The sequence below is a fragment of the Melozone crissalis genome, unplaced genomic scaffold (genome assembly GCF_028551555.1).
Source record: "Melozone crissalis strain CALT ecotype California unplaced genomic scaffold, PUWL_Pcris_2 ptg000016l_1, whole genome shotgun sequence".
Classification (NCBI taxonomy): domain Eukaryota; kingdom Metazoa; phylum Chordata; class Aves; order Passeriformes; family Passerellidae; genus Melozone; species Melozone crissalis.
The window spans coordinates 16,803,708-16,875,528 of NW_026535794.1; the positions used below are offsets into that span (position 1 = coordinate 16,803,708).

Below are 71,821 nucleotides of genomic sequence, written 5' to 3' on the forward strand. Positions count from 1 at the left end.
AGCCCACAGTTTGTATCACATTCACGATGTTAAACAAGCTCTGGAAATAGAAACACTGTTTTCATTTAAGCTTTCCAACTGTGATCTATGTAATAAAATATGGAGGGGGCGGGCGTGTGTGAGATTTACATGTGATGATTTGGGAGATCTCACTGCTTCAGAGGCTTGTGAGGCGCCGCAGTGCCAACTGCTCCTGCCACTGCCTCACCACGTTTGGTAATGCCTGCCCCACACATGCTTTTGTTTTGTTCCAGAACTGCTTTCCAAATGGTGATTTCTGCCCTCAGATTTCTGCTGTGATTTATTCTGGGTGTGGATGCAGGATCTGCCAGGCCCCCAGTGACCTGCTGCCCTGCCCTGCCCAGCTCTGGACGGGCAGGCAGGTGAGCAGTGCACATTTCCACCACTCCTGGGGACCACACATGTCCTTGGGGACAGCCACATACCCTGCGAGCGCAGCGACCCTCCAAGCCCATCCCCAGACAGCACCAGCATCAGTGGACACAGGGAAGGAATATTCCTGTCTTCCCAGATCCTCCTGTGTCACCTCACAGGGAGTGATCATGCATTCCACCACGGCGGACAGGCAGGGGGAAGGCTCTTCCAAGGGCACCTGCTCAGTACCTGCCAGTGCACGGATTGTCCCTTCTCCAGAGCCTGCCTCAGCCTGCAGGGCCCCCAGGAACGGCCATGCCCCATCTGCACCTCCCCTCGGGCTCTGGGGACCAGAACCTGCACCCGACCTGGCAGAGAGGATCACCCCTGCTGGGCTAGAGGGGTTTGGAGAGGGGAGTGGGACGACAACAGAGCAAACAATGGTCTGACTGTGAACGGCTGAGATCACCTTCCCATGGGAGCTTGATTTGGGTCAAACCTGTCGCTTTCTAAGACTCCTTTTGCTGTGGCATAATTATAGCAATGTTTCCCATGTCATAAGCAGTTCATCTGAGCATTGCAATGATCAGAGCTGCATGTTTTGCATGAAGCTCCTAATCAGCATGTTAGCTCTGTCTAACAGGAGGCATTTGTCCCACACTGCTCCCCTGTGCCTCCCCTGTACTTCTCCCCCAGTGGCTCCTGGATGCTCTGGCCAAGTCATGTCTTGAGGCACAGCCTTCCCAGGGCTTTGCCCAAAAGTCTGTGGAAGTTCAGGATGTACAGCCTGCACAGGAGCACTCGTGTGGTTATTTACATTATTAGACCTTCTGTTTTCTCAGCAGGGGACTGGCAACAATTTGTTCCTGTCTTTTCCTCACATTTTGGGGACAGTAATTTTTCTCCCTGGACATTGGGGCATCTTCAATGCATTGCCCTTCCCCAACCTCTCCCCTGCTTCCCATCAGCAAATGGAGAAATTACAATCGTGTCGGTGAATCCCGATGCTAAGCTGCCCCTCTTCCAGGAATCCTTTCCCTAATGCGTATGGCTGTGTGACGTCACCGAGAGTGGCCGTGACGTCATGCAGCCGTAGAGGCGGGGCGCGGGGATGGGGTGAGCCCCACAAGGACCCTATGGGGGGGGGGGGGGTGAGCCCCACAAGGACCCCACGGCGGCTGAGCCCCGGGGCCGGTGGTCCTCGGGGAGCCGCATGTTCGCCCTCCGTCCCCACCGCCGCAGCGCCGAGCCAGCGGAGATCCGCGCTCCCTCCGCGGCGGCCTCTGCAGCCCGGGAAAACGGGAGGGAAAGGCCAGGCTGATGGAAGGGGGATACGAATGGTAGCGGTATGCAGGCTGAGGTACTTTGGGGCCACGCTTGCGGGGACAAGGACAGGGACAGAGAGGTGCCAAGGAGAGCTGGTGCAAGCACGGGGGATCCGCGCCGCGCACGTCCCGCCGGGCTCGCAGGCGCAGACGGCTGCTCCCGTTCACCCGCGGCGGTCAAATACCGTCTGAATTACATCCTTGTAAATATTGACTGTGGCCATCTTCTTCGTTCCTGCGCGCAGAAAACCAAAACGTTGCGCTCGGCGGGGCCGGGCTGCTGCTCCGCAGGGCTGCGGGGGTGCAGGGGGTGCGGAGCGGCGGGGCCGGGGGAACAGGGGCGCACCCGTGGGAGCGGGCCGGGGGCGACCGTGGGCATCGCCGGTCACGGAGCATCGTGTCTCTGCGGGAGCGCGCCCGGGATGCTAAAGACAGCGGGCCGCCTCCCGGCTTGGGCTGCCAGCTAATTTACAGCCCAAGGGGGGACACGCGACTCACAAGAGAAGACGGGAAAGCGTGGTGGGAGATTGCCAAGCGTTCCTGGCAAGGCATCATTACACACCGGTGTTAATGAGTAGCACGGGGCTGTGGCTACGCCCCGCGCCCCCGACGGGGGTCTCTCCTGCGGTCAGTGTGACACCAGCCGGTGTCCTCAGCCGCCTTCCCCGGGAGGCTCCCCCATCCCGACGGTGAGCTGCCCAGCCGTGCACTACCGCACCCTCAGATGCCCCTGGCCGGATTCCTCCCGCCCCTCCACGCAGCGCCCCTCGATGCCGCTGTCCCGGACGGAGCCGTGCCCCGGCTGGGGCTGCCGGGGTCCCCAGGCCAGCCGTGACTCCCCCGGCCATGGGGAGCGGCAGTCCCGACAGTGCGAGTGGCTGCGCGGCGGCTGTGCCTCCGGGCGCCGGCTCTGCGCATTTGGTGGTCGTTAAAAACAATTTGTTTCCCTCCCCGTTCGGGGAGGGGGAAGGGGAAAATCATTCCGGGGGAGGGGAAGGGAGGAAAAGGGAAGGGAAAAGGGGGGAAAAAAGGAGTGAGAGAGAGAGAGAGAGCAAGCGAGACAGAAACACCAAAGCCGACAGAAAACCCGCGCTCCGAACTGTTGCGACACAGAGCGAAGAGCGCGGCGGAGGCTGGCGGCGAGGTGCGAGCGGGAGCGGGCCGGGCCGTGGGAGCGGGCCGGGCCGAGGAAGCGGACCGGGGCTGGTGGGGGGGCCGTGGGAGCGGGCCGGGCCGTGGGAGGGGCGGGCTGCCTCCCCCCGTGGGTGGGCAGGCGGCGCCCGGTGCCTCCGCGCTGCCCCCCCGCCGGTCGCGCCGGGCGGGTCTCGGCGGTTCGGCGCGGCTGCCCGGTGACCGCTGCCGCCTCCCCGCAGCGCACAGCGAGCCCCCGCACCTCGGAGCCGGCGGCCAGCACGACGGCGGCCCCCAGCCCCCCACCATGAACACCATCGTCTTCAGCAAGCTCAGCGGCCAGGTGCTTTTCGAGGAGGACGCCAAGGAGCGGGAGCGGAGCGGCCGGTCCTACGTGGGAGTGGTGGAGGGCCCGCACCACGCCGAGGTGCTGCTCCCCGACAGCCCGTCCATCAAGGAGAGCCTCAGCCTGCGCAACCGGCGGACGGGGTATGCCGTGCGCTCGTCTCCGCGCCGCGCACCGGCTCCGGGGGCGGCCCTGCGCTCCCGGCCGCCGCGTCGCCGATTTGGGGTTGCGAGATGGGTTTCTAGCTGGGTCTTTGCCCGCGGACCCGGGTTCGTATTTTCTGGGATTCTCATTCCACAGCTATGTTGGGAAATTCCGCGATAGGTGATGCAGGGGCGTCCGACCGGGCTGGAATATACCAGACAGAGCGCTCCTGTCCGGCTGTGTTTGACCTCCCCTTCTGCCTCCGAACAGAAACAAACCGGGAACGCCGGGGCTCCACCGGCTCGTTCGGGCGCTTTATGTGATTGAAGTCTTCAAAACGGAGGCGCCAGGCGGGACGTGTGAGACCCGGCGGCCGGGGCGGCGGCGCGGCCGATCCCCGCGGGCAGTGCCGTGGCAGCGGGGCCGGGGCGGCGGGCACGGCGCGGCCCCGGCACTTGTTCCGCCGTTCCGCGGGCTCGCAGCGCGCCGAGCGAACGGGCGGGAAGGAGCTGCGCTGTCCGTGCGTTCACAGGGATGGCATTTAGATCGGACTAGCGCGGTGCCAGTCGGGGGCTCGATAACGTGATATTAGGATCGGGTTTGCTAAAACGGCAGCTGAAGCTAAGCCGCCCGAAGCCGGTTTTGGGGTTGTTTTTTTTTTTTGGTTTGTTGTTTTTTGCGGGGGTCAGAGTTTTGGGTTTTTTTGGTGCCGGAACAGGTGAAATTGAAGGTGATGAGAGGACGTGCGAGCTCTGGCGTGTTGACAGCCGTAGCTCGGAGGGTTTAACTGGCGGGCGCTGACCAGACATTTCGGGTTAGCGTTACAAAGTAAAGATCGAGGAGCGCAGTCAGGCGGCTGCGAAACTGCGCAGTCCGGGGGAGTTGCTTGTGCTGACCAATTTCCCCGTAGCGATTGCATCAGCTCGCAGCTTTACCGGCGCTGCTGGCCCACAGCACGCAGGTGTGTGTTGTGTCACCGGGATGTTGCTGCGGCCGATCCCGGGGCAGCCGCGGGACCCGGGAGGCGGCGGCGCGGCCCAGCCCGGCCCCGGGGCGCCCCCTGCCGCCGGCAGCGGCACCAGCGCCGCCCGAGCCCCCTCCGCCCGCAGCGCTGCCGCCGGCCCCAGCCCGCCGCCGGGCTTGCCTTAGCACTCCTCCGAGTTGTTCACTCACTTTTTATTGTAGGCCTTTATTTACAAAGGGACTATTTTTTTTTTTTTTTTAAATCGGAACCCGACTTTCGTTCCCCCGGCATTCGCTGTTACTCGGCAGGCGCGGGGCTTTGCGGGCTGCCGCGCGTTGCTGCCGGCGGCATTAGGAGCGACATGCCGGCTCCTCCAGGAGCACCGCTCGCCGCCGGCTCCGAGGGGGGAAATGATCCAGGAGCTGCTCGGTGCCGCGGGTAACTCTTAAACATCAGCGGGAAATAAACCCAGGCGGGGGAATCAGGCTGGGCTGGCCCCGGAGTAACGCGCACCGCAGCTGCGGGATGCGCGGCTGCTGACCGTGCGAGGTGCGGCCTGGCCGCGCTGTAAAGCCCCTCTGTAGACAGACCGGCCACACTCCGGTCGGGTGCCGAGCACTGAAAACATCGGGACACAGCCCTGGCCCCTCTGAAATCCCCGCGAGGCCGCCTCCGGGGCCCGCAGCATCACCGCGGCCATTCACCAGCTCCGAGTGCGCTCGCCCAGACCCTGCACGGGAGTTCGGGGAGCTGCTGGCATCACCTTCTCTTGAGCTGTCGTCCGAGCCGAGGGTTGCGGGTGTGGAGATCCCCGAGCACCCCGCGAGGACCGGGCTCGGCTTCTCTGGGAGGGCGCAGCCGGGGCTGGGTCCCCCTCGGACGGGGCGCATCCACCGCGCCCGCGCTGGGGAGCCCGGGGCAGGCGGGCAGGGCCCGGGGCAGGTGGGCAGCGGGCAGAGAGCAGCGGGCAGGTGTCCCCCCGCTCCGCTCCGCTCCTTCCCTCAGCGCCCCTTCTCCGCGGCAGGGCGCGGCAGAGCGGCGGGAAGGTGCGGCACAAGCGGCAGGCGCTGCAGGACATGGCGCGGCCGCTCAAGCAGTGGCTCTACAAGCACCGCGACAACCCGTACCCCACCAAGACGGAGAAGATTCTGCTGGCCCTCGGCTCCCAGATGACCCTGGTGCAGGTAAGGAAGGGAACCGCTTATCCCCACCTCTAAAAACCGCTCCGAGGCGTTTCATGGACGGGAGGGATGGGGACAGCAGCATCTGCCAGAGCTCCTCTGAGAGCTGAGCAAAGGACAGTGCTGGGTATTGGGAAGCATCGGTGCAGCCAGCAAAACCGGGGTCCTGTGCACATCCTTCTTCCACTCTCCCCTGGGCTCCCCACCCCAGCAGGACTGGCTCTCTCAAACCAGAATTGTTGTATCTTAGCTATCATGGCTGGAGAAATGCTAAAGACAATCAGCAAAAAGTGTGTGCTTGCACTCCTAGGAATAGGTGCCCTCATCCTTTCATCTCATTCATAAATACAATGAAAATATTTTTGCTTAGTCTTTAAAAATTCTCAAGTAAAAAATATCAGTCATGGGAGAATTAAGCACAGAATAGAAATTGCTGAGGAAATTTCAGGGGAGCTACTCTTCCCTTTTGAAAAGGGGGTAGGATGGAAACTGTTCTATTGTTCTGATGATAATTGTCATCACCTGTTGCACAGACATCAGTGTTACCATATACACTGTGTGCACTGGCTCAGCACATACACTCTTGCAGGAATGATCATTGTAATATAGTTAGACATGGGGAGTAATTGTTTTGCTGTCAGGTAATTCTCCCCTGAAGTGCCTGGCAGTTTTCTTGCTGTAAGAGGCATAAATTTTGCTGCAAATGTTTATAAATCTCACTTCTTTGTTCTCTTTGCCATCTGGTACTCTACTGAAATATGTGGTTAAATGCTATCAGTTGCCAAGTGATGCTATCTCAGGTCTGGATGCTGCAAAGATTTATGCATTGTGAATAATCTAATTTCCTTACTGCAAGCTACTGCTAGGTGTGTAAAATGAAACCCATGTGTTTGCAGGATTGGGTCCTCATCACTCTGCCTAACACATTATGTGTCACTTTGCAAAGAGCACAAAGAGATCAAAGCAACCTAAAGTATTAGAAAAAAACAGGTGGTAATTCAGCTTTATTATTTTGAGTGCCCCTTCAAAAAAAACCCTGTACTATGGACTTCAGTTCTAATAATGGCAAAATGGGAAATTTTTACACTTCAGTACCTCACTATGAAACTATTGCACTAAGAAAAACACTATAGCTTTGACAAAAATAATATTAATGTCTCAGAAAATGCCAGTTATAACTGGAAGATATAGTTAAAACAACTTCTCTTGCTTTTAAAAAATATACATGAAAGGTTTAAACTATGATTACATAAACACTAACCCTTCAATGGCCCAATTAAATAGGAGTATTTTATTGGACTATGGCTCTTAGAATACCCCTGCATTTTTACATGAGATTTAAAACATATATCCAGAATATGTGTTAGGAAACTTTCACATTAGTGACATCTTGAAGAGTTCTGCTGTTCTTTTAAAAATGCCTCAGAGTGAACAGCGAAGGGAGAACTTGTGGGGTTTTTCAGGATTTCTCTCTGGCAGCTTTGATAAATCCTGATGGGGATAAGGAGTGTTAGCCTTTATAAAAGCATCAAGTGAGCCATGGCCACTTCTCCACAGAGTTTTATGATCTACATAAAGTGTAGAATAAAATTAAAAAGATTCAGGGAGAGCTGCTTTTAGCTCTGTTAGACCCGTGACTCTAGTGGATTTACGCTGAAGCTGAATTTGACCAGTTTTGTTCTATGAGCTGTAATATTTGAAAGAACTTTGCAAACAGGCATATCTATCTTCATTTACAGAAGCACAACATCAAAGAGAAATCCCAGGTGTTTTTTTCATCTTTTTGTGCAATGCTCTTTTAATCCAGGAATTTGATAGCATCTGTATGAGATGTAAATACATATGTCTGGCACCAGCAGTAATTCCTGAGCCACAAAGAGCTAAACAACACACCCTACACCCTACTTTTTGGATGCTCAAAAAGAAGAAGATTGTAATTCAGTTCAAAATTTTTGTACTCTAAGAGTGAGAGAGAGCATGGCAGGGTGTGGTCCCAGTCACGCTGGGTACATCTGAAACAGCTTTCCTGAAGGCTGTGCTCTTTTAGACAAGTGGCATAACCAAGAGCAGGTTTGGGACTGGGCTGTGGGTCTGTTGGAAAGCTTTGCTTCTGTCCCAGGAGGGGCACTTTGCAAAAGCATCAACCAGCATAAACAACAATTTATAGGGTTGCCTATAAATTGTTTTTCTAATCTTGTAATATTGTAGGTCATCATTGGAGAACGAGGAATCAGTTTATGATGTTTCCTCTGGGTTAAACACCTTCACGTTTGCTGACCTGTCTCATATTTCCTACACTTTTTACATTTCTCAGTGTTGTCCCGTGGTGTTTGCTCCCACAGTTTTCCCCTCCTGTGGAGGCTGCTGTCTGCTGACAGCTGCTGCCTCTCCCCAGCATCCCTCACGTGCTGACACCTTGTCGTCACAAGCCGTAGGAAAGGCAAAAGATACTGCTGAATATCCCTTTGGTTTTCTGAGTTTCTGACAAAATCCCATTTAGGGAATGAATGGTTGGGGTGTTTTTTTGTTTTTCACCTGGCTGACGATCTTGGAAAAGGTCTTCAGCAGCTGCCTGGACGATGATGATGGTCGCAGTAATTTTGATCATACAGATGTAATACTCTCCTCCCTGTGCTTTGATCGTACTCTCCTCCCTGTGCTTTTCTTTCATCTAATGAACCTTATTCCAGTATGTACCATCTATCCAAAGGACCTTTTTTCAGGACCATGGCATAGATAAAACCAATTCTGTGAGACAAAGAGGTGAACATCCAGTCCTGGCTTTTTTTACTTTTGTTATAAGAACAAACTAATGACATGCTAATGGCTAATAACTTTTGTATCTGCATGTCAAATCCTCCACAGCTTTATTTTCATTAGTTTTTCTATCACTCAGTTGGCTGATTTTAAATTAATTTGTCCTACTTTACTTATACTTTGGCCTACCCCACTGTTCCTGGGTGCAGTGGGACAGCGAGGGGACTGATACAGATGCATGTCCGACTGCAGTGTTGGAGAAAAGTCAGACTCTTTCAAGGAGGTAGGATTTTGCAGGAATCATAAATCATCTTGTTTCTTAAGTAGTAGCAGCAAAACCTGGGGCAAATTCTGGGCTGACTTTCTCCTGTGCAGGCCAACAAGGTCTTTGGGAGTCCTCACGGCAAATGTTATTGCCGATTTCAATCCAGCAGTCCAAAGTTTTCTACTTCCACAACTGCCAAAGCAGGAAACCAAAAAAGCAATATAGTTTGAAAAGGCATTTTATATTTTACTCCAATTAGATTCCAATTCAGAATCCAATAACTTGTCCTATTAATATGCTACATTTTCATTTGTATTGTTACCATAGTGTTTGATTTATTTTATTTTAAATTTTGGTTTAGATGTTCTTGTGAAATAAAAAAGAAAAATGGCAGTATACTCCTTCCAGAAAGAAATACAAATGTGTGTATTGTTGGAAAGAAGGTTTTTCAATACAAAGATTTGTATATCAGTCATGTGCTGCTATGGATTTAATAATGTTCAGATTTATAAAGGCGTATCTGGATTACTGGAGGAGGTGAATCACTTGATGTCTGTTCTCTTTCTGAAAGTTTGGCTGCTGTTAAGCACTGAAGCAGAACAAATTACAATAAAATTGAAGATGTGTCTTCAGAAGTAAAGCCAGAGGGTCAATATTTCATGATGCTGATATAAGTACCTGATGCTCTTAGAGAACAACTGAACTGCTGTAAAAAAATGAATGCTGGAAAGCACATCTATTATTGTTCCCCTTGGGTTTTGTCTTTTTACTTCTCAAAGAACTACAGGATTGTTACTTCACAAGAATAGTGAGTTTCATCATGTATTTTTTCAAGATACTTCTTGGGAGGTTTATGTGACAAAGACTTCCCCACTGGCTTTTATCTAAATAATTTTTTTGTTGTGTTTTTTTAAATTCTTTTTGGAGATCACAGTAGCACAGTTTGGGACCATGGGAAAGGTTGGATGTTTTTGGCAGCTTTGGTTGTTTCTTTTTGTAACGGTTTAGGTAAGTGTGTTGCAAACTGGCACTCTTTGTGAGTGGGACCTACAGCAGTGGACAGGCAGGTTTTTAAAAACCACATGGATAGACAGTGTAAGATCTGGGGCTGGTTGAAACGAGTGGTAAACCTGTTGTTGTCTTGGAAGGAGGCAGGGGGTGGTCAGGGTGAGCGTGCTGCCTGGTCCAGCCTGTGGCCATGCAGCCTGGTCCAGCCACACACCTGGAGGCTGTCCAAGACTGAACAGTGACAGAGGTACTGACTCTCATGATGTCTTAGAAATCAGGATTTTCCAGCAACATGCACCAGTGCCCAAAAGCTGGAAAGCAGCTAGAGATTACCCCATCATAGATTAAGCCCAAAAATCTCTTAAATGGATTTGACTAACTTTCCTTTCTTCCAAGGCTTTAATGGGCCTTGTTGTAATTGCATTTGGGATAAGAGTTCCTAGATTGAGTTTGCTGCTTCTTGCTTTAGTTAAAGGTTTCTCTTCTAAAAGTGGACTTGAGGTTCTTTCACAATGATAGAGTCATTTAGTTTGGAAAATACCTTTATAATCATCGAGTCCAACCATTAACCCCGCACTGGCAAGTCCACTGCTAAACCACGTCCCTAAGCACCCTGTCTACATTTCTTTTAAATACCTCCAGGGACAGCAACTCAACCATGGTAACTTTCACTGGGCAGCCTGTTCCAGTGCCTGGCAATCCTTTCTGTAAAGAATTTTTTCCTGATATCCAATCTAAACCTCCCCTGATACAATTGATTTCCTCTTGGCCTATCACTTGTCACTTGGGAGAACAGACTGACCCCCCACCTACAACCTCCTTTCAGGTTGTTGTAAAGAGCAATAAGATCTTCCCTGAGCCTCCTTTCCTCCAGGTGAAACCCCTGCAGATCCCTCAGCTGTTCCTCATCAGACTTGTGCTCCAGACCTTTCCCCAGCTCTGTTGTCCTTCCCTGGACTCTATCCAGGACCTCAGTGTCCTTCCTGAATTGAGGGGCCCAGAACTAGACCCAGCATTCAAGTTGCAGCCTCACCAGTGCTAAGCACAAGGGTACAATCACTGCCCTGGTCCTGCTGGCCACATGTTATGGTCCAGTTCTTAGAATTGTTAGAAATGCCTCTGCCTGAATTAAGATGCAAACCAGACCACATGCCAAAGGGTTGCAGTCTCTGACACCACACTATTGCTGATCCAGGCCAGGATGCCGTTGGCTTTCTTGGCCACCTGGACACTCAGTGACTCATGTTCAGCTGATGTCAACCAGCACCCTCGGATCCTTTTCCAGCAGGAATCTTTTCATCCCATTCCCCCAGCCTGTGGCACTGCAGGGGTTGTTGTGACCCCGGGCAGGCACTTGGCCTTGTAGAACCCCATGCAGCTGGCCTTGGCCCATGGATTCAGCCTGTCCAGATCCATTGTGGAGCCTTCCTGCCCTCCAGCAGAGCAACACTCCCACACAGTTTGGTATCTCTGCACACTGACTGAGGGTGCCCTCCATCCCCTCATCTAGATTAATGATAAAGCTGATAAAGTGACCAGGTGGATGTAGCTCCATTCACCACTATTCTCTGAGCCCAGACATCCAAACTGTTTTTTGCCCAGCAAAGAGCACACCCATCCAAGCCATGGACAGCCAGCTTCTCCAGGAGATGCTGTGGGAAATGGTGTCAAAGGTTTTACTGATGTCCAGGTAGGCACATCCACAGCCTCATCAACTAAGTGGGTCACCCTGTCATAGATGAAGATCAGGTTGTTCAAGCAGAACCTGCCTTTCATAAATCCTTGCTGGCTGGGTCTGATCTCCTGATTGTCTTGTATGTGGTGTGTGATGGCAGTTAAAATCATCTGCTCCATAAAAAGCAGGAGGACAAGATGCAATGTATTTATGTCATTATGAAATAATGATCAAATACTACTATTCCCTTCTCTCACAGCAGAAGACTTAAAATATGACTCATCTTTTCATATTGATATGCAGAAAGCAAAGCAATGGCATGGGAAGAATGAGCCCAAAATAAACCAAGAGTACCATGCAGAAATCACTCCTGCTAAATTTAATTGCTTTTATGTATGAATCACACTAATACTACCCTATCTTTTCTGTAAATGGCACTTCACTGATGAAAAATTTCAATATGTAATAGAATGAAGCATAATGAAATCTTTATTGTGAGAGGTTGGAGAGCTGTCAGTTTGATAAAATGCTACAGTAACTGCAATCCTGTTGATTGGGACACTGGATTGATCCATCTCTACTGTTAAATACTTGATTTCAGAATTACACTGTCATGCAGCAGGTGACTGGTGCTTCAGCTGAGCAGTCTGGTGTGACTTTGCTAACAGCATTAGAAAGTGCATGGATTCCAGCCCATCCCTATCTCATTTACTGTAAAAACTACTGTGTAAATACGAAGATTACAAGCAAGTTGCCTCAGAAGAGAATTAGAATTACTTTGCCAGCTAGAGTTTTGGTTTTCTAACCTGTCATAATAAACTACATGGCTTGTAAAGTTACGTGTTTGCCATCTGAGCACTGAGCCAGTGCTCACCGTATTTTCAGTGGAACCCTGTTCAATGTAAATGTGATTTTAAGTCAAATCAAAGTGACAGGCATAAGGCACCACTGCTAAGTTGTAGCTGGGATTCTGAACTGAAGCTTTGCTTTTTCTTTAGGCACATAGTGTTTATTTTTCTCATAATCACTTTAGAAGAGATTATTGATCCAGAATAATTAGACAGATACTTCTGTGTGATTTATACAGTAACCTTAGCTGCAACAGACAGATGATAGAACTAGGGACAAAATCCAACACTAAGGTCTACATTTGGCTCTCTGTTAGGTGGGGTAGCCTTTATTGATAAAACATGTATGAATTGCTTTGCAGGTTGAAGTAAATTAAATGGTGATCGTTCCCAGGTCAGAATATGACAACAGGAGTCTGGCTTTCTCTTTGTGTTTGTTCACAACACAAAGATGTGAACAGGGCTGTGGGCTGCTAACATTATTTACATTCTCCTTTGCAAGAGATGCTACTCTGCCTCCTCTTGCAGAGGTCATGTCAAAATGCGCTTCCTCCTGCCAGGGTTAATTAATACTTTGCACATCGTATTTATCATTTAGCAAGTATCATTAGAAAGTAGGTCACTTGCCTCTGCTCTTGCTCATAGTAAAGATAGAGTTCTCAGTATTTTCTATTTTCTGTCTTTTTAAGTTGCAGTAGAATCAAGGCCAGCATTTTCTCAGGTGTGCTTTCATGCAAAGTCACTGCAAGTACATGCATCCCATTTGGTGGTTTAATTAGCACTGCTGGCACTGAAGGGTAGACTGTGCCTTTTTGTTCATTCAGTGCCTAAAACACTGTGAAATACTTGTGTTTGAGCCTGACTTTGTAATGAGCCTGTGTGCTAGAGGGATACCAACATGAATCCATTTTGCTAAGTCTGACTCTAGAAAATGCTTTGAAGTTGGCAAGGAAGACAAAACAGGCTATTGTTTAGTAGTCACCTTGTGAGGAATTGCATCTTTACTATACTTTAAACTGTTCACAACAAAAAGAGCTTGTAAAATCAGCTTCTCTTTAGAGCAAATGGTGGATTTCTGCAGTGAGTCAAAATATCTTGTCCTCTATGTAAGACTTTCCTGATGCCCACGGCTTGTCAGTCTAAGAGTTCTGTTAAAGTGAAGGGAGAATTTCAGGCTTTTATATATACAAATTTAGAATGTCTTTTCTGTTCAATAGCTTTATTGTAGCCTATATAAATATAAAGGAAATTCCTGAATATTAGATATTAGTTTAATTTAGGAAGTTGATAATATGTTAAAGGTTCATATTAAAAGTTCAGGGTTTTATCTTTAAAATTAAAAAAAAAAAAGGTTAATATAAAACTGGTATTTGGGACACCTTAATTGAAACCTTGTGATAATGTGGTTTTGCTAGCACTTGGGAAGGGTGGGAAGCCTGAAATTGCCTTCCTGTATGAGATTCCTGCTCTGCTCAGTGGTAATTTCATGGACTTCTGTTCATATTTCTCTTATTTGTGGTCCCCTTGAAGCATACATAAAACTCTTGAGGGCTCTATGGATTGGTTGATTTGCCTCATTTTCAAGGGAAGCTAATGGACACGTTTGTGTGCAGGTCTCAAACTGGTTTGCCAACGCAAGACGTCGCCTGAAGAACACTGTCAGGCAGCCAGACCTGAGCTGGGCTTTGCGAATAAAACTGTACAACAAATATGTTCAGGGAAATGCTGAGAGACTCAGCGTCAGCAGCGATGACTCCTGCTCTGAAGGTTTGTTGATGCTCTTTTATCGATTTTAAACAGAGTAAAATGTATTTAGAAAGTATTAGATACTCTAAGTTAGCTCTAGTTTTTAGTCAGTCACAAATACCCCCAGTGGATCTGCCTTTATTGTTTTTGTGAATTAGGTGCCTCTTTTGGCTCCAAACTATTGTGCAGCCTACAAAGCAGGATTGTGTAAGTTGTTCAAGGTGGCAATCTGGCTGTGTGTTATTATATTTCATTGTTGCTAGAAAGAGAATTGTTTGTTCATTACATTCTACAAGCCTATTCCTTTAGTCTGCATTAAAGGAAAAAATTGATTACATTTGTTGGTATAAAGAAATGAGAAATCACTTGGCTGTTACTTTCCTTCGTGGAAGGGATATAGCAATATACATCATTAAAGGGTTGATTGTGGGGCATCTTAAATGGTAAACTGAATATTATTGTTATTTATTTGATGTATTTTGCTAGCAGCTGTTTTACATAAAGGATGTACTGGAATTGTCTTTCATACTCAAATTAACAAAAGCAGGATTTTTTTTTTAAGTACCCTGTATTTTTAATAGAATTCTTCTAGTAATTCTGTCTGTGAGTGCTTTTTTTAGACAGTTCTGACATGGAGATACAATGACAGGAACAAATCCTACAGAACATTGTCAGAAATCTGTATGTGAATTTTTAGAAGAGTATGTCTCGATCTGTACTCAATTTTAAATATCTTTGTTCCAATTTCAGTCTGTACTGAATGTGGGAATGTACTCACATTTCTACTCACTTCCCTTGAAAAGATTGCTTGCAGAACAATTAAAAGAGTACAGTTTAAGCAAATGTACCTAAATATTCTGCAGTGTTGAGGCAAACCAAATTTCAAGTTTTGATAGTAGTAATTCAGCCTATTCACATGGCTCTTTAAATGCTTATTGAGTTAGGGCACTTTCCATTTTTTTTCTACCTGTCTTGTGTTACTCATGAACAAATTAGACTCAAAGATTTTTCTATAGCTAATTAATTTAGAATACCTGGAACATCTGAGAATCATGCTATTCTCAGATGAGAACTACTATGAGCAATGTGTGAACAGAAGCAAATGAAGCAAATGAAAATCAGTGTCTAATGCTGAAGTTACTGTCTAGTATCAGTTGTATTTATCACAATTCAAAACATGGAGAGAAAGCCTCATGTTAAATATTAAGCACTCAATGTATTACTGTATCTTTGTTCTTTTGTTTTCAGATGGAGAAAATCCTCCAAGAAACCATATGAATGAAGGGGGATATAACAAACCAGTTCACCACACTGTGATTAAAACTGAAAGCTCAGTAATAAAAACAGGAGTGAGACCAGAAGCAAGTGCCAATGAGGATTACGTGTCACCCCCCAAATACAAAAGCAGCTTATTGAATCGGTACCTAAATGACTCATTGAGACACGTCATGGCTACTAATGCAGCTATGATGGAAAAAACAAGGCAAAGGAATCATTCTGGTTCATTTAGTTCCAATGAATTTGAGGAAGAACTGGTGTCTCCATCATCATCAGAGACAGAAGGCAATTTTGTCTATCGGACAGGTAAGGGATATTTTTCTGCATGATTTCTGTTACAGACATCTTCTGCAGACATTGGCTACTGGATTAAGTGTCTTCTGATTGTGCCCTTTATGAGACTTCTGTACATCCTGTCATATCACAGTGGATAATTCCTGTCCATCTTCTTGCTTGAGAGTGAATTACTCCTGCCCATCCTCTCGTATCAGAGTGGATAAATCCTGTCCACCCTTTCATTTTCTGGAGAAGTTCTACCTGCAGTATTGGAGTTAAGTGCTGTTATTGACTGCTAATGAAGCTGGTTTGCTTTTCAAGTGGAGCAATGGGAATAATTTTTGAAATTACACTTACAGGCCACTTTTTGTCAGCACTAAGATGAGCCTAAGGAAGGAGAAAACTCTTGCGTATTCTATTACAATAAGGGAGGACTGGAGGACTGAAGTTCTCCAGGGCCACAGATGGGAGGAGGAAGAGGGCTTTGAAATTTCAAGGTGGCTGTTTGTGACACTTACATGAGTCATATTTCCTTCAGGGGAGTGCATGTGAGCACCTTCCCCTGTTGCACAGCACCTTTCTGTCCTCAGAGTGCCTTGCCCAGTATGTGACCCTTTGGTGCTCATGCTTCTCTTAGGGATACAGGCATTAGTGAAGGCTCATTTCTGCATCACTCTCCAGAGCTAAGGGGCCACAGACTTGGCCATTAAATACCTTGTCTTCCTTTTTTTTGAAGGGTTACACATAGTTTATTATTTTAATTTTACCAATAAAAACATACAAGCATGATGTAATGTCATCCACTGTATTACCAGTCAGAGCAAGGCACATGGGACTGCCTGGTTCATGCCAATAAATTGCTGTAAATCATGGCAAGATCAGGACTTGCTTGAATTCCCATGAGTCAGGGGGTGCTGGAAGGCTCTTCTTGTGAAACTTTTGTATTTCTTTGGGACATAAGGCAAAAAAAAAATTAATTTTGAAAAATTCGAAGTTTTGCACCCCAGTCTCAGAAGGTCTCCACCAGTGTCTCAGGATTTTGACTCATTGCAGCAGCCCCTTGTGTTGTCCTGGGCCTTTCTTGGCAGGTTATTCTGCCAGGGACCACCCTGAGGAAAGCATCACTTTAGGGATGGATATTGCTGAAAAGTACTGGAGGATTTTGCAGTAAAGTTAATACAGATTTAGATTTTGCACTTGGTTCCCCTTGGCTTCCTTGGCAAGCAGGTTCAGGTGCCTTTGCAACTTCTCCAGTTTGCAGCCTTTGCTCTCTCTTTTCTGGCACATTTCCCGGGGGGGGGTTTGTTCATATGGAGGGGCCACAAGGCAGAGTTCTGTTGGTGGGGATTAGGAGGATGTTTGTGTGTGCAGGTTGTTGGGAATGATCAGAGAATGAGAGGGGACCCTGTAGAGAAATGGGGTCTCATGGAGAGAAAGAATAGTGCATGCTCAGTTAATAAGTTTCAAAATAAACTCTCTCTGCTTAATTTTTTTTTCTGAACATACCAAATGCATTTGGTCTGCATTATAAGTATATTGTCTGCCAAGCTTTATTTTTAAGTGAAAAATTACTCAAGAGCAGATGCAGAAGCTCAGATATGTAAACTTCTGTTTTTCTGTACTTTATACCTTAACCTAAAAATGGATGCAATGACTTTCTAAAATTTATAATAAATTTGCTACTGGATCAAGTTCTTCTTGACAAATTTCAAGTTGCGCTGAAAAATATGGTCATTAATGTGAAGGCTGAGAGCGGCACACTGTAACTGTGTAAATTCACCAGCTGTGCTAGAATGACTAAAAACTAGTATACTTGTCCTTAAAGTTCCTGAGTGACAGTCCTGGAACTCCTCTTGAGATTGTATTTAATTCAGTTCCTAAATATCTTCCTTCATATTTTCATATTTTTTGAGAACAGACCAGCAGCTCTTAGGATATAGTTTTATTGGTTTTGCACTTTGAAAGCAGACAGGCAGTATATAGAAAGAAAAAAGATCAGATATATATACACATGATATACATATGATATATATATATATATATATACATGAATTTTTAATATATCGTTGCTATATATGTGTGAACATTCAGGAAGTATAGTTACAAATGGGCTTTTTTCACTTACAAGATTACAGTCCCATTAATGATTTTCTGATGTTACACATGCAGGAATTAAACTTTTCATGAAGAAAGCATATATTTTCAAGGTATTTTTCATTTATGAAAACTACCTTCAAATCAATGAAATTATCCACATGATTGTTAGTAGGGAGAGATAAATAAGGACTATATACTTTTAAAATGTTTTTTCTTTGTAATTTGTATACCTGGGTTGGCAATTCCCAGTGCAGTACAGTACTAGATCTATATCTGTGTTTTCCCTAAAATAGCTGTAATACATTTGGGTCAAGCAAATAATGGGTATGGCTGACTTTACCACTCTTACCCTCCTGCAAGTGGCAAGTGTGTTTTGAAGTGAGATATCACCACTTACAAGAAGTTCCACACTGCAATTTTTTGTAGCACAAAACAGCTAATTTTTAACACAAAGGAGCTGTTGCAGGATTGTCAAGTCCCTACTAGGCGTTTTAATTTATGAAGACTTTTTCATCAGCATTTCAAAAAGCACAGAGTGAAAACTGATTGATGTTTTATTTTTGAGAAATGTTTGGCAAGGTCATTGTGCCTGTAAGGACGGGAAGTCACTGGAGTTTAAACTAATTCTCTATTGTGCTTTCCTGGAAAGGCAACTTTTTGTAGCAGATCAGGAGTAAGAAATCATCCTCGCCCTGTCTGGTTCTGATTAGGGGCTGGACTGTGATTTTAGGTACATCAGTGTGTCTGGAGCTGGTTTTTTTTTGTGTGCCCAGCGCTGGGGTCAGTGTGGCCACGCGTGTCCCAACAGCCTGCACCAAATTACCGGTGTATGCGTGCAGCGTCCAATAGCAAAAACAAGCAATTGCAGTTTAAAGTTTATAAGGAAAACGGGTTGTAGAGGTTCCCATTTCAGTCATTAACATGCTTATAAACACGGGACCATATGCTACTCCGGCTTCACGCAACTGGGAAATCCCACATAAAGATCAAGGACAGGCTGTATAACTGACTGTCGGCAGAGCAGCCTCGTTTATACCTCCGTGCAATTACCGTGAGCTCATGGGCAGCAGTCTGGGAGCTGGGGCAGGAGCAGTAAGCCCTGAGCAGAGCCCTGGCGGGTGCAGTTCCCTCAATTCCCTGCCCCATGCCCGTGCTGCCCTGCCCCATGCCCAGAGCGCTGGCAGGTGCTGTGCCCGCACTGCCCTGCCCCATGCCCAGGGCTGGAGCTGGAGCTGCTGCAGGAGGCAGCACGGGCGGACAGTGCCAGCAGCCCGGGGAAGAGCGGCTGTCACGGGTACGGCACAGCCTTCCCAAGCCTGTCTGTCGTAAGCTGATATTCCTATCTATATAACAGGACATACACAAGTGTGTTCACTTAAAGCAGAAAATTTCAGTTCAGATCAATACTGGTGCAAGTATAATATATAAGTATAGATAATTGGTCAAATATGCATCTTAAGCTGATGACTGAAAGGCTCGGTTCAGTGTTTTTGTTTAGTTAAAAAGCCGTGTTGGAGAACTGGTTTTCACTTAACTGCTTGGCATGCAGTCACTCACAGTGGGTTCTCTGTGTGACAGGAATAAGTGAAAGCAGACTTGTCTACCCGTATTTGTTGTACAAATGCATGCAGAAATAACAGTCTTGACTGCAACAAGCACTCCAGAAATCTACAAGGAAAAGACCTAATGTTTGTAGTGAAGCTGAATATTAATCTAAAGAGGCAATGTCAGTCTTTGGTTTACGGATCACTAAAATGCTGACTTTTCTGTAATCAAGCTGCAGTGCTCCCCGAGTGCCCTATTGTCAGTCACCTGCAGAAACAAAATGTTCTGCATCGTTATAGCACAAGGACATGAAAACTCCCAGTTTTCTGGGATATTGTTGTCTAGTGAAGGAAAGAAAAAATTAAAACAAGAGAAAAAGAGACGAAATGGCAGGACAGGGAGTCCTTTTTCTGTAGGCAGATTTTTCATTGATTTCACTTTATATGTTACTTAGCACAGTAGAAAAGCCAGAACAAATAAAAACAGTGAGGAAGCTCAAGACTTGCAGGGCTGGAAAAGAGGGTGGTTTTAAACAAGCGCTTGAATGACTGGCCGATTTTTGAAGATGTTTGATCTCTATTTTTAGACATTTATACTCAGGAGTGCACTCTGTTTCTGATGTTTTCATTACTACTGACTTTTTGTTTCCTCTCGCCTTCCTTTCTTTCTTTCCTTTGGATCCTGCAAAGTTGGTGATTTTTAAAGCACTATCCTGGGTCATTTATTGCAGCACACCGAGCACCTCTGATGAGACCCTCATCACTCTGCAGGATCAGGGCCACATTCCTACAGAGCACTTGAGTGTAAGGGTGTAGCCATGCACAGAACTACTGTAGAGAGACACAAACTGCAGAACAGTGCTGTGATTTTGTGTGGTCCTTGCCAACTTCTCCTCGCAATTTAACATTTTTAGAAATTAACATGTAATTTAAAAATAAGCCATAAAATTTGAAAGCATAATATGAACACAATGGAACCTGTTTTCAGAAACAACTCAAGGGACCTACAAAAACTGCTCACAGCAGTGACTTTTGCAAGTTGGATCTAAACGGTGCTGGAAACTTTGGGGTACTTTGAAATAAAGTGCAACCTGGGAAAGCTGAAGGAGGTCTTTTTTGCAGATCCTAATGTCATCCAGAAGTGAAATGTAAAAGGTGAATGTCAAGTATAGTATTAAATGCACACAGCAGCATAACTGCAATTTGAAGGTTACAATTTAAGATCAAATTTCTGCAGGAATTTTATTATTACATGACCTGATTCATCTACTAAAATAGCATGGAATTGAGAATTGAGGAGAAGATTGTGTTTAATTTACTGTTCTGTTGTTTTTTCTAAAGAAAGAATAAAAGGAAATGGCTTTACTGCACAGGAAGCGTCAGGTTTAATACACCAGATGTGATAGCCCAAACCTGAGAGCTTTAAAGATCCCATCCATTCCCTGCTAGTTTGGTTCATTTACTGCATTTCTTTCAGTTCAAACACCAAAAATCAAATAAGCTGTTTTTTAAGTTCTCGTTAGTTTCTTCATTTCTCAGTGCTTGAGCTGCAAGGGGAACGGGTCAGGATTTTCTCCACATGACCCCAAAAAACAGTGCTTCATCAAAACTGAATCTTTTTTGTGGGAAGGTAGCAGTTCCAGCCTCTCTCAAGTAGAATGGAGGAAGAGAGCACTGGGTGGGCTGGGAACAGCAACAGCTGGGGCAGAGCACCATCCCAAAGGCCTGGGCACCCAGGGACTCCAGCCAGCAAGGGAGAGCTTTGCCTGGAGCCAGCCCTGCTGAGAGGGGAAGCAATCGGGCAGTGCAGTTTTCCTGTGCCACTTCTCTCCACTCCATTCTTTCATTGGAAATGAGAGTATTTGTTTTCTCACAGGTGCTGGATGCAAAAACTGTGCATTCTTGGTTTATCTGTTTGTTTTCAGATGCAAAAGGTTATGAATGTTTAAGGCTTTTTTTCCCATTTAAAACTCAAAATATTAAAGATTCCCACCTCTATGCAGATAAGGTGTGCTTCAAAGAGCAGCATATTTGTGCCTGTTCTATAACTCAGGTATAATTGCTGAGGAGACCCCACAGATCAGAGGCAGACTGTGGACATGTCTTCTGGTTTTGCTTCTGTTGATGTCATGGCAAATTTTCCACATGCTTCAGTAAAAACTGTCTTGAGCCACTTATTGGCTGCAGAGGATTTTCTTCAAATCAGCTTGCCTCAGAGCAGCACGTGTCAGGACTCCTGACAGCTTTATCATTATAGGGAATGGGATGTTCCTGCATGAATGATTTGAAATGGAAAAGATTACAACATTTGACCAAAAAATCAGAGAAGGCACCAAAAAAATCAGAGCAGCAGCCATGTTTCCATAGCCAGAGGCAGTTGCTGCCTGTGCTGGTGCAGCAAGCCCGCCTTTGTTTCTCCAAGACCATTAAAATTTTCCCAATGCAAATATTCACAGCAGTGGCCAAAAAGCATCAGATCCCTGTGCTTGCCCAAGACCTCTCTCAGACATGGCAGGAAAAATGTGTGGTACTGTCACCAATTTCTAACAACTATATTTTATTCTATTTTAATGCTCCTCTTTAGACTTAGTCAATGCTCCAGGCCTCAGGAAGGGCTGTTCTCTGGCAAGCCTTAGGCTGCACTCATTTAGTGAAGGTGTTTTCAAAGAGAAAAAAATATTTATCCCCATTTTCTCATTGTTCCGAATGTCTTCAGAATTATGCTTGGTTTTAAAGCCTGGGGCCAGCCAAAATGTGAATGTTTCAGGAAATTATGTGCATGGAAAAGCACATAGTCATAAATCAGACTGTTTTCCAGTTTTAGCTCTAGACTGCATGGTTAGTAATGAATATAATAGGGAAATTAGTTAGAAAATTAGCAGTTAATTTAGGGATATTTAAAGAGTGTGTGAAACTACAGCTTGGGAAAACTCATTTAGTGAAATGGATGTGATTCCTTCTCTCCTTCCACTGCCTGAGCAGGATTTTCCCCAGTAGCCAAATTTGCGTGCAGATCTCTTGCAGCAGACACGCCAGGCTCTCGTGCTGCCTTGCCATGTTCTGCCCTGATTCAGGGGTCCCTCAGCCTTGCAAACATCAGCCAGCTTCAGCCACTGCTGCAGAAAGAAACACTGCTCAGAGAGGAGGGCAGAGTGGGGCTCGGGGGAGACAATGAGACGAGGTAAATGAGCCATGCACCAGCTGCAGCAGAGCAGCAGAAAGCCCTGGGTGCTGCAGCCCTGGTGCAAGTGGCAGGGGCAGAGCAGGGCAGCACCAGGCAGGAGCAGTGCTTTGCATGCCAGGGATGTCTCCATAGCCTCACTCTGCCTTGCTGTGCATGCAGAGGGGCCCTGGCACTGCTGCTGTCCCCCAGAATGCTTGTGAAGGCACTAAGGAGAGTGTGTCTGCTCTGCCCCTTACCCAGGAAATCCAGCAGAAAAATGTGAGTATCAGCTGTTTTTGCCAAAGGGGAGATGTATGCCAATGATCTTTAAAAATATGGCATTATTTTATACTTGAAATAGCGAAACAGAGGAATGAAACACAGAGACAGAGATGTGTGCTGTCACCTCATCAGAAGTGGCTCAGAAATCACACACAACTTTATAACAGTGATGGGGTAGCACCTCTGAGCAGACAAAGCCATGTCTGGAGGCACATCACTGGGTTGTGAGCAGGACTTGTGCTGGCTCCAACCCTGAAATGTGCCTGTTGTGCTCCTCAGGGCTCTTGTGGCACTGCAGCTGACTCTGCTCCTGCACCAAGACATCTGCTCATGACACCTGCATGAAGAAAGAGAAATGGCAGGGACAAACCTCTTTATTGCCCAGTGGATCGCTTTTACATATGAAATCTATAATTTCTATCATGAGTAACCACTGCCTTACAAACATACTAATCTGTGTGCAGTGCAAGAAAGTGTGACCAGGAGGGGACAGGCTGCAGACAAGGCAGGCACGGGCGAGACAGGGGAGGAGCAGAAGGGGAAAAAAGGGCTGGGCTTTTCACATTCTGGCTGGGGCAGTAAACTTAAAGGAATGGCAAGCCCATAAAAGTTTCACTTCTTTCTGGAAAAACATCTGAATTGAAACTTCACACCTGGCATGAGTTTTCTGCATGTCCCAGCCTCCTTCCGCCACTGCTGGGGAGAAATAATGTGACTTTGGGTAAATCCTGATGGATTCTGCTCGTAGTGCAGACTGTCCCTCGTGCAGTGTTGGTTACCTTGCTGCTGTTCATGTTGCTGTAGTTAAGGTTGTACCTGTGTTTCCATTAGAATCCTTTTAATCTGCAAATTTATGACCCAGCTGTAAAAATTCAATCCAGACTGAAACTTGGCATGAACAGTGTTCACTCTCCCATCTGTGGAAGGGATTTAAGCAGGTACATCCCAGTAATAACCATCTGAGTTAGGCTTGTAAATTTGGAGCGTGATGACTGGTGAAAAAAACTGTGAGCTTCTCAGTAGTCCTGGAGTCTGAAATATTTTATGCCTGTGGTGAAACTAGTGAAAAACCAGCTTGTTTGTAATCAGTCATATAGCTGTAAATAAAGAAAATGGTTTGGGTCTCTCTGTGTTTGCTTACATGCACAAACACATGCATTTTCCTTACCGTGGCAAGATTTTTATATGAGTGGCAAACACTTGAAACTCTCCGGTCTTGTGCACCAAAGCAGTGTTTGATGATTCTCAAGTAGGTTAAGAAATTGTATTTGTGCTGGTGCAAATGGTAAAATTTATCTATTGATTGTAATAGAAAAAATTCGGGAAATAAGAAGACTTATTTTTTTTTCTTGGATTTTTTTCTTTTGGATGAGTTTTTTAAAAACTTTTCTTAAAACACTGTAAAAATGGATGCAGTATTGAACTGCAAAATTAGTTTTATTCACCATTGCTTCCTCCCATTTTAATTTTCTTTTCTAAAAAGCTACATACACAGTGAACATGCGTGACGATATAAACTAGTGATCTTATCTGATCCAGCAAATCCCATTTCCCTTTGCAGGTTTGTGGGTTTTAAAAGTAATTCTGTAATTTGAAACAAAACAACAACCCTCCTATATGTGTTTAACTGAACTTTTTTAGGTCATTTGTCCGTAATGTGAATAACAGAAACATAATGATGAAAGCAGTTTAGTGAGACCAGATTTCTGATATTCCATGTGTACTCACAGAGAAGATTTTGGGAGGGTTTTGACACAATTTGAGAAGTGAAGGGATATCTGCATGGAATAATGCTGGGCTGTGGATAAGTTTGTACAGAGCAATTCAGAAACTGTCAGGAACCTGTAGGTATTGTTTGTGAATGAGAGTTTTATCAGCTTGAAGGAGAAAGGGAGTGCATTTAAAAACACCTGTTCTGCAAAACCTCGTCTAGTGTTCATCTGCAGAGTTCAATTTCAATTTTTCAGAAAACCAGAGTTGGATTCAGTGGTATTAAGTCCACTTCACTACAGACTTAGAAATTTGGGTATGAGATAAAGAGACAGATGTGGAAATTACCAGTGATCACTAAAGACTTGTTGAGGTCTTTTATGCTTTAATTGGCATCAAATCTCCACTTTAGATCTGCTAAAGGAGAAATATGTCCTAACAGCAAAAGCATGCAAAAGGCTTGTATAAGTGAGTTTTATGTGAGCTAAAAAAAAAAAAAGGACCAGGAGTTTTTTAAAGCAGGGAAGATATTTGGAGAGGTAAATTGCATTGTAGAAAATCTGGAAAAGTGAAAAACTATTCAAACAGAAAGAGATCAGATAAACATTTGAAGCTGGAATAGCTGTAAAGAAACACAAAAATAGGTAAAGCAAAATTCCAATGAAGCATGAAATCTGTTTTCCTTAATTTTTTACTGTGGCCTTGAAACCCGATGTCAGAGACTCTATCTCTGTTCTTTCACTGATGGCCAGAAATTGAGGTTAGGATGACCAGATCGTTTGGTATGGCACTGACATTTCAAGTTAAAAGGGATTGCCAAGACTCTCAGTTATGACACTGAAATATACCACTTTTTCTAGAGCCAATTTTCAGTCCCTCCCTCATGCCTCCACATTGATTTAGGCAACAGATGCATGAAAAGCAAAGCAACATTCAAAATAATCCCCTGGCTGAGGCTGGGGGAAGGCTGGCTAGTGGGCTGTAGCCAAAATTCCTTAAATGTTACAATGTTTTACATTTCTAAATGTAAAAACTTTCTTTCCAATGTGAGGTACCAGCCAAATGTCTTAGTTACGGTATCTCGGAGTGAAAACTGGCATGTGGCCTTGTGGTCATTTGTGGGTATTGACAGATTTACACCCTCCAACATCAAGTTAAACCTTGTCGGCTTCTCCATCTCCCCTTACTTTGTCAGGGTGTTTTTTTCTCCCTGTTACTATTTGTCAACTTAAATCCTTTTTTTTTTTTTTTTTTTCTGGAAAAATGAAGGCTCTTCACGACCTGGCTCTTCAGGAGCAAATTGCCTCAAATTCTTTCTGCTAGCCAAGGTATTTTGTAATGCATTGCAAAACAGCGGCGGGGCTGCGCTCCTTGCACTGGATGTGCTTTGTGGGCCAGACACTGCGGGCAGTTTTAATGAGCTCTTGGTGTGCTGGAGAATTCGTCTTGGCCCTTCACTTCGGGGAGACTTTTATCCCTGGTCCCTGTTTGTCTAATTGCTCTTTCTACCCCAAGGAGCAGGATCTGGCTTTGTCCCTTTGTGGGATGGATCATACAGAGTCTGGACTGGTGGCTGCTCAGGGAGCAGGTTCTGGGTCTGGTGTGCAAATCCAATGGTCTGCTCCTGACTATTTATGGCAGCTTTGCACTATGGGGGTGGATTATCCTCTACACAGACACACTAAAATCATTGTCCTGCTTTTCCCCCTTTCATGCTTTTTAGCTGGCATGGCTGTTGACTTTTGCATCAAATAATTTCTCTGGGAGCATTTTCAAATAGGAGCTTCCTCCAGAAGACAGCAGCCTTTGTCCCTCTATCAGGGGAAGCTCTGGGTGTCTGCAGCACTGTTTGTGCCAGCAGTGTCAGAGGGAGCCACGTGCAGCCTGTGAAATTTATGTCAGCTGGGGGAGCAGGGCTGCAGGGTGAAGCCTGGAGCCCCTCTCTGTCTGCAGTGCCATAATCACAATAGTTCTGGGCCTCCTACTTGTTGAATCTCAGCAGTGCTGGGTGTTTAGTGACACTTTCTGAAGTGAAGAGAAACCAAAAAAGCCGTCCTGCTCTGGCCAGTGCTTGAGATTGTAGTGGTGTTTGTAAGATGCACAATGTTTCATATATACACATACATACAGATGCACATGTATTTCCTTGGGCTCTATTACAATATTCTCTTGCTGTTTTGCTGTGCTTGTACCTTCAGCTCAGAGCTGGGCAGAAGTTTACCATGTCAGTGAATTTTGCAAAGAGAGAGGAAAAGAGGCTCCCAACAGTATTGTCTACAAACTGTGACATATCTTGCTTTCAAATCCCATACCTTTCTGAGTTGCTTACTCCAGATTGCCCCTGCAAAGCTGAAAACCCTTTTCACGAAAGTCAGCAGAGATGACAAGGTTGACCTACAGGTATTGATCCCATTAATCCTTTGTTTCATGCAAAGGCTTGTTTTTGCTGTCTAAACTGATGTGAAGAAATACTTGTTTAAACATTTAAATGAGTAAAAATGGCAGATGTCTTTATAAGCCTGTTTTCCTTTTAGCATTTTGTCCCAGCCTTTCTGCTGCTGTTTTCACTCCTTGTCCAATGAGACTGTGATTGATAATTTCTCCTTGCTACAAGTGCACATAAGAATTAATTTGTGTTTATTGCATTTGCTGTGAATCTATATAGGGAAAATGTCCTTAATATTTCTCATCCTTCTATACCTCATTCAAATCCCAGATTGACACATGTGTTTCTCTTCCCTCTTATTTCAGAAGGGATTGATGATTATCTCTATACCTAACTCAAAGGGCATTTATCTTCACCTGATTATTGAGGGACAGGCACTCAAATATGTTTTAAAACCAACCCTTTGGAAGTGATTGGAAGTGCAGAAATCCATTTTGCCAAGATCTGATCTGGGTTTTGAGTGTTTTGGCCCCAAAGCGTGCTACATGATGTGACACACAATGTTCATGTGTTCACAGAGCTTTCCAAACTTCATTTTGTGAACTCCTGCTGATTTCAGTGGGACCTTTGCTCACAGATCAAAGACTGTGAGCCTCAGAGAATGTAAGTGCTCATATTTGGGTACTCCTTATCCTTCATTCCTTGCACAAAATAGGAAAAATAAAGGCTGTATTCAGTGCTGTGGTGCTACTGCATTTGCTGAGGTTTGGGGAGCTCTGATACGTGTCCGTGGGCTTTATGGCTGCTCAGAAACACCCCTTCCCTGTCCAGAGCAGTGGCAGCACTCAGCCTGGTGTGAGCCCACCAAGCCCTTTCCTGCCTCATGGCTGCATCATCTTCCCATCATGTCTGGACCGGCTCCAGACAGTGGCTCCACACTCCCCACAGGACCAAAAATCCTTTTACAGAAGGTACAGGAGACAGGTCTTCTGAGGCAAACTCCCCGTGAGCCACTGGCTCCTGCCCATGGTTGCCCATGGGAGCCCATGTCCCACCATGCAGCACCTCCAGCCCCCGGCCCAGCTGGGAACAGGAGGTCTCAGAAAAAAGCCAGGTCTGGGTGAGCTGGCCAAAGGGCAAGGGGGGCGTGTTGGAGCAAGGTGTGTGAAGGAGGTAGCTGGGAGAGATGGGTTTGTCCTGCCCCTCAGGCTGTGAGGGACATGTGGGTTACCCGCTAACGGGGCTCAGCTTCATCCTTGGTGAGCTCTGCTCCATCCAAGGATATTGCTCTGGATATTGCTCCCCTGGCCCCCGCACATCTTCCACCTGGAATATGGGTTAGGTAAATCAGACACACCGAGTTCACAAATACAGGGCAACTGTTTGGAGAGGAGAGGAGGGAGAAAATCAACAAAGGCCTTTGATATATTGGATGTCGTCTGTACGTGACACTCCGAGACCTTCAAATGCTTAAACTAAAAACCTAAATATAATTTAGTTAGTAAAAATATACCTTAGTTATAATAAAATGATAATAGTGGAACTTGGCAACAGAGCAGCTAATAAATACTACACTTTTGAAATGTGCCTGGGATCCAAGTACATACTCTTTTACTGTGTAGTTAAAGCATGTGGCAGGACATGCTAGACCAAGATTTTCTTTTTGTCTTTCCAGTGGAAAACTAAAGTTCTTTGTTTAAGTGAAGCCCATTGGGAATTTTTCTTAAGTAAAACAAGGAGCTAAAGAATTCCATTCCCTTTTGCCAACTTTTTTTTCCTTCTTCAAGCCAAATTATCGATTAATGGGGCATTAAGTAACAAATACAGCCTAGTTAGAATCATACACTTTTTAACTTAGGCTCTTTCAATGCTTTCTTATTGGTGCTTCAAACACAGCTGAATTAAAAGATGACATATTTTATTGGAAAATACTACCCTTTCTAAACCTTTTTGACCTTATAAAAAGAAAGGTCAGTAATCTGAAAGTAATTACATTTGCATGCTTACCCCTATTTTTGAATCTTTAAATGAAAAAAAAAATCTGTACTCCTTTAAGGTCTTCTTCCTGAGATTCATTCTTTGCCTTCCTCATTAGCTGTCTCCATTTCGGTACCCTATCGTTTTGCCAGCAGAGCAGCCCAGTGAATGCTTGACCATATTTTTGTCTGGCTCTAGTGAAACCGTGATCTGACAATAGAATACTTTTCTCTGGGTTTTCCTTCTTCCCCCAGGGAACCATACTTCAAGGGCAACCTGCTTGTCCAGCATATGAACATGTGGAAAATCCACTGCTATGCACTAATGATTTTCAGATGGGCAATTGTTGCTGAAAATCATCCCAAGAGCAGCAGCTTCTCCATTGTAGCACCTAACCACTGTGGGATCACATTGCTTGTAGCTGCTCTGGAATAAACCCTTTGCATTTATGTACAGGGTGGTGACATCTGCTGCATCACACATATGTGGTGACAAAATTTAGGGGAAGAAAAGGAGATACAAGTTACAGTTGTGGTTATTTTTTGGCCACTGTAACATGAATCAAAATCTGACACTTATTTTACATTGAAAGTATAAATGTAGGAAAAAGTTGAGCTCTGCCAAAGATTCACAACAGCAAGGCAGAAGCACCCTAAATATTGTCCACAAATTAATAGCTTTGAAAGTTGTGTTTTAAATATTTACAAGGAGACTTGTCACACTCTGGGAGAGAGAAAAATGAGTTTTAAATTTTAAATAACTTCTATTACTGTTCTTAGAATATGCATTCTTTTTAAACAACTTTCACTTTTAATCTGCAATTAAAGCCAAAGTTTTCTTTTAATTTTAAAAGCTTGCCCTTGGACTAAACCAACACGGAACATTTTTAAACATTGATCCAAGCTGCTGTAGATACATTTTATTTAAACCACAGAGCCTGCAGTTGGATTCCTTGCTTTGCCAGATCGGCTATGAACTGTAAGTGTGGCAGTAATGATTGTGGAGTCCTGGATGCTTCACTAACAGTGAGGAGGGTTGTTTTTCTGGAGTTGTTCCTCCCTTTGGGCCTTATTCATGAATGACTTAATCTCTGTCTATGATCAAATGTCGTGCAAGTTACTGCGCACAGAAAAATCAAGGAATGCTTCTCTTTCCTGCGTTCCTTACATGGAATTGCTGTGCCTGCCCAGCAAGCAGTTGGAGAGTGGTAAGGGTGGGAAGCAAGCAGCAACAAAAACACACAGAGAAAACCACCAGAAGCAATATAAAAAGAGTGAGACAAAGAAAACAGAGAAAGTTTTGTAAGATCTAGTGTGAAAGTTGGATTGAGCCATGCACAGGACAGCTTCAGCTTGTCCAGGCAGCACCAGCTGGGCTTTCGACTGGGGAGTGTTACAGGGGCAATTTATTCACCATGAAAAACAAAAGTGTTCCCCAGTAATTTGTCTGCAGTGTTGGCCATACGGATGATTTCTACTGCATGTTTCTGTTAGCTTGTTTTGTCTTGAAAAGCAAACATTACTGCTTCGATGGGCAGATCTCAAGAATTTCAGGGAACAAACACTTCTTAGTCTTTTTATCCTCTTGACCTAATTGCTTGTGTGGTAATTCTGTCCTTTGACAGGATGCTACACCACTTTATTTGAAGCCAAGAGTAAGACTTTCATTACTAGTGATACTGATTACACAATGCATGCCATGCAAGGAATTTTTCTTGTGAGGTTTTGGTATTTTGTTAGAGATTCAGCAGAATACGGGGGTGAAGTGGTGCATAGCTGTCTCCATATTTATACAGGTCTCTTCCTTACTTTTTAAGTTTCAACAGTTTTCACTTGAGTTAGGTTCTGTTCTCAGTTAAGAGTGAAGAAAGGACTTACATTATCAGAGTTGTTTTTCTCATCACCAACACCCTGCAGCCACTGCATGAAATTCTGTCTGTGTCTCCGTGCCCTAGTGTGAGGACAGATTGCTATAGCAGGACTCCCACGCCAAACAGTCACTGGTGGCAAATGGGAAATAACTTGACTCAGGTGCTGAACTCCTCCAGCTGTTGATGGGAGTTACACTTGTTTGTCCAGGACAGTGACTGGAATAGTCGTTTAGCTCTTTTTGAGATATTTTCCATCCCTTTAGTAGTGACAATGGACTTAAAAGATGTAATTCTCTTTTCAGGTAGGTCACGGCTGGAGTATCATTTTAGCTCTAGGAGGGAAAAGATAGAAGAAAGGATAGGGAATGAAGGGGAAAAGAAAATTCAGAGCCAGGAAATAAATACAGATAGGAAAATAAAGAGCAGAAAGTTTTGGAAGATTGTAAAGAGAAGATAGTGTTGGGAGAGGACGCAGAAAGGGGAATGTGAGATTAAGGACAAGAACAAAAAGAAAAAGGGAAAAAATGGGATCAAAGGGATGAAGGCAAGAAGATAAAATACTGGGGAAGCAGTTATGGAAATAATGGTAGGAATCTGGAGTGTAACAGGAAAGGGTTCTAGAATAAATTAGAGAAGGGTAGGAGATATCTGCATTTTTAAGTAAAAGATTAGAAGTTTGATATTTTCATTTTCAATGTGTTTGAGAAATGAGGGTAGATAAGCATTCAAGACACTGCCACTCTTCCTGGAAGGAACCTTTGAGTCCAGTTGTGGTGTCTTGGCATTTCTTTCCATGTTACACAGGCTAAGAGGAAATACACTTCCAGGAAAGGATATGACCTTGCTTAGGATACAAAGCAAATTAATCCAAACTGTTGCTCCATAACTTAGGGCAAAAACACAGTTTAGTCAGGGACTGGGAAATACTCCAGTGTTGGTGGCAGTGGTGGTAATGATGGAGGCATCTGTTTGTGTGAGGTGTGTGGTTATTAATTTCCCAGTCTCTTGGTGCATCTGCAATCCCTGACTAAGCTGGACACAAAAGTATAGAATACTTCTCATACTTTGGCTTAATCATACCCAATCAGGACTTTGGCGGATTCTACCAAGACCTGTTTTGAAAACTGTAAGTAGTTTTCAGGCTACTGTGAGACAATTTGGCCAAGTGTGGAGGCTTCCTTGGCCCAGTGCTCCTGAAAGTTTTAACTTCTTTTAGGTCTGCTGCTTTCTGTAATTTTTTCAAATCAGATATTCTCTTTGAAATTTTTTCAAGTCATCATCTGTAAGTTAAAGAGAAAAATCTTTTTAATCTAATGCATGGTTGGCTGGGGCAGTGTCTTTGTGCTCCTCTGAGATGAGCATCTGTCAGTAGAGTAGAAAGGACATCACCTGGGATGGACTGGTTGTTTGATCCTGTATGTCAAAACATGCACTCCTATACAGTTCATGGTACATATGAACCTAAAATATGTCATGCCAAATCTGATAATTACACATATAATTTTCAAGTTCAACAAAAGGTTTTGTTTCCTTTCCCCCCATCAATTTTTAAAGAAACAGAATGTATCTGAATTAAAAACATGGTTGGTGATGGTGAGTGGGTGGTTCTGTTTACCCTGCCACATTATATAGTACCACTTTTACTCCTTGTTTGGATAGCAGTCACAAGACCCAGATATCAAGCTGTGAAAGTATTTTTCTTGCAGCAGCCTTTCTTTTTTTGGCAGGCAGTGGCTTTGGAGATGCTTTGCATTTTGTCATGTGATTGGACTGCTGATGAGGTTTGTGTGTTGCCTCATTTTCCTGGATTCCATCTGAATTAACTCTTCTTTGGGTCACAGTCATTAGCACATTTCTGAATGAGTGTAATGAACACTAATACTTAATCTCTGTAAGGAAACACCCTGTAAAGAAGGAATTTGCTGCATTTGTTCCACGTGACAGAAATCTGTTTTCTGTACCTCCAGCTGTCCACATTGAAAAAAATATTCCTTCTTTGTAGTAATATTCCTTCATGAAACAAGGGAAAATGAGGGGAAATGACTTGTATGTAATTGTTCCATCTAAAAATATTCAGCTTAGTCTTGTAAACACATAAACTAGTTCTTTGTAAACAAGCCTCTTAATTTTCTTTAAACTGAGTATTTAGATGTTATGTTAGAGAAGCTGGGTATATCAAACACATATGGTTCCTATTGCATCAGGGACTTTCTTAATTTTGGTGTTCTAATTGAAGAGATATTTTTGAAATCATGCTAACTTTACAAAAAATAATCTGACTCTGGGTCCAGGCTTTATTCTTCCATCTATCAGCACACTCTGGAACCATTTTCCACTTTAAGTGTGCAGCAGTAAAGTATACCTCATGGACCTTGAATTGCCCTCAATACTGCTAGTGTGTGATGTGGAAATATGGTTTGGGGTAGTTGAGGTTGTGGAACTGACAGAGCATTACTTGAAGGGGAGAGAATTAGGAAGAGGCATCAGGAATGAGAGTAGGGACTATAATTTATTCATAAGATTTTGCCTTATTCATGGATAATTTATAACACAAAATACCCTAGACCGAGTAGTGTCTTTAACTGGACAAAATTTCTATCCACATCAGAGAAATACTGCAGGTCTCCTTTAAAATATAACTTATTCCATAGATGTCACGAAACAACTATTTCCCTCAGATAACACAAAATTTCACTTTGGCATCCAGTATGCATTAATTTTCCCTCCTACAAATATTAGGCAGAGAGCTATTAAGTTTCCATTTGAGGTGGGAGCACTTGAAATAGAAAGCACATTTCTCTCTCAGGCAGTGCTGTTGTGGTTTCTGCAGTGTGGCCTCCCACTGCAGGTGCATGTTCTGCAGAGCTGAGCAGGGCCCCTGGGCTTGCAGGTGCTGATGGGGTGGGATGTCCAGAGTTAGAGCACCCTGAGCCCTTTGCACTGCACCTGCTGGCTCTGAGCTGAGGCAATGAGCACGCCAGGTTTGCCACTGACTTGGGTCTGAATTCTGGGTAAATACACCTTTCCCAAGAAACCAGAATATTTAACAATAAATTGCCTTTTTTTCTTTTTTTTTCTTTTTTCTTTTAATTTTTTTATTTTTATTTTTTATTATCCAGCAACATGTACAATATAAAGTCCACAAAGGTCATAGAGGTAATTTTTTTTTATTAAATGGAAATACTTGGGTCCAGAAACCATTATGAATCATTTTGGTGTTTTAAGTTCAGGATGCAGGGTAAATTATTCCAAAAATAATGGTAGCCAAACGTCATTCTCTCCAAGTGTTTGTGTAATATCTATTTATCTGTGGGCAGATGACTGCTATGTATAATCAGAGGCAGACTTTTGTCAAATTGAGACTAAGTAAACACAGCTGAACACAAGCAAGTTGGACTACAATTTTTTGAATTCTGCCAGCACTGTTATGACCTTGAAAATGAATGTTTTTTCAGAGCAATCTGCTTTCAATATGGGAGAATTTTTAGTGTTTCAAATTAACAAGTGTTGACTGAAAATTTGTTCTGTTTAATTTTAATATTTTTGTCCAAATAAATGAAAAGGGTATGATTGTCCAAAGGAGGGCATCCTTTCTTTTGTTTGGAAAGTAGGGATGTTTTGTACAGAAGTGTTTCTTGCACTATGAGAACAGAAACAACAGTTAGAGCTGTAAACTCATCTGAAACATCATCATATAATCAAATAAAATTTTCTATTGTTTGCTTGAAACATAAATGCTGTTTTTTATGTTCCATACAAGTAAATGTAGAATTCAGGCAGTAGATTTTATGCCATTACATATTTCGATACTGTTTTCATTATCCTTGAAAACATAAGACTCCTATTTATAACTTTTGCCTATTTTTCTAAAGCTTAGTATCCTTCTAAATTTTTTGTACAGACCCCGTTTTTCTCTGATACCCAAAAAGAAACTAGTCTGACTTTATAGCCGAACAGTACAATTTCAATCTTTGTTTTAACGTGGATTTTCTGCTTTTACAGTACCAGTCATTAAAACAGAGAACATTTTGCTCCCTTGACTTTAAAGGTCACAGCATTTGGAGCTCAGAGAGGCTTTGGAGAGAATTCAAATAGGAGTCCTGATCAAAAATTTGTCTTTCAGTAATTACAGCAAGTGAGTGTCATCCATTGCCAATATCTGTGTTTCAAGGCGCTTCTTTCAAAGGGATTTTTTTTTCCATTTTAAATGCTGTATAGAAACCAGCTTACATACCAAACTCAGGAGTAGGACATGTGCACAGAGTTGTGGCCAGGGGAAACTATAACAATGTCTTTGTGCTTCATATTCACAAGTCATTCTTCCCAATCTGCCTCTTTGGCAGGCAGCAATTATCAATTTCTACCCAATTCTTACAGAACAAGGGTTTAAAGCCAGCAGCTGAACATGCACTGCTCCTCGTATTTGATGGTTGCTGCAGTGTGACTTTGGCAAGCCAGGTGCCATCCCAACAGGTAGTCCTGGATGTTTTTTGAAAGAACTCTTCCTGCTTCAGTTTTCTGTTCCCTTATCATAGCAGAGAAAGTAAAATGAGGATCCAGTTGGAAATGGGGAGGAAGTGGAAAAAGACAGATGTGACAGAAAAGATGACAACAAAATTGAGAAGCAGTTTTGATTGAGAATTGCAATCGCTGATTATGGCTGAACATTCCTGTATTTTTTTCTCTCTACTGAAATGCAGATTTCTCAAATAAAGCAGAGGATGTTGCTCTATCTGAGCAATGTGGCATCTTAACCAAAATAATATGGAGAAGTCCTTGATGCCAGGGTTTTAGACACTTTGTTGTTTCTTCTAGGCAGCTCCTCCTTGGGGTCTAAGGGTGTGGATATTCACAGTGTCAGTGTTGTGGTTTGTGTTCTGGAATCTGTGCTTCCCCACAAGGGCTAATGAGTCTTATAAAAAAAATAAAGGAATGGGGCAGGTGTCATCTAAGTCCCCAAAGTGGGCCTCTGGGTGTTAAAAGGGTGCAAGGCAAGCACTAATTGCAGAGCTTAGGACCCTTCAGGCAGAACTCACCTTGTGTTATAACAGCCTGAGGCAGCCAGCTGTGTTGGAGGTGTGAGAGGAAGGGTGGGTGTTGCTGCAGATGGGGCTGTGGGTGGTCAGCAGCTCTCAGGTTGCTTTGAGCAGCTCTCAGGATGCTCCTACCTTTTGGGAAGCCAGGATATCCCTGTGGCGGTCCTGGATTGCCAGGACTCCTGCCAGGGGGCTCAGAGACCCTGGCACAGAGCCCAAAACACCTGTGGGTTTGATTATGACCCATGGAGCAAATTACCAAGCTTATATGAAGATCAGCAAGCCACAACAGTTTAGGTAGAATAATGGTGAAGTTATCACAAGGTAGATTTTGGGGTTTCTAGAATGGGGGTTCAGGGGGCAAGATGGAGGAATCTGGGTGTGTCCAGCCTTTCTACTTCTTCTTCTTGGCCTCCATCTTCTGCTGTGATGTTGGCACTTTTGGATTGGGTTAGAGTAGAAGCTCACTGTCTAACATAGGTGATAGGTATTGGAAAGGAATTGTAAACATTGTACACGTGGTTTTTAGTATAAAGACATAACAGCCCCCCAGGGGCAGGGACAGTGCCTGGACTGTCTTGCTGAGGGGACCTCAGCTGGACAGGAGAAAGAATTTTGCAGGTAAGGAACAATAAACAACCTTGAGACAGAGAACTGAAGAGCTCTGACTCCTTCTTCAAGTGCCAGGCTGGGAAAAGAGACATTTCTAACATTTCTGGGGGTCACTCTGACCAGCGAGAGATCCCAGCACTACCTGAGACAGCAGTTCCCTGGGATGTGCTGTCCAGAGGGAATTTTTAAAAGATTTACTGAACCTGGAGCCTCAGTTGGGGTTGATGGTGGCTGCCAGCACTCGCCAAGACCTGCCTACGAGCTGGGTGAGCCACTGCCAGGGCTGCTGGAGGGGCTGGCTTTGCCAACACCTCTCTAGTTTGTTTGTCTGAAGTAACATGTGGGTGCCACCCAGCTAGGCTGGATTTTGTGCATCCTGATGAATCCATACTATCAAATAGAACTGGTGGTGCAAGGTCTGTTTGTCCTTTGTTGGAGAAGGACAGTGGGCAGGAATTCAGGCACTGTCCACACATGGGATTTGCTCTGTCTGCTTTGCAGAGCCCCATAAACTTCACAGACTGTGATGTATAGGCAATTGTTCTATGGGAAAGCTTTGGCTCACGGGCAAAAATAAAAAGTTCTTGCAAAATTAAAGAAAAAGCCTTTCTTGTTATAAAAGTGGAAACAGAAGTACTACTAATAATAGCAGCAAGTTAATTAAAAAACATGAAACAGTTCACAGAGCTTAAAGACTTTGTGTTGTAGCTGCCTGGCTTGCATGGCTGCTGAGTCCTCCTCTTATCCTCTGTTCAAAAGCTCAAAGCCTAGGGTTGAACTATGTTAGAGGGATCAAAGGATCTCACTTTCTTTTACCACAGTTATTTCCTAAAAAATATAAATGTTCTTTATGTCTGGAGCCATGGCTTCATGTCTCGTTGTTTTCTTTATAGAAGTAGAAATTCAGGATCTTAATTCTTAAAAGGCATGTGAGAATGCAAGGCTATCTGTACAAATATATGACTGTTGCAGATGCTGCTTACCCTTAGGAAAACATCTAAGTAGATTAGGGAAGACACCTTAACAAATTCCAAAAGTGTGAATTACTCTGAGATAAAGTTAATTTAATTGCTCCTTGAACAAAAAGTTCACAGTGATTTCCAACTGCATCTGTGTAAGGAATTGTGTTCTATGAATGCTGGTATTTTCTAATTTTTTTATTCACATATCTGTAGCTCTGTAGCTAGTTTCCCATTGCAAACCTTGTTGGGTGAAGAGTTTTTAGGGTTTGTTTGTTTTTTGGGGGTTTTTTGTGTTTTGTTTTTATTTCTAGTAACATGAAGAAAGACCAATTATTTATAATGTTAATAAAGCTTCTGAGCTGGTTTTCATTTATAGAGCTTCCAAATTAAGCAAAATTTATATTTTTGAAGTATTTCAGTTGATTTAACCATAAATACCATATGGCTTTACCATAAATATATATGTGTGTTTTAAGTCTGATATGGCAAACTGTTGCAGGAGAGAATTCCCTGGCAGAAGTCTCCTGGCTTCCAGAAAACTGCATATGAGCTAATGTAAAACAAAGTATATGTGACATTATCACCTTCTGCAACTGTCTTCCATATTTTTAAAGCATCTTATGTCTGCACCAACCTGATATTTTTAAACAGCACTCACCCTATTTTGAGGAAAAATGTTACAAGGGCTACTTTAGATAGCATTGTCTTTTATCTTGGAAGCTGATAGCCAGCAATTCAGTTAGGGTTTAGAGGAAGCTATTGGCTTTAACTGCTTTTAGATCCCATTCACTGGTCAATGTGTTGATGCCTTTTTGGGAGAAATATGTTCAATACCTGTGGATAGTATATTTTTCCTGTGGTAATAATACACTGTGCATCGATAACTCATATTTGTATTATGAAATTTTATTAATAAATTTATTACAAAATAATTTTATAGTATGAAGGGAATGGATTACTTTTTATTACTGATTATTTAAAAGATATGTATTATTACTGTCACAATTATTAGTAATACTAGTTTAGTCCAGTGCCTATTTAGGTACAGCGGCTAGTGTAGCTTTTTCAGGTGAGAACTCTTTGCAATGATCTCAGAAAATCATCTTCTTCACTCAGAGAAGCAGCCTGAGCACGTTGCCCGTAGTTCAATAACCCTGTTTGAAAGCCAATCTGTTTGCTGTGAAATGCTGCGGCTCGGGGTCCTCCCCGGCTCAGCTTTGCGAGCAGCTCCTGCTGAGCTGATGGCAAAGGCTGTGAATGCGCCTCGTTGTTCTGCAGCGTGTCCTGCAGGAGAGGAGCAGAGCAGAGCTGCTCTGCAGCACCACAGAGGCTCTGAGAGCCGGGCAGTTGTGCTGGGCCGAGAGGAGCAGGCAGCATGTCTGCTCGGGGTGGCTGTAAGCGCTGTCTCTCTGCAGTTTTGCTGCCATGCAGGTCCATTTTCCGCTGCTGTCACGGCTCGCTGCTCTCTGCCACATGGATGGATGCTCCATGCCTGCTGCTACTGCTCCTCATTTACTCAGCCTGAGGCCTGGAGTACAGGGAATCTGAGCCCAGCCCCTGTCCTGTTATCAGTGACTGTGCTTCCCTGCTGGTTTCTTGAAAATCACTGTCTCCAAAAGCAGCAGTGTGTGTGTTGAATAACAAACCCCTTCACATTCAGGCTCTTCAGGTTGGGGAACAGAGCCAACATTCTTGAAGAATGATTTAGTGGCCAATAAACATCTGCAAGGTCTGTAAGACTGTCAGAAGCAGTAACATTGAAAGTGAAGATCATATCAGTAGCAATTTCTCTGTCCTGACAAGGCATTCAGTGCAAATATTTGTTCAGTCATCCTCACTCTCATTCCTGTTATCACAGACGGTTTCATACATTTCGCCAGAGAAGCAATTTCATCTTCTTCCACAAAGCTGTTCACATCCAAGGCCTCTGCAATGTTAAGTACTGGCCTACTACTGTTTCAGGACCTCCCACACGTGCTCCTTCAGAGTGTAGGAGCCTCATCTGTCTTGGGCAAAGGCTCTGCTGTGAAAGGGACTTAAAACTTCCGATTAGTGAGTATCTGCAGTGCTAAAGTTTAGCTATTCCTTGAGAATTCAAGTCCAGTGTGGCTGATTTGTTCCACTGCACCAATCTCCATGATAGCCCAGACAGGCTTTGAGCTCTTCTTAGTATGATTCTTCTGCAGGGTTACTGGAATTGCACTGCATTAGGACTCAAACCATTTTAAACACGAGATGATATTTAGAGTACAGAAGGAGGTGTCTCTGCTTCTTCAAAACCTCTTGGCAAATAGGCACATCTTCCTGAATAGCTCTGGGCATGATGCTCTGCTCCAAGAGCCTTCTGCCTTTTAGTGCACTGGCTCTCCCTCACTCACTCAGTGAATAGGAAAACTGAAAACACAGCCCTTCCTGATAGGCCTCCCAATTTACTAGGATCTCTGAGGGCCTGTTTAAATGGTGCTTGGGAATATTTAGGTTTGGGAAGAAATCCTGTAATGGAAATATTAATAGTGCAAGTTGTGGTGAGCAGGAGCATGAAGACTGCAATAGCTTCACAAGGGAAAGCAGAGAAAACAAAACTGAAGAGCTGACTCAAAAATAATACTGTCAAACACTAAAATCACTTTTGTTCAACTGGAGATGGGAATAATCCACAGGCAGCTCCTTCCCCTGCAGCTCACTCAGCACTTTCCTTGTGCTGATTATTCTGTATATGGTCAGGGAAGTGTGTGAGTTCAGCTTTCTGTGTATGTTGCTGTTATCCCTTAGCATGTTGAATAAAGGGGTTCCCATCACATTTAAAGCTAGATGAGGAAAGAGGTACTTTTCTGACATATATGACCTGGCCTAGTTTGAAAGATGCCTCAAAACCTGTCTTACATCCTCATTGGCTGCTCACTGCTGGTTCTGTACCACCAAAGCCACAGCATGAATGTAGCTGAGCCCTTCTGAGGACAGGATGATTTCATGATGTGCTGTTCAGTGCCACTTGATACATTCTATTTGGCCCTTTTCAAAGTTTAATAAAGGTATTTTCATAAGACATCTGTTGGATTTCACAAATGGATAAGTAAGGCATCAAATAATTACAATTTAAAGTAATTTTAGCTGCGTAAGACCTTGAGGATGCTCAAGGTTTCATGGCTTTTTATGCATGCAAAGGAACACTCTTGTTTACCTCATTTGCACCTGTGAGTACTCAGCCATGCTGAAGTGGAAAGCCTATGCTCTCAAGGCAGAGAATGTTCTCTCAGACCAGGGAATGTACTGTAGCACCTGTGAGAAGGTTAGTTAGAATGACTAGAGAGACCGTCAGTCCCTAACATGATGTACTCAATGTGTTAAGTCCATCTGTCTTCTCTCTTCTTGTGTCCTCTTCCTGCAACAGCCTTGGAGCTGCTGTGTCGTGGCACCAAGGTTGTGCAGGGAAAGGTGTCACTGACTGCTGCAGGTTCAACCTGGCACAACTCTGCCGTGTGCCTGCAGGAAGTGGTGACCACAGAAAATACTATGTGTGACTGTACTGCTGTATCTCATAGTATGCTTAGTGTGAAGGCAGAATGCTGAGCCATTCCCATTTCTATGCAAACATAAAATGTAGAAGCAGATACAGGTAGGTATATATTTGAAAATATCTATATCTCCTTGGAGATATAAACAGTCTTAAATTTCACATGTAATCCCTGGATTTACAGGATCTGTTGTGCAACAGTTGTCTGGGTTACTGTGAGGTTGCAGCTTACAGTCATTTTTATAGCTGTTTGATTGCTGGAGCCCTGCTGATGCATTTTTCTTACAAGCTCCTTGAATTTGCAAGCTTATGATCCCACAGCACAGTAGGTTTGGGACACTGCTGAGGTGCCTGGGTTCAGTATTTGTACATGTGTCAGTGGTGGTTTGTGTGGATATTAGGAAAGGTTCTTCACCCAGAGGGTGGCTGGGCACAGGGACAAGCTCTCCAGGGGAGCAGTCACAGCCCCAGAGGGTTGTACATTAGGCTCCCTGCTGAAGCTTCAGAGGCATTTGGATGATGCTCTCAGGCTCATGGTGTAATTCTTGGAGCTGTCCTGTGCAGGGCCAGGAGCTGGACTTCAATGATCCTTGTAGGTCCAGCTCAGGATATTCCATGATTCTGTGGTAAGTGTTGTGCACATTTCAGTACCCCATGCAGTGGGTGGAAGAAGCTGTGTTTAAAGAGACCATATTTGTAATTTCTTTATCTTACAGGTGAGTGAAAGGAACTGAATTTTGTCTCTCAGATACTCACCTATTCTTTACTCCATGCTGCTGGCTAAACAGACCATGGAAATCAGTTCTGACATCCACTGAGAAGTTCCTCCACTTGCCTGAAAATACAGCACCTTGTAACTTAAATTGTCTTTGTACAGCATATGCTTGGCTCCCAGGAGCAGGAGAGGAGCTGGCTCCTGCAAGCAGGGCTGCAGGAATGGGTGGCACGTTCCTCTAAATTCTGCAAGAAGCTTCTGAAAATATCCTGTGTGTGTGCATTCATATCATAACATTACACTGCATATATAGGGTCTGCTCCCAAACCCACAGCCAACTAGCATAACAAAATCAGATTTTACTGCTGTCGTGTCAGCCTAGGGTTGAAATATGGCTTTGAAACCCTCCCTTTCACCCTGCTTTTTTAATGAAAAACAATCGTGCTGGAGTGTAATAGTGCTTACCCTGGCTGCATGTGACTTTAGCTTTTTATTTTTAAAGCCTTATTTTAGTCTTTAAGAGCTCCCAATTAAAATCTTTAGATCCAGAATGAAAGACTGAACGTGCCTGCCTGCACAACAGCAACTTTCCTGGGTGGGAGAAGGATATTTTTGTATTAAAAATAAAGAAAATTTATATAGTGGCATGTTTTCTCCCTTTATATTCCTTACTCTTATTTTTCCTGGTGAATCTTCATTTACCTTTTGTAATTTTCTTCTTTTTTTTGGTAACATCTAGTCTTTCCTTTATTTCTTTTTTCTCTTCCTCTTCTCCTTTTTCCCCTTTTCTTTATTTCACCCTCCCCCTTACCTGCTGCCTAATGTGGTTTTCAATGTTAACCCCCAATGGTTTGCAACAGAAGGGCAGAACACTTCACCTGATGAGTCAGCACAGCACATGTTGTAAATCCCTTCCCAAATAACACACACACACACACACACACACACACACACTCTCACACTCGCAAGAAGGTCAGATGTTCCTTTATGCATTGTGAAATGCATGTGGGAGACTATCACCAAGGAATCTGACAACATTGCACGACTCAATGAGGAACATGCCAACTCAATGAGAAAAAAATGTATTTCAGCCAGCTTTGCAGCAAACTTGTAAAGAAAATAAAACCGTATAACCATCATTTTGTTAACAGCTCACCTCAACACTCACAGCCCCAGCTCCTATTATAGGCTCTGCTAAGGTCTGGCTAAGAAAACAAGACTCCCACAGAGCCCTGAATCTCACCAAGGAGAACACATTGTCACTGGTCAGTGGAAACCTGGAGTCAGCTGTGACAGCCTGAACAATGAAGTGATTTACACCAGTTTTTTATCTATTTTGCTAACTCATAAATTCTTACATTCACGTGCATAATTCAAGACTCTAAGACCATTCGCACCAAGCCAACTATTATGTGGGGCTTTCAGTGCACTTGTTAATGCAAATATTAATATAGACTTGCAAACTCAGTTCTCTTTTATTATTTATAAAATACACCTATCACAGTCTCTGTGGGCATGTACACTCATTTTATAAAAATCACATTTCATAAAAATCACATTTTATTAAAATGTAATTAGATGCCTACTCCCACTGCAGCAGGCTCCAGGCTGCACAATGTAAAAAAGTCTTTGGATGCTCAGATATTCAGCAAAAAACTTGATTGTTAGCAGTCCTTCACAGTTAAAGCTTATATGCAAAGTTTGATTCAAGAAACAAATTGCAAGGAAGTATTTTCACAGAAAAGGTTTAGTCTAGAGCACAATGGAAAAGGGATGTTTCTAACATTGGCAAGACCCACCATATGGATCCTAATAGAAAATGTCAGACCAGGGCTATAGTTGTTCCTGAGAAAAAACCCACTGGGTGAGCAGGGAAAAATATTCACTCTAGTGGTTACTGTGAACATAAATTGTCATTATGCAGTTTGTTCATCTGAAAGGGCATAACAGCTGATGACAGGTCAGTTGTTATACTTGGTGTCCCTGGGAAGCCAAAGGAGTGAGGTAACAGGGTTGTGGGGGTGACTTCATTACAGGCTGCTCTGTAACCTCCTCCTGGAAGAAAGAGAGCAGTGGTAAAATAAAGCTTTGCTGAAAAGGAGCTTTCTCTAGAGCCTGGGCCCAGAGCTCATTCCTGCAGGTTTCTGACAGCTTTCCTCCTCCCACCCAGCTAAAGGACATGGCAATAAATCTTTGTCAGTAGAAATCCAGTACACCCCTGAGATGGGACCAGCTGTGATTGGTATCCTGCCCTCTCCCAGGTCACACTGCCATGCTGTGCTGCAGCCACAGGTCACCTGAAACTCCAGCAGGGACTTTCATTCCTCCACCTAAAGGTTCTGCTGCATGAGCACTGCCAGCCCCAACCAGATGGTTTCACACAGACCTTCCCAGCCCAGGACCTGCTTTGGGGCAGGAGGGGACTCACAAGGGGCAACACTGAAGGGGTCCCATGTGGAGGTGGCCTGGGGTCTGCAGGAGATCAGCTGCCAGGGCGTGTTTGGGGAATATTTCTGTAGGAGACTCTGCGGTTTGGAGTCTCTTCCAGCATGAGCTTTCCTGTCTGCACTTCTTCATAATTCATCCTTAATAGGTCTGCTGTCCCTGAGGAAACTGGGAGGATGGTGCAAAAGGAAAAGGGTTTTGGGAGTTTCAGTGCTGGGTGGGATGAGCCCTGCCTGTGTGTGGAAAGCCTGTGGTAGTGTGGGTCTCTGGCTGAGCAGTCATCCGTGTTTACAGGCTCATTTGTCTGTTTACATTAGGCTCAAAATGGGAGGCTGCAAGTCTAAATATGGGATGGCCAGTTCCTTCTTCCTCCAATTCTAGCTAGAGAAGCTGAGGTTTTCTTGTTTTTAAAAACATGCTGTAGTTTTTGCATCAAGATTAAATGACATTTTTTATAAGAGCCCTGGCCTGCTGCTTTGGGCTACAGTTTCCCCTCCCTTGCACAGCTGAGCAGCCTGGGCTATGCCACGTTCCCTCCCCAGATGTGGGTGAATATTAGTGGTGTTGTGTGGTTCACAGTTTACTTTGGGATCCTTCAGGGGTAAAGGAGCTGTGTCAGTGCAAAAGAGCACAGGAGTATTAACTCAAATTAACCCAACTTTGTTCTTGGGGAAACAGAGATCTGAAAGTCTTTTGTGCCCTGAAATTGTGCTTTGGAAAATACTGGGATCAAGGTGTGTGTGAGTGTGTGTGCGTATGTGACCTACAGAAATACTTCATCTTCATCTCCCCACTAATTTACTCACACATGTAATGTTCATTTTTCTTTCAGCTGCCCGGGTTTACTTCCTGTTTCTCCTTCTTTTTCCTCTTCTTGCTTGTTTTGAAAATGCTGGTCAACACATGTTAAGCCAGAGTCTCCAAAACCAACAAAAGAAAGTTCAGGAGAGGCAGTGAGAGAAACAACTGAATAATGTTGCCAATTTTAAAATGAAGATAAGTTATACAGGACCTTTTATTGAACCAACAAATGTTTTATAGTGTTCACCATTTGAGGCCAGCAGCTCTTTTTTTCCCCCTCTATTTTAAGCTAGAAGATGTGTAATTCACCAGGAATCTGTACATGTTTAAGTAGCTTCAAAAAATACGACGGTCATGTGAGACTGACCTACAGTGCCTTGACTTCTATGTCCATTTTTTCCCCACTACATAATGTTCTGTACCCTTCCATCTCTGTCTCATTCCCTCATTCACACATTCTTTCCCCTGTTGGTTTCAAGCCATCTTTGCTTTGTCAGTGTTACCTGATAACACAAAGCAGGGTTTGCGCCAGTTGTTGTGGCTCAGCTGGACAGCCCAGTGAGTGGGGAGCAATGTGAGGCTGCTTGGTGCTGCCTAAGGGCTCAGCCCTGCCTTCCCTGCTCCCAGCAGGGCCTTGGGGTGTACTTCATCACTGCACACATGCAGTGCTTCGTTTAGAATTCTCAAATACAAATTATAACATCTAACTGCAATTAACATTATTTAGCGCACCCCTGAAGTCGTCCAGATATATAAAAAAAATCTTAGTCTGTATGCAGCGAGCAGTAAGGGTCTGAGTTGTTCTGAAATGTTTGAATGTGCTGCAAGCTCTGTGTACCACCAGAGAGCCTTTGTGCATAGTAAATTGGAGGTATGTGTTGCTATTGTGCAGTTTAAGGTTGGTTTGCCTGCAAGAACCCTGGGCTTCATTTTCTTTGGCTAGTCCTTTCTGATAGCAGAAGAACAAAGGAAAACATTTTAAATATAAGAGAAATCCTGGAAAATTCTGTTGTTAAATGCTTTTGAAATAGTCAAAATATTGCCTAGGCAGTATTTTGACTTTGGACTTCTGAGTCTCATTTACATCTCTGCTGAAATGGGACAACAGGCTACCTTGCAAGAGAGTTGTCAGGATCAGTGAGTTAATATTTATAAAGAAATTTTATGGTAAAAAAAAAGATGCCATGTATATTATTAATAATTATGTGAGTCCTGAAAAATACCATGCTGTATCACAAAGCTGGTATTGTCTGGTGTCTACACTCTTGGCACTATGCCCTACAGTAAACCGTATACTGAAAACTCATACTAATGGAAAGGTATACAGAATTCCTTTAGTAGGTGATTTATAGTGACTTCCTATTATAAACATGAGGGAACAAATATCCTGCCTTGCTGGTTTCTTGGGGTGGATGTTGAGAACAGAATGAGACATTCTTGGCCAGGCAAAAGCAATTCTCTGGATGCTTACAGAATGAAGCACCAGAAAGTGAGGCATAAATGACAACTCCTAATTTTAAATTATTAAGTTTCTATTTTCACAGTGTTTAAAAATTCTGGCTACAGAGCAAATGACCACTGTTTTAAGTGATTTCCAAACATGTAGCAAAAATGTATTTCTGAGGTTTAATATTAAATAGATTTATTTTAGAATCTCAATATATGTTGAAAGCCTACCAACATCCTTTGACAAGAAGCATAATCCTTTCTGAGATGCTACAAAACACCTTCAGCAGCAGCTTCTTCTGGTTTCAATTACTAAATATGCTATTGAGCACTACTGTTGTTTGTTTAGGAAAATTATTTGTGCTGGCCAGTTGTATGCTGTTAAAATGTATTTATGTCTGTGTGTAGTAGGGTAAACATAATTTTTTAACCTATCAAATGAGCCTTAGGAACAGTGTGGAATACAATAATTCATCAGTGCTGGCTTTCCCAGGAGTCACTGGGCACACTGATCTAAGCTTGACCAGTCTGTGGTGGGGGTTTAGATTTGTGTGACAGCTTGCCTTGATCTGACTAAGGAGAGAGCCACACTTTGGGAAGAGACCAGAGGTTCTGCCACCGAAGGTGCGTGAGGTTCAAGGTAACCACAGTGCCTGGAGAGAACAGCTCTGGTGCAACTTTGGCCCCTCAAGGTTGGTAAAGTGCTGCTTCTCACGTTGTAGAGAGAGGGTCAGGAGTGGAGTGCCCATCAGCACTTGCTCTGGGGTGAGTCCTCAGCTGAGGCTACTTGGTGAGATTCAGCATGCTCCACTGTTTTTCCATTCCTTTCATCACCATTTCCAAAGAGCTTATCCTGCCCTAGAGCCATTTCCTAATTGCCTCAGAGATTAAATCTAGGGATGTGTTGTGTGATGGTCAAACAAGTGAACACTTTCCATTTTGAGAGTGCAATTCTTTGATTATTTTCATGGAGCAATCTCACCAAAATAGTTTTATAGTTTTTAATATTTTATAGTTGAAATATACTTTGCAATTGTTGTGAAGGTACCTCAAATATTAAAAGCTTCAAATTATCAAAATCTTTAATTAGTAGTTGGAGGCAGAGCAGATAGATTACAAAAGATGAAGAAAAAGCAAAATATTGGGTAAGACTCACAATTTTGCAGGTTTTTTTATATGATTGATAACATTTTGTCATCTATGTTCTTTCTCTGGGGACTGAAGAGCCAGACATGAGTAGCCTGCATTTCTCCCAGGCTGAGCTAAGCCATTAAGGCTGTAGTTATACTAGCAGTGTCTAATGTCTCTATATAAAAATAGATATGAATCATTGATATACTGAATAGCCAAAGGAGAGATATGGTCCTCCCCCATCCAGCTCTCAGCATATCCACATGGATGATAATGCTGTCCAAAGGACAAAGTGTGAGGAAGGGGCCACAGAACAGGACTCAGGGATTTGGCTTTGCAGCAGCACACAGGGATTTTGGGCTGCAGTGTTGAATAGAATGGCTGAATCCACTTGTTGGGGAACATCTCTGTTCTTTATGAATGGAGTCCAGACAAAAAAAGGATACAAATTTATGTGACTTAGATGGCACTTTCATGGCATGTGAAGTGAACCCCACTTTCGCTTTAAGTCATATCAAGTTGGTTTGACTGACAAGATGTCAAGGAGAGCATAAGGAAAGATCTTTGTCTCTCTCACTGAGGTTATCCCCAACCAAAAAAAAGGAAAAAAACGTAATGCTTATTTCCATTGCTAAAGGCTGTTCAGACACAAGGGAGCTGCTTGGATGCTGTGGTAGTTCAAACTGGTATATGCTGTCGGAGGTTTGGTATAGCAGAAAAGGATTTTTGGCAAGAAAAAGAGGGCCTGTTCTTTGAAATTATAGATTTTCAGACTTCATTGAACTAACATGCTTCAAGAGCAGTTATTAGCCAGAGTTTTGTAAATTATCAGTGATGGTTTTATTTTAACCTAGCTTTGAGTTTCTTTGACATAAATTATTTGTTTGAAAAAACCATAAAATCTGAACAGAATAAGAAAATATGTGTGATTCAGGAAAAATCTTCAGCAAAGTTAAAGAATGGGCAGCTCTTTCCTCCTGGATTTTATTTTTTAGTTTTGCTACTGCTTTTATATATCATGGGCAAGATGCTTTCTTTGAGAGCTGGCTAAACACCAGCAAAAAATATTTGCAAATACTCCTTCAAATAAACGCTGGAATTGGAATGTGTGTCACCATTCACACCTACTTCCCTCAGAAGTTTGTACAAGCAATTTTTTTGTTCATAGGAAATATTTTCCAACAGCAAAAGAAACGGACAGATGCTTGAGAGAGGTGTATTTATAGCCAGGTTTGCTCTGGCCATGATGTTCTCTATTACTTGCCATTTCCGTTTCTACACCTACTGATCTATTCAGTCCTAAACATCATCTTGAAAATTGTCTCTAATTAGAAAAAACAGTGAAGCAGGGCTGAGGAATTCTTCATAGTGAAGTACAGTGTGAAGAAGGAGACTTTTTGTGTAATCCAGTACCTCTTTATGGATCAAATGTTTCTTTTTTCCTTGGTTCCTTCCTCTGCATAGGCTGGTCTTCCCCTTCTTAAATCCCATTCAAGCATTGTTCTAGGAAATATTAAGAAACACTGATTTAAGCTGTGCAATTTTTGAACAACACTTAAATCTTGGCCACCTGGGAACATTTATTTATAAAGCTGTTTTTCAAAAGGATAGAGGTCTGCTAGATCAAACAGGCAAACAGCTGATCTCTGAAATTGCAGCTGGTCTCCCTGTGGCTCTTTATTGGAACTGTGGTCTCCAGCAGTCACCTCCAAGTACTGGGCAGTGCAGCTGAGCTGAATTATTGCCTGTAGGAGACAATGGGCTGCTGGCTGTGGTGGGCAAGGTTGCTCCTAAGGGAAGGGCTACCAAGGGTTATTCCACTGGAAGCTCTGTTTAAAGAAGATCAACTTTTAATTAATAATCTGATGGAAATCTAGCAGTAAGGTTGATTTTATTTGGGAATCTGGCCTCACAAAGATGTACATTACTTTTTGAGATTGATGTGTTTAGAGGCTTTTTGGGTCTTGTAGGCATTAGTGCTCATGCCATTGCTGTTTCTTTGGTTTGACTTGTTTTCCATAGGAATTGCAGTTGGGCATGAGCTTCTTGCTCCTCTATGATGTATTTCTGTGTCAGGTTAGCAAACCCACTGAATAAAGCTTATACATTTCTGTAAATATTTCTGGCTTCTCTGGGACGTGAGGACTTAGTGAATGAACAAATATGACTCTTGATGAGGAGGTGTAGTTTATGCCTGTGATGCAATTTCATGTCTGAGGGCTGTTGACCAGGTGTGCTTGTTACTTGTGTCCTTCTCAGCTGCCTCTGTGACTGAGGCACTGCCTGGGCAAGGGGAGCACTGAATCCCACACACATCAAGTGTCCTATTTTTAGTGCATACTAGAAGGCATTCACTGAAAGGCAATGAAGCTGGTTTTTATTTTTAGGTTTTGCAATTCCTTATGTCCTCGGTATTCAAAACATAAATATGTTTTGAAGAGCTCCTCTATTGCCCTGCAAAATGTGGGTGAACCTTCAGGAACAGCTACACCTTCAGTGTAGCTTTCTCCCGGAAGATGCCTGCATGAAGCTGGTCCTTTATGTGTGTCAAAGCAAAGATTTTCTTTTAGATCTGGTAGCAAATTTGGAATAAATCTTGGGTTATTTTTCAATATGCCTATTCCCTGAACATGATTGTTTTTAAAACTATTAAAATAAAATAGACTTTTCTTTTCCTGTTTTCAGAAAATCTGGAGAATGGACCAAATAAGTGTGAAAGGTGAGTAAGGGACTTCACAGATTTCCAAAACTATTGTTGCTATTACAGTTTTCCTGACGCCATGTAGCTATGTAAGATGTGTGTGTAAGTATTTATTATTGCTTGAATCTAGTGCAGCTAACAGAAGAGGACCCAGCAAAGATGAGACGTACTGGAAGGAGATCAACGCAGCCATGGCCCTAACGAACCTTGCCCAGGGGAAGGACAAACTGCAGGGAACCACCAGCTGCATCATTCAGAAATCATCACATATATCAGAAGTAAAGACTGTTAAAGTGCCATTAGTTCAGCAGTTTTAAGGGATGGGTCCTCTTTCTTTTTCACGTCAAACAGACATTTCCCTCACAGGATTTGTTTTCGGCAAAATGCGGTTCACAGACAGGAGGAAAATGTGGAAAATAGGTCCCCTTTTACAGAATGGTCAGTTAAAAAAAATTAAGGTCCCTTCTGACTCAGATGTTTTCATTGTATTAAATGAAATGTTCAACTGCTTCTATAAAAGGCATGTAAATTATAAAAACCCTGTTTTTATCAAAACATTAACTTATTTTATGTTAATCGAAGTGCGCATAAGATGTTTGCATTGCTATTACAGTAAGTGCCTTGCTTTGAAAAAATAAGCTATAACGTGGGCATAGTACAACAGTGGTATGCCTCAAAATGACAATGCCATAATGCTTAAACTTTGTATATTATTCCAAATGGGCTTAAGCAGCCGAGGGCTAAACACATTACTGCTGAAGGCCCTGGAGAGTTGTGCTTATTTGACTTGTACAAATTGATGAGTCTTAATGAAATTGTTACATCATTCTCACTCTCTTTTTTTTTAATCAACAGTGTTATAAAAATTGTACAGTACGTTTTGTCAAAGTGACAATAAGGTTGTTATGCATGTTTCTTACCTGTATATGCAGTATATTAAAATACCAAAACCATTCCTTTGAAAAGTGCAATACTCTAGAACACACAAATTTAGGAAATAAGTTAATTGTTCAGATTATTTTGAACTTATACATATGCTGTGTTGCTCATTAAAGATTTCTAGTTGAGAAGGTTTTAGTCAGACTAGTTGTAAATTCAAGTTGAATTTCTATAATTTTAAAGCTTTACTGGTGACTTACTGAAGTTTTGATAGAAGTAAAATTGGTTTCTTCTTGTACAAAACTAAAACTATAGTGCCATTCAGAAATGTTTCCATGGTGGAACTTATTACTTTAATGTGGTTTAAACATTTTTATTTTGTATGTACTGCATAAATGAGGACAGTTGATTGACATTTCACATTTCAGTAAGAAAAGCCTATAATACAAATTATCAAAGCCCAAACAAGAATTAAAGAAGGAACTGAAACATTGAAAAATCTCAGCATTTAAGGCAGGAAGGTTTTAAGATACTAAACCATGTATTAAATGTCATGTCTCTAAAATTGACTGCTATAGAGTATAGTAACTGTCATAAAACCAGGTTTATTTTAAAACTTTATCTGGAGGTGTATAAGTTATTCTTAAGTCATATAACAATAGTCTAATGAGGTTTACAGTGCTTGAATAAACAGTGGCAAAGCCAAAACCAATTTATAGAGAATCTGTTACAGAAAACTGGAAAAGAGCTGATTGTTGCTAGGATTTGGATTTTTTCCTGTGGGTATCCTGTTGGGTTTTTTCCTACTTATCCCTTTCCTTGCTTCTCTTTCTGGTGAGCCATCAATGAACAAGACAAGACTTCAGTTCTGCTCCTGCTGAGTTTAATGGCAGAACTCCCACATCAATGGAAGCAGGACTATGCTAATGATGTAACTAACTTGCAAATAGAGGCTGTTTGAGTTGCACTAAAATAGTCAAGACACATTGCAAATATCAGCCTTGGTGTGACTTCTTAGGAAACTTCTTGATGTAACATAACGTTGTTGGTTTTATTTAGTGTACAATGAAAATTATTTGATATGAAAATATTTTGTACATATATATTTTTACTTTGTTTTCTAAATTGCTGATTTGCATTGACTTAAAGTGCCAAGCAAGAAATGTATGTTGTGACTGTATGAACAGTTGAAGTATGTTTTACTGACTTGCATCATTATATGTCTAAGATTCCATGACATTAATTTTTAATACTTTACTGGATTTTGGCATAATAATGTGAGTTTATAACTAATAGCAGAGAGTTAATACTTCACTTTTGTTCATACTATTATAAGTTATTCTGGTATTAAATATTTTGTGACAATAAATTCATGGTTTTGACAAACTCTTCTGTTAGGAATATTCAGTGTTTTTGTCTGTATAAACAACAAAATTTGTCATGTAGAAAGGGTTCTTCTGGGGACTCCTCTGAAGTAAAACTGGAGAAGGCAAGCCATTGTATAAACAACTTGTCAATGGTTCTCCTTTCCAATGATCAAAGCACAAGAATAATCTGTAAAACACATCAAGTGGGTTTTAAATTTAAGAAATACTTGGCCTAATTTCTTGTTACTGTTTCCTTTAATTTATTTTTTTTTCTACTGCTGCTTTAGAGTTTTCTGAAAACACAAATTCTGATGAATTATGTGTGTGTCTTTTTTAAATAACGAAAGTCATGATCAGTGCTGAGCCAACAGCTAATGAAAACTCAGTAATTATTTATGATATTGGAAAAATAAACATTATTACTATTGCTCTTCTTTGTTTCAACATATGTAACCATTTTAGTAAAATAAATAACTGCAAACAACATCTTGCTGGTTTGAATTAAATATTCATTTATCTGTCCTTAGGCATTTGCATTTCTGGTTTCTTGTAATAGTCAGGGTTTCCCTGTACTCGGACACAAGTCTGTGATGGGCAAGGACGAAACAGAAAAGTTATTCTGATCCATACACCTTGTGTATGGATAATTGTGTGAAGTAGTTTAGCTCCTACCCAATGAAAATGACTGCAGCAAGGTTTGAGTAATGACTGCTAATGACAATGTGGCATGATGCTGATAATCCTCCACACTGGAGGAGTGCAGGGGGAGGCCGTAGCTACTCACTGACCTGAGTCCCTGGAGCAGGTCCATCAGCTGGGGAAAAACTTTGGTCATTTACATTTTTTTGGGAGCACAGGCTACATTTGCCTACATTACCCTGTGTGGGTGTTTGGCTGGGGAACCAGGTGGAGAAGGAGAAGGAGTCAGCCCATCCAGGAGCCCAGTGCTCATAGCAGAGAGCCCAGTGCAAGTGATCTCTTAACTTTTGTGCCTTGGCAAAGCTGCTCCACTTGTGTGGGAGGGGTGATAGCTCAGATTTGGTGGGCAATCATCACTTTCAGGTTTTATGTCCTGCTGATTTGTGATAAAAATGTACTTCTGCAACACCTCTGGCCACCCAACATGTCAGTGGAGATCTGGGTATTCAGCTGATACGTGAGTTTCTGAGGGATTATGTACAGCCTGACTTTTGCTGTTGGGAATGTGTAAAAACACCCACATCTTAATGATGCTGAGCTACTTGGCACCTACCTTGTACCCGAGTTTGACATGAAGACACCAACTCAATCTGCTCCCACCTACTCTGTCACATCATTTGCCAGAGCTGAGCACTCCAAATTCTTATAAACCACTGAGTAAGGGGAGTTCCAATTTTCAATTCAGTAGTTAGAATATTTCTCGGGCTCAGGATGGCAGACTCTCCTAGCACCAAACTGCTGCAGCCCCTGAGCTATAGTTCTCACTTTGTAACCTCATATCCTCCACTGGTGACCTAATGCATAAATACATATGCCAGGTGAAGCATTCCACCAGGGAGACTGAGACCAAGTCCCAGGACAACACACAGACCATTATGAGGACATTTGATAACTTGGTGGCTTATGTTTTAATTTGGAGTTTGGCAAAGGACAGTAGCTAGACCTGGATACCCACACACAAGTGTGTGAAGTGGCCACTGTACCAGGAGCTAGAAGGAGAAGACGAGGGAGGAGGTTGATAAGATGTCTGTACTGTGAAAGGAAGAATGGATTTAGCTTTGGCTATGGGAAATGCTATGCAGTCTTAAACCCCTTTCTTCATGATTTCTTTACTCAGAGAGATTTTCATTATATTCCCTGGCTTTGATGAATTATGTTTTTTATCTACCTAAATTATCCATCAGTGGAGATCAACAACACCAAATGTGAGCGGCAATTACAGGAAGCAGATTTGGTTATAAAAAAAATCATAAGCTTCTGGAATTTGCCGTACTTTTAATGCTCACAAAGTCCTTCTTTTTACCTTGTGCATCATCCCCAGCAATGGGAGACAATTTAGGAATTGTTCTGCATTAGTCAAAAGGGGCCCTGCATCAGGGAAAGGCCTTGATGACTGCCCTGGGGATGCTCTGAAATGCCAGGGAACTGCCTTCTCTCCCCGATTCACCACAAAGAGTGAATGAGGAATCACTGGCATGAGGAGTCCCTCAGGGCCAGTCAGAGAGCATGCCAGTGGGGCACAATTCACCCTGCCTCCTAAGGCACTGCCAAGTAGTGGGACCGCAGCCACCAAGCTCGGATCCTCCTTCAGGAATCTTTCCAGAGGCTTTCAGGTTCCATCATGCCTCTGTATCTTTCAGTCTTGTGGAAGTCCTGGGCCATATTCCTCACATGGCTTCTAGGGGCCGGAGGAGATGGCTTTATCTGCTGGTGAGTCTCCTCTGTGGAGTTGAAGATGAGTGTTTGGTCATCCACCTTTCCAAAGCTGCAGAAAATTCTATAAATTGAGCTCCACTAAGGCTATACAAGTCTTATGCATAATTTCTGCATTCAGAAGAACACTGAGGACCTTGGATTAGCCCTGGCAGAGCCATGATCCCGGTACTGCCAGAAGAGAAAAACAGAAAAGCAAAGCTTGCCACTGCTCCTGGCATTGCCTCAGAATGTCCTCTTGCTGTGTGGCAAAGGGAAGGGTGCAGCTGTTTCTATCATGTTTGGCTTTCACAGAATCACAGAATCATGGAATAAGCTAAGCTGGAAGGAACCCATCAAGTCCAGATCCCATCCCTGCACAGCACCATTCTCTAGAATCACACCATGTGCCCAAAAGCATTGTCCAAACACTTCTTGGACTCTGTCAGACTTCACATTGTGACCACATGACTGTGTTGTCTTTCAGGCATTTTTCAATACCTCCCATAACTTCATCAGGCACTAAAGTGAGACTGACAAGCTTGCAGTTTCTGGGGTCCTCCTTCTTGCTCTTCTTGAAAACTAGGACAATCTTCACAAGGTTCCGATCAGCTGGGACCTCTCCAGATTCCCAGGACTGCTCAAAAACCATCAAGAGAGGTTTTGCAATGACACCAGCCAGCTCTTTGAGGATTCTTGAATGATTCCCACCAGATCCCATAGATTTGTAGGGATCCAGCTGGGGAGGCAAATCCTGCACAGCTTCAGGGTTGAATGGAAACTGATCATTCTTGCAATCAGTGTCCTCTAGCTCAGGGCACTGAGACCCCCTTGATCCATCGTCCGTGTTGAAGATAGAGGCAAAGAATGCATTAAATGCCTCTGCCGTGTCCATGTCCCTCCCTCTCTGTGAGGTGAACATCTTCATCCTATAATGGTCCAAAGTTGTTTTTGCACTGCCTATTACCATTAATACATTTGCAAAAAAATCTTTTTAGTGTTGCCCACATTTCTGTCCAAATTCAATTATTTTCTCACACAAACAAATTTTTCTTGCTGTGAAACCCCATGTTCTGCTATGGCACCTTCAGCACATGTGTGCCTCCATGCAGTCCTTGGTGTGACCACACTTTCTTAAACCTGAGCCTGGTATTTGCAGGAAAATCGAGACTGGACTTGGCACAGACTGAGAATAGCAGATCCTCCAGTGTTCCACTACCAGCTCTGAAGTCCAGTTGGCACCGATTCAGTGGTCACAGTGACAGCTTTAAGCATGACAACCCCTGTTCTCATTCCTGTGCAACTATGAACGATCTGTGAGACTCTTGGAAAATTAGAAAGAACCTCAAAGGGTTTCAGGCTCCTAACCTAACAAATTGAAGCACTTCTGGAGGTCTGAGGGCCAAGTCATGTTTCCATGGCCAAGTGCAGACAGTTGCATGCCTACTCTGAGCCAGCTGGACAGGAATTTGGGTAGCCAAGTCTGGCATCAAGCCTGAGCTGCTCTACCAAGATTCCCCAAAGAGCATGAACTGGATTTAGTATGGTGTGAATATGTCTGTGCAGCTTTGGAGTCATTGATTTTTCTGTGTCTTATTCAGATTGTCCACAAATTTCTCTGTGCTTTGGCACAGTATTTCAAAGAGGACAATAATACAGCTTTGTGTGGCTGAGTCAATGTTTGTAGGAGGACATCGGTAGTTGGAAGCTGCTCTGGTGACATCTTTGCCCATCCTTGTTAGGTAGGGCAGGAAAGAAAGGTTAAGCATGATGCAAAGGGCCGGATTGCCTGAGAGCACTGCACTGACACACTGCAAGGGAGGCTACAGGAATCCAGCCTTGATGCCAGTTCATGTTTTACAAGCTGATTTGCAAGTGCCAGGGTGTGCTTGATTCTCATTAGCAGCAGAATTGAGACCCAAACCCACAGCTTTCACAGTGCTGGGTTGCTGAGCCAGTGTTTAGGCTTGGGCCCCATCTTGAAACTCCTCTTGTTTAACAAGAAGGGAGGCGGTTGGCTAAAATACAAGTACCTTGAGGGGGGAAAAAAATGAAGAGGAAAAAAAAAGAAGTGGAAAAGAGACATGAATGCCTAATGCAACAGAAAAAAAAAACCCCAAACCTCCTTAATGTTGCTGTTATGTCAGCTTGGGTTATTGGCAGTGGAAGTGGTTATTGGCAGCGGAAGTTAGACCTGGCTCAAGGCTAATATAACTTGTGCACCTGACGTTTTAAAAGGAGCTGAGATCTGGTTTCTTTATGGATGGGCTTTTTTCATTCTTGGTATTGGTCCTTTCTCCAGATTTCCTTAACTTTCCTTTCAGCCTGCTTTGGACTTAATCGTCCTATCTTTCCTCCTGCCTGAAAAGTCTCCTGTTTCACACAGACAGCAATGGGATCCTTCAGGCCAAGGCTCGTTCTTCTGGCTTTGCAGTTCCTAGGGCCATGTAGAACAATACATGATACAACAAGCTGGTGCTCAATGACAAAGTTTGGTATCTCCCTTCTCACAGTCCAGCCAATGAACATATGAAGCCTCAGGAGTGTGCAATAGAGGCTCTTCAACCAACAAGCTCACCATCTATCACTTCACTCCTAACTACTACTGCTTTTGGCTATCTTAACTCCCAAAAGGACTGTCAATTTAACCATAACTACCTAAGAACTGCCAAGTCTCATTTTATGAGCTGCTTTTGAGAGTTTAGCTATTTAAGGCTGATTTTAAACAATTTTTATTGGTACTTCGTGGCATGTGCCTGATTTACAGTGCTGTAAATAACCACAAATTAGGGACATTTCTTTCTTTACAGTAAAGGCACATTATCTTGAGCATAAGAAAGATAGTTTGTTGGTAAAGAACTGGAGTGCAGGTCCTTTCCTGCCACAGACACCCTGTGTGAGTCCAGGTAAGCCTTATCCTGAGTTTGGTCCATGCAGACAAGCTGACTCTTCCCTGGGGATACTCTAAAGACCAGGGAATGTCTTGAGATGTCCCTCAGTGCTGTGGTAGGAGACAGCAATGCTGTTTTGTAAGTGGCACACTCAGTTGGATGCCCTTAAGGAGTGATGGCTTTCGGATGTTGAATGTAATTCAAAATTTCACCTCAGTCACGTGTCCCAGTGCAGGCATCACCTTCTGCAGCACTTCCATCTCTTCACTGACTGCAGGAAGAGACTGAGCTACTGAGACCAGATATCCAAATCTGACACAGCTAAAGTTGGGGAAGACAAACCACACTCTCATGAAAAAAGACTTTGGGACCCACACCACAAAGACTCTCACTGGGCTCAGGCCAACACTACTGACCTTCCTTTGCAATGTCAGCTGAGGAGCACACTGGAGCACATGGATAACCTCATCCTAGGAAGCCAGAAATGTGTCTTTAAGAAAGACTTCTTGCTGCCCAAGAATTAGTGGATGAACAAGTTCAGGTGTAACATGTTTCATTTAGGACTGTCCCTGTGACTTGGGAATGTTCAGCAGAGCAGTCTGATTTGCCTCATATTAACTGGTGCAGGGAGGAGAATCTTCACTTTAAAGGGTTTAAAGCTCTGTTTTTGCACCTTTCAAAGAATTTTTCTTCCAGGTCTGAGACCTGGAGAATGTGCTCATAAGAATCAGAAGAAATAGAGAAATCAGGCAGCACAAGAAAACCCTGCTGTGATTTTGGGAAAGGACATAGACACCACACTGGGGTCTTCAGTGCCATCACTGCACTGCACAAATGGGTTCCTTTCAACAGTAAATTCCCTATTCACATGTGTTGCCTTCACATACAGAGAAAAAAAACTATTCATAGGGAAGAGTGAGAGTTTATAACTGAAGTACATGGCTAAATGCTTTGGGCAGCACTTAAAATGTTAATCTTAACTTTAAGAATCTTGTGAAATGGCCACAAAATATGTGGCCGGATTTTAAAATGTTCCAAGTACTCGGTGGCAGCCAGTGTAGTCATGAAAAATGGTCAGCAGCATTTCAGCTAAATCTTTGTGAATTAAATGCCAGGTCAGCAAATTGGAAACATTTTGTGGAACAGGACAACTGTGTTTAATTTTTTTGGATTTCTTTTAAGAAAGCTTGGAGATGATAAATCCCCAATTTATATATTTTTTTAAAAAATTAGTAAGTCTAGTTTTTCATATTTATTTTTGTTGTCTTGAAATGTAAGGTAATTACAGTAAAAAGGATTGAAATCAACACCAAAATAGAGATAATTGAAACTTACAAAAATATTGACGTTTCCAAATTATGTTTACTGACTTTTTAAAAATGCTCTTCTGGCTATTTCTCTTAATTTGTTTCTTTATTTACACTTTTTAACCCATTTTAAAACAACAACAACAAAAAAGTTGTACCATCTCAAAAATATCTACAGGCAGGGAAAATATATTCTCCATAGTTGCACTGAAGAACTTTTAATGCTCATTGTCTTGAAAAATAGACCACTTCTGCATGGTGACCTGTGGATATAAAAGTCTGTCTCTATCACTTTGCTTGAAAGTACTGGTTTTTATGCTGAATCATTCCAACCAGCACAATGCTGCTTTTACAGTAGGTCACTTTTGTATCAGTGTCCTGTTGCCTTCAAAAAAAAAAAAGGGTTTAAGAGGAACCCTATTTGAGGTTTTTTCTGCTGTCTGGGATATTGAAAGGAATTTGAATTCAGGTGGAAAATGAAGATAGTGAGCATAGCATTTGCTGGTATTCCTCAGCCTTGGAGAGCAGACACCCACCATCCATGTGGTGTTCATTCATGCATGCTGATTACAAATAATAGAGTAAGCAAGAGTAAGCAAGGGGGTCAGGTTGAAGAAGGCATCTCCATCACTTAAAAAGAGACTGCAACAGCAATAATAAATATATTTCTCAGTGAGAAGTGTAATGGCAACCAGAAAACTGAGAGTGCTCCAAGTTTTGCACCAACCTTTTACTGGCAGTGAAACCACATGCAAAAAAAAAGTGAGGAGAAAGCTCAGCAAACAGCCAAGAGTGTCTCACCATGCTTCAAGACGCAGAACAAAGAAAATCTTAGTAATTTCCAGTCTTTTAAACCTTGACTGCAGTCCTGAAGCTGTCGTCTGCTGGGCACGGTGTCTGTAGGTGGGCAGCAGAAAGGTCCTCTCAAGAGCAGCCTGCCCAGACTGGTGCAACCCCATCAGGCCGTGCCCAGTGCCAAATTGGGAGAGACCCGGCTGGAAAGCCTGGTGCTTTTGTCACTTTAACTTATGTGAAGTGTTATACAGTTACAAGTTATATTTATCCACCCTCTTTCACTCTTTTATTTAAACGCCTTTCCTTTATGGACTGAGTTCCTGGAAAATCACATCTCCCTTACTGCTATCTCAAACAAGGCTGCTTGCAACAAGTGTTTACTGTGAAAACAACAATATAGGCACTGCTGTATAACCCAGTCAATATCAAACCTCTTCTAAGACACATCAATCAGATTCCCCTCCAGGAACAAAAATACAAGAAGGTTGCAATCTTTCTGAGATTTCCTCATGGGTAGCTGGGGTGGGAACTATAGACATAATTTATGAAATGAAATATTCCCTGTATCTGTTTCACAAGGACCTGTAACAGCATGAAAGGAGGATTTGGTGGTACCTGGATTTACAACTTGAAATTAAATACAGGCATGTGGAAACATTATTATGTAAACAAATACTAAGCTGCTTCTTGCTGCATTCCCTCAACAGCAACAAAATAGCAGCGTGGAAACCAAAGGCCAAGTGTAATTTTTTTAGCTAGTTCTGTGAAAATGAAAAGAAAACCTATTCCATGTAGAAGAAGGAGTCATTATTTTTCATCTGTGAACTCTTAAATGTCATAGACCCTGAGCTGAACTCTGCTTCCATCAAAACCAATGGGGTTTTGATACTGGTTTCCACTTGAGCATGAAAGATCCCAGAGACTCCATTTTTCACCTTTTACTGAGAATCCTGGCAATGTACTCTGCTGTCTTGCTTTCGGTAGTTTGTTCTGATGGCTCCTGTTGCTCAAGTAGGAAGTAAATTTCAGAGACACTGTAGGTCAGAGACATGACAGCTCTGTGCTGGTGATGCAGCACTGCTCTAGCCTGAGGCATCGCTGCACCAACCCAGGCAGAAGGGAAAAGAGTTCTAAGATGCAACCAAGTTACCTTCATGTGTCTTTTACCCACTTCTCCAGGCCCTGTAGATCAACCAGGAAACCACCAAAACAAACACTTGAGGCTTACCTGTGCCCTGATCCCTGCCACAGCTTCACAATAGCAGGGCAGTGAGAGGCACTTGGTCATATAGGGCAGGATAGGCAGCCCCATTTCTGGCTATTTGGCCTGTACAAGGGTGCCAACTGATCCACCAACACATGTGCTGCCCAGCCATGTGAGGGACAAATTGTGGAACTCCAGACAGTTGGCTGCCATCTCAGGGATCTGCAGGAGCAGCCAGTGAAGCTGTGCACAAGGCAGGAAGGTACCAAAAGTAACAGTCATGAGCTTCTTGGAAGCATATCACATAAACCAGTTTGATTTCCTGCTGTGACATAGGGCAAACTCCATGTATGGGAGATACACAGTAGAGCAGACAGCTACTGGCACTCTAGTTAGACTTCTGGCAACCTCTCATATGACATTCTTATAAATAAGCAGAGGAAATATCATGGAGCTGAAATTACCATTCAGAGTGTATAAAACAAATGGAAAGCTCAGGAAAGTTATTAGGGACTCATTGTCAAAATGAAATATCCATCAAGGGCTTCCACTGGGGTCTGTCCTTGGCAGTTTGTGTTCAGTATTTTCATCAATAGCTTGTCTAAAGGAATAAAGGAAAGGTTCTCCAGATATGCAATATGTGCTATTAGCTTTATACAACCAGCTCCTAGGGAGCATATAGCCTGGAAAAGACACCTGGCTGCTGCTGCTGTGGCATGCTCCCCCTGCCTCCACTGCTCTTCACGGTGGTCTGGAGCAGAAAAAACATTGAAACTCTTGCAATGCAGAATCCTGATACATTTTTGTTGTCAGCTTAGTTCTCCTTGCAAGTCTGTCAGAAGCCAGGGTAAGAATTCCAAATTACCTTGATACATTGGAGAAATGGCCTGAAAAATAATAGAATTCATCAGCTGCATTGCAAGGACCTGTGAACAAAAGTGATGGACTGTACAGTGCACGGTGAGGTAGTGTCCTGGTTTCCTCAAAACCATGACAGGAGTTCTGTAGAGGATGAAGGCTGATCACAAGATGAAGGTGATCCAAAACCATTCTGTTATTGTGAAAAAAGAAATGCCACACTGAGTTGTATATGTATGTGTTGGACTGTATGAAGTGTAAGTGAATGTCTTGCTCTGTTGGGGCTGCACTTACAAGAGGTAAGTATCAGCTGGAGGTACTCAGTTACCATACCAGGAGGGAGCATGTTCTGAAAGGTAAATCTAATTTATCTGGTGTTGTTAAGTGTAGAGAGGATTATGAACGTCAGGTATATGTGGTCAACAGAGACACAAAGAGAATAATCCCTTCTTTGTACAGCTTTACACTTGAGTAATAATGGGTTTTAATTGCAGCAAAGGACATGGTAGGTGAGTTCCTGGGTAGGACATGCCTGCTGAAGGAGGATCAGACAGGGAAGCACTGGAATACATATCCTATGTGGGTGGCAGAATTTCTATCAATGAAGCTTTTTTAAAGAACAAGTTAGAGACGTATTAATCAGGAATGAAATAGGTATCATTGATGATACTTTGAGACAGGATGGCTTCTTGAGGTCACCTCTCCAACCTGATTTTCCATTTCAGCAATCTGCCTTATAAACATAGCATGGTCTATTGCTCAACAGAGGGTTAAAAGAGTGAATAGCAGCTGGTTTATTCCTCTGTTTTTGTGAGGTGTGTTTACATTCCAGGCCTAAGAGTGGAGGGGAAGGACAGCAAGTTCTGATCCCACCAGTCAGCCAGCAGAGGAGACTGGGCAGCCATCCATGGGAGGCTGTTTAACTTTCACAGCCTTTCAGAGTCTAACATAAGGGACAAAGGTGGGTCCCAGATGGAAGACAGCAGACTTGAAAAACATGCAAGTTGACAGAGAGGGATGTACATTTAACATGTAAGTTCAAATTGCCAGAAGAAAGCAAGGAAATTTCCAACTAGGTGCAATGGAACAGCTCCTGAAGGATCTGTAAGTGCTTTTGGCCTCCACAGAAAATACTTGGGCAGAAACCCTCCAGAAGGTATGTTTGTTTTGAGCAGAACCTGGAGTTCCTGCACAGAGCTCTCTGAGGGCTGTGTTGCAGGATTAGCCCATATTCTCTCTACTCAATGTCATGGGAGACTGAATGTTTTCACTGTTTTCTGGAGCCTGACACAGGCAGACAGACCACAAAGAAAAACACAGGAACAGATCCTTTAAGCCGCTGCAAGTAACACTTGCTCCAGAGCATCTGGTGAATGCTGAGAAGTTCTAGTTTCACAAAAGATGCCAACAGGGAAGAAATTATTTCACAGTTTGCCTCAAGCTTCAAAAGGGGTTGCTGAGCATGTTAACCAACACACTTTTGGACAGGCTGGTTTGTGGCCACTGCCGCTAACGAACAGGAAAACAAATGCCTGTAGTTGGAGCAGGGATTCACACTCAGCACCACAAAGCCAAGGAAATTACTGCCAGAGAATCCCCAGAGCTGCTCAGTGAGCGCACACAGGCTGGTAAGTTGTGTGAAAAAACAGCAGGAATGTTCCTTATGTGACAAGATGGATCATTCAGAAGGAAGACTGCTTGGAATGTAAAGATTTGGTGTATTGACTCAAGGAGACACTGAATGCATTCCTAGGTATGAGCAGCTCACTTCAGAAAGAAGCTAGATGACAGGGAAATGGAGGGAGGGTTGGAGTAGGAGACAAAACACAGTCAAGCTATATACAAAGATGAAGAATGAGCCAGAAGTAGAAAGGGAAAGTAAATCAGAAGTTAAGAGTCTTGCATACATTCATTATGATATGGGGGGTTTTTTGCAAGCACCAGCAATTCCATTAGCCAAAGAGATACACAGTTATTTTTGATACAAGAGAGACAAGAATTTTATTACCACTGTATCAAATCCAGTGAATACAGAAAATTCAATCCCCTTTCTCTGCCAGCTACACGATTCACAAGGTGCTCACTAAAAAGACTGACAGTCCTTCTGTTTGTCTGTGCCGAATAAGCTATTCTGGATGCAAAGAACTCACATATATGGACAGAAGCGTTCAGAAGGATGATGAAACCTGAAACAGATCCAAGCACAGCATAATAGAAACAGGCTCTGGCTCTCAAGGTAGGAAAGAATATCAGAGATACTGCTAATGGTTATACTGGTTATTAAACAAAACTACTGATCGCTGGAGGATGGAAACCAGTCAAATGTCCTAAATCTGAAAGACCTGACCAACATAATAAATTACCTGTTAGCGACAGAACATGAATTCCTCCCTCCACCTTCACCTGGTGCCAGGGATTAAAGAGACCCTGATTGTCACTTGCCAGTATTTCAGTAAGGCTGCAAGTCTAGTTCTTTTTTTAGAGCAACATCTCTTTTCTTAAATTAAGATTCTGCTCCTTTAACAAGAGTTGCAAGACTTGTGAAAACATACTTACTTAAGGAAACAGCAGAAATATCTCATGAGATCCTTGCAGGAGCAACACATAATACTGATACTGTTGTCTGTCTCTTGACACCAACTTTTTATCAAATGGCTTTTGAGAGGTCTGCCTGGAGAATATAGTATTAATTCCATAGTCTGAATAAATGAGTGTGAAACATTAAGAAGTAGAACATGTCTTTTCAGAAATTAGTCTGATTGTGTGTAAAGGCAGTATTTTTTCTCTCTTTCTTAGAATTGCCAGACCAAGTATTTTTCAAATTGCCAGCATAAGCAACTCAGCAGTGAATGTTCCAGTTCCAAATTATAATTATTATTTATCATTTAATTATTTTCTTCCAACTGAATTAAAATGCAAACTTCATTCCTCATTCCTTTAGGTTGGAATTAACTCTGCCCCTTAGACTAAGGGAAAATGTGAAGTCCTAAACCATCACCACAGCTTTGTCTGCAACTTTTCTCCCTCCCTCCTTGCACTTCCCAATACATCTTTACCATGTAGGAGAGGAAATTTTTCAGGGATGAGTTGACTTTTACAAGACCTGGCTCAATAGGGCACAGGACTAAATTATGGCTTCTTTTTGACAATGTTTACTACCAAAGAAAAAGCAACTACTGAATAAAAATAATCTTGAATAAGAGTAAGCTTGTAGGGTTTGATCATATTTTGATCTTGGTTTACAAATCCACCCATTTCTGTTGAGTGGAATCTGTATTTTGTCATGCTGTGGGGAGCCAACACTTCTAAGGCAAAAAAGCTATGAACTAAATACTGTAACTGTTGGATAAGTTGATTTGCATTTTGAGTGCTGCTATTTGTGAAGGCAAAAAGATGGTGCTTTTGAGATAACACTGGAGCTGCAGAGAGGGCCCGAGAACATAAAACCCAGTTGTGAATGGACCCTTGCAACATGAATCCAATCCTACTGCCAGCATTCACAATCCTGCTGAGAGAGGCTTTTTATTTACTTTTCCATGCCATTGAGAGCAACAATTCATTTACTCCTTATATATAAATGCAGACACACACGACACCAAGCAATATCCTGCTGATGTGAAATGCTCCCCTGGCCTCACACCCTCCCAGCCCAGCTCTCTTTGCTCTGCAGCAGCACAGCCCTCGGGAGAGTAACAGAAACCTCTGCTTCAGACAAGGGAGAAAGCTTCATGAATCACCAAACAACACTTCTCAGGTGGGAAAAACACATTCTTTGTTCCTCTATGTGGAATTAGAAAAATATGTGAAGAAGTAAAGCCCCTGAAAATCCCAAGAGAGCAATTGTGCATTTTCTCTTTCTTTTTTTTTGGTTTTGTTGAACTTGTGATTTTTAGGGTGGTTTAATTAAAGTCTTAAAATTCTTTAACACTAACTCTCATATTTTTCCCCTGGACTTGCAGAGTTTCTGTCCTCCACTTTTTCTCGTGTCACTTTTACTCTGCAATAAAACAATTGAATCACATGCTGGTACATAAATATTGGCAGATTTTTAGGTTTGCTGCTTCTTTCACTCAGCCTATTGGGCAAACAGCCTAGAAAGGCTAAGTTATTTGCCAGAGTTTGAATTTCTGGCAAACAGCGCAGATCCAGTACAAATCTCAAATCATATTTTAGGAATGCCGTGCTTCTACCGCACCTTTCCAACTCTTCTCTCTGTGCTCTAATGACTATTATGGGGAAATGCGTTCCAGAAATGTGAAAATCAATGTAGTGGGAAATGTACCAAAACCACCTTTCTACTTATACAATCTCAGTTGTCCAAGAAACACAATTAATTAGTGTTATTGAGCTGTTTAGCTCCCCAATAAAAGCTTTTTGACTGATTATATGAAGAACCATTGGTACTGGAGACTTCATACTGAAGTAATTAATGGAAGTTGATTATATTCTGACAAGTTAAACACAGGTTTGTTTGATATTACACACACATGGAAAACACATGCTCTATTGAGCTCAGTACCTAGGAGTTTAGATTAATGGTGTTGATGAATTATGTGGAGATTATATACTTTGCAGACACATAATGGACCTGATTTTGAAAAGCAGGCTCTCATTTTGCTCCTGCAATTTTGAGGGTGTGAATAATTGCAGGTGATTTTCTAGCAGCTAGACATCTCGCTGCCTGGTGGAATTCCTTTGGGCAGAGGTCATGCCTGGTTTTGTGCGAGGCACCAGGAAGCACAGGGACAGCTCCTGTAGACAGTGAGGAACAAACCTGCACTGCTGCTGCACACTGCAACACAGGAAACAGCAGGGACAACTCCTCCAGCTACAGTGGCAGCTCAGTTGGAGCTTCCAATAAATGTGTTCTCTGTCTAAGTTCAGGGGCATGTGGTGAGCTTGAGGCTCACGCACAAGAAGGGAAGAAGGGAGCTGTCACTGTGCTTTCTCCTGCTGCCAGGTGTTGGACACAGACCTGATAGCCCCAGGAGCAGCTGCTGAAGCTGTCTCCATGGGACATCATTTAGTTTCAGCCTAATGTCTCAGCCTACCGTGTAGCATCTTTTTCTTGAGACTGTCTAAAGGCAACTGCATGTCATTGGGATGAGGATGGAGGTAGTAAGGAATGCTAATGTTTAAGGCCTGCAGGGGATAGCTGGGAGGTAGAAGGCCAGGTTCAAGTGAATGGCTTGACTCAGGCAGGAAATGAACTCAGGTTTTGGTTTGGTTGCACTAGTCTGCCATGTAGAGCAGCCAGCATAGAACACTCAGTCCAGATCTGATGTCTTCCCATGTTGCTTACCCACAGGAACACATCAAACCAATTTTTACAGGGCATTTACTGAGGGCTTGGATCACCAACCAAGCATACTCCATCAGGATTTTCCTAGGAACCTGCCCAGAAGGAGCTAGCACCACAAGCATCCCAAAGCCAAACTATGAAGGCAGGCTGCAAATTGCAGATAGCTGTCACAGCACTCCTGGGAATGGCTTCTTGCTGCATGAGGAAGCTCAAAGATGGATGAGCATCTCCTTCTGAAAGCAGATCCTGATGAACCCTGAAGATGTGATTCTGTTCAAGACTTCAAATTTGTGAGTCAAGGTGCAACTTTCCATGTGAACCAGGCACCTAAACTCCATCAACATGACAGAGATCTCACCTAAACTGACAGGGAAGGATAAAGAGAGATTCTGTCCCTCTAAAGCACAGTTCTCTTGCTAAACTGCCTACACCTGCCCTGTACCTCAGACTCCTGTGGACACCTACCACCAGAAACCCCCAGTTAGGTGTCAGGCACCAGGTGAAACCCTGCCCTTAGAGATGCAGAACAGGAATAGCAGAGCAGCAGCAGGCCATTTCCAGCACCTCTGGGACCACAGCTGTAAACTGGCTGCTCTGTCCAGACCTGTGCTGTCCCTTGGGTGGGACATGTCCATCTCCCAGTGGCAGCAAATCACCACCAAAACCACCCAGCTCTATCCAGCAAAGAAAAGAGCCCCCTGATTGCTGCTGGCTGCAGAAGTGTGGGATATCAACAGCCAGGGCAGGGCAAGAAGGAGCAGAGAACCCTCCTCCTGGGACTAGCAAACCTTCCTCAAAAATTCAGTGTTCAGAGCTATAAAGTTATTTCATTTCAGGTCAAGTTGGCTGAGAAATGAGTTGGGACACATTCTCCATATTCAGTGGGTGTACCCAGAGACTTTCTTTAGGTGAAAGACATAACTTGAGGTATGTTGCACATGGGGAGAAGGGAAAAGACATGCAGACCTGTTTCAGCTTTGATCCTAAAGATGTGAGAACAAATGTAAGGCACAGCACGTGCCTACAGAGGTACGGTAAGCTGGAAGTTAAAGAGGGCAACACAGGAGGGTGAGTTTAGATACATATTGAGCAGAAATTCTTTACTGTGAGGGTGGTGAGGAGCTGAACGTGTTGTTCAGGGAAGATGTGGATGCCCCATCCCTGGAAGTGTTCAAGGTCAGGCTGGATGAGATCTGAGTAATCTGGTCTAGTGGAAGGTTCCCTGCCTATGGCAACAGAGTTGGAAATAGATGAACTTTAAGGTCCTTTCCATCGCAAACTATTCTATGATTCTGTGATACCCTGGACAGTGCAGCTGGGATGGAGGAACTGAATCACAAAAGAGGCAAGGACAAGCTCCTCTTTGTCCCTCCACAGAGAAGGAGGAAGACCTAACATGGAAGCGCTGGTGTGGATTCTTTATACAGTTTGTTTGACCACATAAATACCCAAATACCCAAAAATATATAATATATATAAAAAATATATATTTTTTTATATATAATATATAGAGTAAATACCCAAATACCTTTTCCTAATACTCTGCTTTGATCACTCACCTAGTTGACACCCTATAAGAAAAACAGAATTAGAACTTAATCCTGCAATTATTTGCTGCCTCCAGGAAAGTGTAGTCATTGTTGGGAAAGGACTTTTAAGTCTCCCCCATGATGACTGTCTGCTGGAGGCAGTGGATGATCGCAGAAGCAAACCCCAATTCCTTCTGTGCCAGAGGACAGGAAGCAGTCCTTTCTGAGCAAGGGGAAAGACCTGGCTTCAGCCCCTGCTTCTTAATTAGCTGCTGCAGGTGGAGAGCTGTGCAAGTCCCTCACATTGCTTTTATAACTATCACATCTTTATGTGGCTGAACTGGTTTTTTCCACTGTAACTTGGACATTTTTGGAAAAGAAATATTTTGGGTCACATTATCAATTTTCCCCCTATGGAAAGCTTATGAAAATTAATCTATAAGCAAATTGATGTGAGGAAAAAAAGTTAGCAGAAATGTTTTCAAATGGACAACTTTCAAAGGACCTGAGCTCATTCCATTTGAATTACAAAGCCAGAGCTTTGGTCCAGCCACTCTTTGTTTCCCTACCTCTCTTTCCCACCCATGCTGCTTTGCATCACACTTGAACAGGTCTCCAGTGAGTGCATTTTACCCAATGATTGAATTTACCATTGTCAGAGGTACCTTGATAGATTGTTCTTGAGGCTGAATGCTCCATTTGCTGCCCACAGCAGGCAAAAGAAGCCTCTGAGCTGCCTTTGGATGGTGATGTGCTGATCCCTCTCAGACAGGTGGAGGAGGACACTCCTTCTCCAAGGCCTACACATCACTGTGGCTTTCTGTAAATGGTGCCAAGACATTTCTCAGTTACGGCAGCAATTTGTCTGCAGACATCAAAATAACCACCCCAGACTGAGGCCACCATGATGATGACTGTGTACTAATCTCGTGCCATTTTAATTAGTGCTAAAACAAATTAACAATACTGAACTAAATGGCTGTAACCTACAAAAACACAAGCATATCTTTTCTTTAAAGTGAGATGTCAATTGTGCAGGAAGACGAGCACTGAGATTGTCCTCAGAGGAGTCAAGCAGGCCTATAAGAGCCACCATGACTTTGGGATAAATACAAGAGACAAAAGCTTTCAAGATGCTTTGTGTAACCAGAAGAAGTGAAGCAGCCTCCACACAGACACATGCATTCCTGCAAAAATGACTTAAAGAAATTACCTCTACTTACTGGTGTCCCATATCTCATAGCTATTGGTTTTGTGTTTATGGAAAGAAGGCAGAGCAGATCAGAGAAGCCAGCCAAGGACTTGGCCTAAACAAACATCAGGATTATGGCTCCAAGAACAGAGGCAGGTTGGGGGAGGAGAGAATTTTTGACTAAGCTGATTAAAAGGCAATTGTAACCTGAAAAAAACAGCTCCTAATTTCCCCTGTGTCTGAGGTCACTGCACTTTCCTTGTAGACAGAGGACCATAACAAAAAAGTCTGAGTCTACCATCACCTCCATCTTTGCTGTCAATGTGTCTGTCAATGTTACCTGTATTTCCAGTCAGGTGCTGGAAAAGGACTGGGACAAGCCTCAGTACATTTGAACTCGTTCAGCTCCCCCAGGAAAAAGGTCTCCCTAGAGCCAGCAGCATGGTTAAAGCAGAAAGCATCAAATAAAGAAGGAAGAATCATCAAGTAGTCTCTTAGTAGCAATGGAGAGACAACTTGTAGGTGGAGATGGAACTGCTTTTGAGGCACCATCTGCACATGCTGCACACAGTGTCTAGCCAGGCTGGGAAGCCCCATGGTTGGAAGCAGAGAGCTGTCTGCTGTGAACAAGGAGGATTTCCATGGAGCCAGGAGACCCAACGGGGTCCTGACAACCCAAAATCTGCTAACAGACATGAGCAGCAGAAAGGAATGATAGATCTCAAAAAGTGTGTTGAGAAAGCAATGAAAGGGGCAGAGGTTAGAGCAGACCTCACTCAGCCACCTGGCTGTACAAGGGAGTTAGCCAAATGGCCTCAGTAAAACTATTTTCTACTTCATTTGTAACCCTCAGAGGCCAGTCAGGGAGAGGAGAGATTGTCCAGTTCAAATAATGCAAAACTTGATTTCTTTGAGAGAAAACTCCTTGACAGGCTCCTTGGCTCTGCTCAGCGTCTCAGCCAAGCGAGTGGCCAGGAGGAGGAACGGGAGAGGTTTCCAGCAGGCAGCCTGTGCACGCAGCCCATGACACACAAGAGTGCTCCAAGTTTGCAGGAGCTGTTGAGATGTGGTGCACAGGCAGCCATCAGGCAGAAAGAGCCAGATCAGAAAATTAGCAGCAAGAGGAAAGCTGAATCCTCTGGCCTGGCTGAGGACCAGACAGGACCTGTTCTTGGCATAATCTGGTACAAACAAGGACTCCCAGGATAAATGGGCAGTGGAACAATTTATACAATTTATATTTAGCTGGACTTCAGCTTGCAGAGCCAGATCAGTGAAAGGAAATCAGACAGCCCAAGGGCTTGGGGGAATTTGCCCCATCATTTGAGTTTTTCTCTGCAGCAGCCAACCAGGAAAGGAAGCAGCTGCTAGCAAGATAGACATTAATTGTCATGAACCCCATAAGCAAAGATATGTCAAATGGAAAAGGTGACGCTAGTCTGGTCTGTGGCATTTTGGAACAATTAAAAATAGTGATAGATTTGGTTTGTAAAACAAGAGAAGTTGGCAATAATGCAAAAACTAAAGAAAGCAGTTAAGCGCTGGTACAGTGAAAAAGTTTGCTATAAAACATCAGCCTGTTATGACAGGAGTCTGGGCCAGAACAAAAACATCACAAGAGCCTAGTAAAAATCCTCTTTCCCAGTCTGAGGATTGCAAGGACACCACATTATGTTGTTGAATCCCAGAGGTTTTTGTTTAGATCCTTGCAGTTGAAAAACAGAAGGAGGAGGCTAGTTACAAATCATCGGCTGGTATCTGTGAAATGCATGGAAAAAGTGGACATTGCCTCAAGGATAACCATTAATAGAGCAGACATGCTAAAAACAGCAAGGGGTAGACTGTCCAAAAGTGAGCCAACTAATTGGTCTCAAATGAAGGCAGTGACAGAGAAATGTGCATTTGTCCAACAGTTGGGAAAATTGGGGTTGAAAATTGGACATCTGGAATTTCAGCTTTATTTCTGGATAATCAAGATAGTGGATGAGCTAATAAACAGTTTGGATTTCATTATGCCTAATAGCTATATAAGTGCCAGGAAACCATGTCTTACAAAACCTGCCTGTGAAAATTCTTTTAAAATATGGATCACAGGTGAGTAAAATGACTTGTAGACAACTGTTTCACAGTGTTTCCTACACAGGGAATGGCACCTTTATAAGTGACATTCCATGGGAGCTTTTCAGACAAAGAAATCACTTCCCAGAGGCTGAAACTGGTTTTGAGACTAGGATCTCAGAGGGATTTTAGCTGCTCAAGTGTTGGTCTATGGGAAGCAGGAATCTGTTCCCCCTTGTGTGCTAGACATTTCTGACGATGAGCAAATAAAAGAGGGAAAAAGAGAGTAAGTGCCAGAAAGCACAATAAAGTAAACAGATGCAGCAAATATACAGAT

General features: G+C 43.2%; 1 protein-coding gene across 5 annotated transcripts; it reads left to right on the forward strand.

The window, feature by feature from the left end:
* The first annotated feature begins 1,714 nt into the window (after positions 1-1,714).
* On the forward strand, positions 1,715-52,443 carry MKX (mohawk homeobox). 5 transcript variants are annotated; one of them, XM_054273511.1, is made up of 7 exons: positions 1,715-1,735; positions 3,074-3,320; positions 5,310-5,469; positions 13,633-13,786; positions 15,014-15,349; positions 49,696-49,729; positions 49,842-52,443. In XM_054273511.1, exons 2-7 carry the CDS (start codon positions 3,139-3,141, stop codon positions 50,026-50,028), a joined length of 1,053 nt encoding a protein of 350 aa, XP_054129486.1. In that variant the 5' UTR covers positions 1,715-1,735; positions 3,074-3,138; the 3' UTR covers positions 50,029-52,443. The 5 variants fall into 5 exon arrangements, with proteins under 5 accessions (XP_054129486.1, XP_054129485.1, XP_054129489.1 ...); XM_054273510.1 differs by lacking the exon at positions 1,715-1,735 and adding an exon at positions 2,756-2,844; XM_054273514.1 differs by lacking the exon at positions 1,715-1,735 and adding an exon at positions 2,756-2,844 and having other exon boundaries at positions 49,847-49,932.
* Positions 52,444-71,821: the final 19,378 nt, after the last annotated feature.

Excerpts from the sequence above, each read along its gene's own strand:
- MKX (XM_054273511.1), top strand. The coding sequence starts at position 3,139 with ATGAACACCATCGTCTTCAGCAAGCTCAGCGGCCAGGTGCTTTTCGAG. Across the intron at positions 3,321-5,309 it reads CTGCGCAACCGGCGGACGGG|GGCGCGGCAGAGCGGCGGGA; the intron begins GTATGCCGTGCG and ends TCTCCGCGGCAG. Across the intron at positions 49,730-49,841 it reads GGACCAAATAAGTGTGAAAG|TGCAGCTAACAGAAGAGGAC; the intron begins GTGAGTAAGGGA and ends GCTTGAATCTAG.